At 38.3% G+C, this 60948-nt stretch overlaps 2 protein-coding genes across 5 annotated transcripts in view; one reads left to right on the forward strand and one right to left on the reverse strand.

Moving 5' to 3' along the window:
- sh3glb2a (SH3-domain GRB2-like endophilin B2a) overlaps positions 1 to 13707 on the forward strand; it is an 18071-nt gene extending 4364 nt beyond the window's left edge. For both annotated transcript variants that reach the window (XM_086075056.1, XM_086075057.1), the window contains 9 exons: positions 802 to 930; positions 1522 to 1655; positions 3363 to 3455; positions 5333 to 5395; positions 7047 to 7070; positions 7662 to 7751; positions 8566 to 8666; positions 9699 to 9897; positions 11758 to 13707. In XM_086075056.1, the coding sequence (XP_085931182.1) occupies positions 802 to 930; positions 1522 to 1655; positions 3363 to 3455; positions 5333 to 5395; positions 7047 to 7070; positions 7662 to 7751; positions 8566 to 8666; positions 9699 to 9897; positions 11758 to 11865 (941 nt within the window). In that variant the 3' untranslated portion in view covers positions 11866 to 13707. The remainder of the gene's footprint in view (positions 1 to 801; positions 931 to 1521; positions 1656 to 3362; positions 3456 to 5332; positions 5396 to 7046; positions 7071 to 7661; positions 7752 to 8565; positions 8667 to 9698; positions 9898 to 11757) is intronic.
- Positions 13708 to 20095: 6388 nt separating this feature from the next.
- On the reverse strand, positions 20096 to 59162 carry LOC147174406 (multiple epidermal growth factor-like domains protein 9). Of its 3 annotated transcripts, XM_086076947.1 has the most exons (7): positions 58824 to 59162; positions 58510 to 58673; positions 51234 to 51438; positions 36742 to 36881; positions 33563 to 33712; positions 25896 to 26165; positions 20096 to 21882 (listed from the first exon to the last, which is right to left on the reverse strand). In XM_086076947.1, exons 1-7 carry the CDS (start codon positions 59015 to 59017, stop codon positions 21392 to 21394), a joined length of 1614 nt encoding a protein of 537 aa, XP_085933073.1. In that variant the 5' UTR covers positions 59018 to 59162; the 3' UTR covers positions 20096 to 21391. The 3 variants fall into 3 exon arrangements, with proteins under 3 accessions (XP_085933073.1, XP_085933072.1, XP_085933070.1); XM_086076946.1 differs by having other exon boundaries at positions 58510 to 59162; XM_086076944.1 differs by having other exon boundaries at positions 20096 to 21879; positions 58510 to 59066.
- Between the last annotated feature and the right edge of the window lie 1786 nt (positions 59163 to 60948).

Consider the following 60948-nt stretch of genomic DNA (forward strand, 5'->3'; position numbering starts at 1 on the left):
TGATTTGATTTTTTGACAAAGCTTGAAAAGTCCCAACACCATGTAGAATAGAACATAACTGACTTTGTTTGAATCAACTAACTTTTCCTACAAGCTTTGCCTTCATCTGTTTCATAAATATCACAGTAGACTATTTGTCCCGAGTCGAGTGTACCGATTAATGCATATCATTGTATTGCGATTTTATTGTTAACGTTGGCAATATTAGCCCCTAATATGACAATTACTTTCTCTCTCTCTCTGTCCCTTCTGAGAACTTGATACCTTTCCCCCCCAATTCAAAGATGGATAGAAAATGTATTAATGTGACATCAAAAGGTGTCAAAAGTGTTTCTTTGACAGGGCTCACACATTAAAAATCTATGTATTCATTCATTCATTCATTTATATTATTGCATATACAATACACAGCAAATGGCTGGATAACTAGTTTTGAAATCATAAGTCAATAATAGTTTGTTCAACTTTTGTTCAAGTTACTGTAATAAGGGGATTGATTAAAAGGAAAATATATAGCAGATATCTTAGCGTTATTATTTATTACCTATGACAATTTGAAACTTTGGTACACATTTTAGCAAGTATCATGAAAGATGACCACACAAAATGATTTGTTGTGCCAGATCTGGCCCTCGGGCCTTGAGTTTGACACCTGTGCTCTCATGTAATAATGGATTCACTTGTCATCAGTGTTGTTAATAGGCTTATACAGTACAACGTGTGAGGGGTAACACCATGGAAGTTACAATAGCATCTTTGAATGTCTTTATTGCCATCAATAAAGCCTTTAACTTTCTGCAGGTGCTAGAATTGAAGAGTTTCTCTACGAAAAGTTGGACAGGAAGGTACCATCCAGAGTTACCAATGGAGAACTTCTAGGTCATTATATGCAGGATGCTGCTAGCGAATTTGGTCCTGACACTCCATATGGTAAGTGTTATGCAAAACAGTGTTATCCAAGTAAACTCCGTTGAATAATGAATTCTGTGAGATTACTCTTTGACTGCCTTTCTGGGTCTGAAATTGTGTCTTAAATTCAATCTATAACATATTTGGAGCTACTGACAGAAAGCCCTCAATGTCCAAACACATATGGTCAGAAGATTGTACCAACTGACCAAAACATTTCATAAATGCATGTGCCATTGTGAACATCCATCCATCCATCCATCCATCCATCCATCCATCCATCCTCTTTTTTTTTTCTTCCTCTTATGGATGCATTCATAGTACGTACAGTGTATGCACAACCTATACATACCCACATTGATGTCTATACTGTACATACACTACACATATTCAGGGGAAATTGTGGTAATTAGGAATAGGAAAATAAAGCAGTCACGTTCTCGCGTAATGAGTCCTTGGAACACTCATCAGTGTGTTGATGAGATTCCTTTTTTTTTCCTTTATGGCAGTATACTCTTATTTTGTAATAGTGGCATTGTAATAGCTCTTTCACAATCTCGAAAGTAGGCAAGTGCAACAACTGTACACACAACTCATTTCTATTTCCTGCAGGAAGCAGTTTAATCAAGGTGGGAGAGTGTGAGAGAAGATTAGGAACATCTGAGCAGGAGTTCCTTCACACGTCAGCCATCAGTTTTCTTACACCACTCAGGAACTTTCTGGAAGGAGACTGGAGGACTATTACAGTTAGTGTGCAATTTCTCACTGCTTTTGCCGCTTTTTACCAATTGTCTAGGTTCTGTCTTCCTGTTCAAAGCATTAAGAAGCCTGCCCATTTTTTTAGGAATGAAACCAAGTAATCATGTTAAATTCTAACCCCAGAGACTGCCTTTGAATGCTCTCTAACTGTGGGGTTGCACAATGTTACTATGTACAGTGCAGGATTGGCAGATTTAACATAACAAAGCAAAACAAACAACGTGGGTCCCCCTTCCCATGGACTCACCACCAGTGGGAGGTTCCAAAGGGGTCTGGTGCATTGTGGGCTTGGCGGTAGCCAACGATCCCCGGCTACAGAAGCTAGCTCTTGGGACAGGGAATGAAATTCTGGTCCACCATCCTGCGTCTGAGGAGAGGAAAGCAGTGCACCATTAGCACTGTGTATAGTGGAGATGGGGTGCTGCGTTTGACCGCGTTCCTCGGGGAGTCCTGTGAGGGGTGCTTCGGAAGTACATGGTACCAAGCCCCCTGATACGGGATGTTCGGTCCCTGTACGGCCAATGTCAGAGTTTGGTCTGCATTCCCGGCAGTAAGTCGGATTCGTTCCCAGTGAGAGTTGGACTCCGCCAAGGCTGCCCTTTGTCACAGTTTCTGTTCATAGCTTTTATGGACAGAATTTCTAGGCGCAGCCGAAGTATTGAGGGGGTCCGGTTTGGTGGCCTCAGTATGGCATCTCTGCTTTTTGCAGATGATGTGGTGCTGTTGGCTATATCAAGCCGTGATCTCCAACTCTCACTAGAGCGGTTCGCAGCCAAGTGTGAAGCAGGTGGGATGAGGACCAGCACCTCCAAATCCGAGACCATGATCCTCAGTCGGAAAAGGGTGGCATGCTCTCTCTGGGTCGGGGAGGAGATCCTGCCCCAAGTGGAGGAGTTCAAGTATTTTGGGGTCTTGTTCACGAGTGAGGGCAGGAGGGAGTGGGAGATTGACAGGTCTGCAGTGATGCGGGCTCTGTGTCGGTCTATGGAGCAGAAAAAGAAGGAGCTGAGTCGATCTACGTTCCTACCCTCACCTATGGTTACGAGCTGTGACCGGAAGAACAAGATCCCGGATACAAGCGGCCGAAATGAGTTTCCTCCATAGGGTGTCCAGGCTCTCTAACCTTAGAGATAGGGTGAGAAGCTCTGTCATCTGGGAGGGTCTCATGGTCGAGCCACTGTTCCTCCGCGTGGAGATGAATCAGTTAAGGTGGCTCAGGCATCTGATTCGGATGCCTCCTGGACGCCTCCCTGGAGAGGTGTTCCGGGCATGTCCCACCGGCGAGAGGCCCCGGGGACAATCCAATACACGCTGGAGAGACTATGTCTCTTGGCTGGCCTTGGGATCCCGCCGGAGGAGCTGGTTGAAGTGGCTGGGATCAGTCTAGGCTTCCCTCCTAAAACTGCTGCCCCCGCGACTTGACCCCGGATAAGTGGTAGTAAATGGATGGATGGATGGATATTTTTTAATGTTGATCAGAAAACAGACGGTTCAAATCGCATTTATGACCGATGAAATTAGCTTGGAAAAAGGGCAGCCAACCCAGATTATTTTGAAAACCTGATAAAAGGGTATAGAACGTTGTAAAAATATATCTATCGTATATATAAAACAGGGACCTTAAATTAACTGATAAAAGGATAGCAAACGTTATAAAAATAAAAACCTTTAATTAAACTCTGACCACTGTGCAGAAAGAACGACGTCTATTGGAGAATCTTCGCCTTGATTTGGATGCTGCCAAAGCACGATTGAAGAAGGCCAAAGTGGCGGAGGCAAAGGCTGCTGTAAGTTAAACACACTTCAATCTCTATAATCATTAATGTATAATCATGCTTATGGTAATAATTAATAACAATGCTAGTATTCATATGTTTCACTTGCTGTGTATTCATAACCTTGGCAGTGTGAGGATGATGTGAGTATTTAAAACATTCTTAAGAATACATTTTTCTTTCTGCTCAATTTGCTTCCATGAATTTTTGGTTAATGATTGACCATTATCGAAATGGAGTAAGTCAAAGCAAAGCAAAGATTACACAAAATAAACCTACTTCTGACCTAATGTTTAAATCTTGTACATACTGATTTTTGAGAAATAAAAATTTAGCTACATTTTCTGCTTTGGCTTACACCATTCTTATTTGTTTGTGTGTTTGTTTTTTTCAGCCTCAGATCAGAAACAAATCACTTACTGGGACTGCACGCATAATTCTCATTTTGGCTTTAGTTTTTTTAATCCATTTCAGGGAGCGGCCGTTTTGCCACGTGCTGTCAACTAAAGATAACGTCAATGTTACTCAGGGATCAGGCAACGACCAATCACAGCTCACCTGTTTTCTGAAGCAGAGCGTTGATTGGTTGTTACCTGAGACCTAAGCAACTGTGATATCATTTTCACTCAATAGCAAGTGTCAAAATAGCCGCCTTCTGATACTGATAAAAACTCCTGGATTTTGCTGCTCAACTCCAACTCCAGTATTTCACTGGTGCAATATTAACTAGAATAGAACATATTATTGTCAATAATTTTTTGGGGGGTTGACTTCCTCTTTAAAAGTATTTTTCCTTTGTGATAATACTTGACAATATATCATATATGCACAGTAAAAACGAAAATATTAGCATTTATTTTAAAATGTATACCAGTACAACGGCCAAAGTTTGATTATCTGGGAAAATTTAAAGCTTACTTCAGCAGTTAAATCCAAAATGTGAAACTCACATCTTCTATATATTGACGCATCTTCTATATATTGATTAAACACATATTTACATATTTAAAGTCTTTATTTCTTTCAATTGCAATGACTGTGGCTGACAGCTACTAGCAAAATACTTTTGTCACACTTTCATCAGCATTTTTTTTTAAAAGGGATACTTGACTCATTGAGCCATTTTTAGTTAATAAAAAAATTAATATTTTGTCCAGAATAAATTTGATAACTTCATTACTTCTCATGCCGATCAGATCACATACATACAAAAAATAGGGATATCATCGCTGTATCGATCAGTCCACTTGCCCACTTGGTGGTTGTTGGTCAATAGTGACGGAATGCCCACCTCTGATAAATAGCATATAATTAAATTAAATTGACAGCAGGCAGTTCGGACCCTCTTGATCTTATACCCTGCAATGTGCATTCCAGTTTATTAATTGAACTTCTTGGGGGGGGGAAAGTTTTCCACAATATTCAAGTTCATTGACATCTAAAAGTTATTAAGTTGGTTTAATTAAAATACTGTTGTATTATGTATTGGACGTTTTGTGCTTCCATTATCGCTATCTAAAAAAATCTTAGTCAAGGAATAATTATCCCCGAAATGCATACAATGCTTGTGAGCGTTCACTATTGATTTCGACTCAGATTTTTATCTGAACATTGAAGCTCCATTTTTTCCCCCCAAAAGATAAAAATCTGATTTAGTTCTACCTTAATGCAGGTTAGCTTTTTTATGTCAAACCATTGCTGACTTGCTGTCGAGATCAGATCAGAATGGTTTGGTTCAGTGCATTAGATTTCCAGTGGGACTAATTTCTGTGGGACTCTATATAATGTTTACATTTCTCTAAACATAATATGAATGAAAAATATAGCAACTGAATTGAACATTTCCAAATTGTATGTGAAAAATAAATCTGTTTCTTTGTCTTCTAAAGGTGGCTCCAGATTTTCAGGAGACCAGACCCCGCAACTATGTGCTCTCTGCAAGTGCCTCTGCTGTAAGATTCTCCTTCACTAAAACTAAATTCAGAACTGTACAATCAACACTCATGTTTACATGTCTGCCTCGCTTCACAAAAATAGAAAACCTTTACATAAACAAAGGCTGACATCACTGTATATTGTACTGTATTAGCATGCTATAGACTTAATAGGAATGGGTGGGGATTTTTGTTCCCCCCGCCCCTTATATCACTCCTCTTGCACCCATTTTAAATACTCCAATACATTTTGGAGTGACTGAATGATGCTTGTGAAAAATAACTAATACCTTACCTCCTCATTACCACACTAGCTGCCTTCTGCAATTCTTTGCATTATTTAATAATCACCAGACCACTGATGTACCATAAACCGTATTTGATTGGCTTTGCTGTCATTGAAATTTATAGCGTTTTTTTTTTTTTTTTTTTTAAATTTATGTGTGTTATTTGAGCAGACATGGAATTGTGTACATAATAACCAACCAGTGTACAGTAGTTTGACGACATCGAGCTTTTCAGTTTTAGGGTATATCTAATACCATGTGGGGGTGGTTCTGTCTTTACGCTGCCATGACATATTCAAATTGTGCCACTTAAATGTAAATACTGGGTTTCTCGCATTAATAACCTTAAATGATAGGAGTTTGCTGTTTTTTTTGTGTTGTTTTTTGTTACGCTGGTTATATTAAAGCAGCCTCGTAATAGCTCCCAGAAGGTCGAGACGCCATGACAGCTACTGCTCGCAGCCATATTTGCCGAGAAAGAGCGAAACCGTGATGTCACCACGTTGAAAGCCTTTTTGGCTCAATCGACTCACCCGATTAAATACGGCATTTTTTGACGAATGGGAGTCATTCTCGCAACTCTCTATACTCACGGAAGGTCTATCAATCCGTGACCGGCGACACCTGTTTGCTGAGGAACGAGATGAGACAGGAGGAGGTGCTGCTGCGTATGCCGTATAGAAGTATTCTCGCGCTGTATGAAAGCTGTCAGTTTACTGTATATACTTTACGTTTAAATTAATAATCATTAAAATATTATCGAGTCTGGATGGCAGACTTGCATCTATAGACAAGCGATCTGGCGTCTCACTCAATAGTAACTAATGAGTGCGACTGTGCGAGTGACGGCCTGTCAACGTGTTGACGTCATTCGCCCCAAAGGCCACCGGGATTAAAATAAACAAAGCGAATGAGTTTGGCAAATACAAGACGAGCTACAAAAATGGGAACACCAGGTATTTATCAATTTTTAAAATATATGCCCCGTTCCCCCATCAAAACCTCGAAATGTTACTCCGGAGTATAGAATAATCAGGGCTGTACTCAACTCTGCTTACTTATGTAATCAAATAAATTTAGGTTTTTATTATTGTACTATTTTCCCCTATAATATAAGTTTTTATTAAGTTATGGTAGATGGGGAAAAAGTAAAAAAAAAAAAAAAATGAGAATGTGGAAGTGATGCAGTTACAAAATCTTTTTGCATTCCCACGCCAGCCGCCCACTCCCCATCTGCCCCGCCCCTCTATTATGTAAACATCCTTCCATCTATTATCGGAACGGTATAGAAAATGCAAAATTTGTGTTTACAGATTTTTATTATTTCCATGTAATTCTTTCTAAATTCTCTTTTTTTTCTGTCATTTGCTTGTATCTTTCAGCTTTGGAGTGAGGAAGTTGAAAAAGTAAGCATGACTATCTATTTATTTATTGCATTCTGTAACCTACCCCAGGACTCTAGACTAATGTTATGTACTGATTGCACGGGTGCGCCCAATTTTTTTGGTTGCACCAGCACTAAAATTAGTTGCAAAAAATAAAAAATAAATCACCGCATTACATTTACAGAGCGTTCAACCTATTGACTTCCTGAACAATTATATTTTAACTTTCACATTTTAAAAATAACATTACAGTGAGTCTGCAAACAGGAATAATGTTGATTTCTCATCCGGGTTTGTCAGGGTTTGTTCAAGGTCACAAAGTTCACTAATCACTCTCTAAACAGTTTTAATGTTATTTCTTGTCGCAAGGAAATTTTGAACATGTTCAAAATTTCTTTGCATACAGCAGTACTGTAAATAATATGATAATGACCTGATTAAGAAAACAATCCCTGTGTTGGTGGGTTTAATCCGAACAGTTTTCCAAGATTAAATAAGATCCACCTGTAGTCCTAATATAATAAATAAAAAATTCTCAGCCAAGGTTCTAGGTTGAATAGTTTACTCTTTTTTGTTTTAAATTCAATGTCATACATGTTTTTGTTATTTCAGGCTGAACATGAACTCAGGGTTGCCCAAACTGAGTTTGACCGACAGGCAGAGGTTACACGGCTTCTTTTGGAGGGTATCAGCAGTACACATGTATGTGAGCCACAACTCTTTTCATATCATAGATATTAATGACACAAACGCAGTGATCTATTTTGACTTTACCTTGGGGCAGTATCACAGGGTTATACTGTATGCCAGAAACCAGAGGGAGGGAGTATGTCCAGGACTGGGACTATATATATATAAGATTTTTCGTACACTTGGATGTAAACATTGGCTTAATGTGAGGCCATGGTATTCTTCTTCTTCTTCTTCTTCTTCTTCAAACTGAGAGTCACATGCTGGTGTATCCTTCAAGCAAATGTACCACTTTCAAAGTGCATTTGCGGTTTTGTGGCTGCCTGGTTGGGCTTAATTGGTGAAATGGAGTTAAACCTCACTAGTGATGATGTTGGATTGGTGGACAGTCTCACGGACACATAAAAAGAAATACAATAAAATTCATTGTGCTATTATTAAAATGTATTTATTATGTGCCCCAAAAATTGGTATGCTGATAGTGAGACAAATACACGAGACAGTGAATTTTTTTCACAGACACCACAGGGATTTTTTATAAATTTAAGATGACATCATTGTAATTTATTTGGTTCAAATAATGAAAGAGTGGTCAGGAAGCACGAGTCGAGTCGTCTTTCACACACGTGGATCGTCCTGATCGAAATACAATTAAGAATGTTTAGAGTTTTTCAGATTTACTCTGGAGAAAGATCAAATATGTCATTGTATGTGTATGACTAACCTACTTTTGTGCTCCTGCTGAATGAGTTCAGACAGCAACAATAAATGCGGTGAACACGTTCAAACGATTTTGTGTGTGACTGTTGTGGTCATTTCACTTCAGGTGAACCACCTCCGCTGCCTGCATGAGTTTGTGGAGGCCCAAGCAACTTATTATAAGCAGTGTCACTTCCACATGCAAGAACTACAGAAGGAACTTGGAAGGTGAGAGCCAGCTGGCAGAGTGTGGATGAATGTGGAATTCAATTCATACTATATTGAACAAGTACAGTCATTCACACACAGGGCGATTGGCGATAAAGCTCTGTACAAGGGCCCTGTTCATTGACTGAGATTATCCTTGCAGTAGGGAAAGACAAATGTTGGCCATGAATTTCTGCTGGAGTCTCTCTGACTGGACAGATTGAACACTTCTCACCTCTCTGCTAAACGGTTATTTCGCCTCTTTGTGGCTGCTTTTGTCTCAAACGTAAGGGACTCCATCAGAACTGGCCGAGAGGGAAACATTCTGGCATCTGTGGTGGACCATCATGCGGCATTGAGACTTCATGATACCATGATAGACCATGAGAAAGCAAGACTTGAATATGGAGGAGCGGGAAAAAAAAGCGGAAAACGTTTTGAGTAAATAGGGCCATTGTGGCTGCTAAAGGACGTCGTTAGTAGATCCTGTGCAACATCCCCACCAACAATGCACACAGTCTGTTATTGTTAGTATGTCTGCATGGAGTGCGTTAAATCCATATGTAGCCACGCCCTCTGGTATTACCCTTTTAACTCATTCACGGCCATTGATGGCTATAGACATCAAAAATTCATTTGAACTATTTCTATTGGTTTAATTTTTTTTTGCACTTTTGTTTACAAGAGTATGAAAACTTAGAATTTTGTATTATACATTTAAAAAATATATAAAATGTTTGATTAATTGTGTGTTAACTATTAAGTCCTGCAATTAATTACGATTACAAATTCTAATCGCTGACGCCCCTAATTTTTAATAATCTTTAAAAAATATATTTTCTTTAAAAAAAACAAAAAAAAGGAGAAGAAGAAAAGATTATTACAAATTAAGGTCATCAGGTGATTAAAATTAATTGTAATTAATCGCGTGACTTCACTCGTTAACTCACGATTAAAAACAACAACAAAAGATGATTAACAATTGGCGTCAATGGCAGTGAATGAGTTAAATGTACTGGACATTCAGGCTATATTTTCTCTGCTTTCCCCCAGACTTCCAAATGCTTTTGCACCGAACTCCAGCGGCTCCATGGCGACTGCAGACGCGACATCAGAAGACTTTAACAGCACTGAGATGGACACACTGAAGATTGAGGAAGTGCAAGCGCCTGCTGCTGGGACTCGCAAGGCCAAAGTCCTTTATGATTACGATGCCGCTGACTCCAGTGAGCTTTTTCTCTTAGCAGATGAGGTGAGGTTTGATTAGGATCAAATTTCATTGTCCAGAAATCCATCTTGCTTTATTTTTAAAGGGATACGTGACTCATTGAGCCATTTTCAACAGTAGAAAGTTAACATTTTGTCTATATTTAATTTGATAACTTAATTATTTTTCATAAACAATTGTTTTTTCCACTTGTTGTCGACTGAAGATGACATCACCTGTGCTGAAGAAGTAGTTAACGACCAATCATGGCTCTGTTTGGTGACCAAATTCAGAAAACAGGTGAGCCATGATTGGTCGTTAGCTACTTCCTCAGCACAGGTGATGTCATCTTCAGTCGACAACAAGTGGAAAAAATAATTGTTCATGAAAAATAATGAAGTTATCAAATTAATTCTGGACAAATATTACCTTTTTGCTGCTGAAAATTGTTAAATGAGTCAAGTATCCCTTTAAACTCGAATTGATCAGTTAACATGGGTGTCAAACTCAAGGCCTGCAGGCCAGATGTGGCCCTCGTAAAAGCTCGCCACCATTTTTCTTTGACTTTTGTTCCAACTGACTATATGTATCCATCATAAATAACTATAGGCAATTATTTGTCAGACAGAACATACCAGGAATAAGGGACAAGAAATATAACTGCTTCACCCTTATTCATGCACATAGTTTGTAAGTTTTAAAAAAGACACTCGTGTTCTTCAAATGGAGGCATAGCCGTGCCAATATTAGTGTTTATATAGCACAATCATGCGTGGTTCGAACTGTTCCTTTTGCAATTGGTTGCACCCTTTGTTTCTGAATAAGAAGACAAACTTATGTTGCATTTTCCTAAAATGAAAGATTTACTGTTTCATTTTAAGTTCATGTGCTCACAAAACTCAAGCAGTGTGTTTTGCATTTTGTTTCAAAACTGTGAATTTAAAACCAACATACAGTTGTGCTTAAAAGTTTATGGGTATGTCAACTTGTGAGCACAACTATACATGAACAAAAAGCTAAATGACGCTTAACTCATTCACTCCCAGCCATTTTCACTGAAGCAACCCCCTTCACTCTCGGTTGTTTTACTAGATTTTGACTGATTTTGCAAGGCTCACAGAATATTGTGTTCCATTGCTATACAAACATGGAACCTACCAAAAGAAAGATTAGAGTCTCTTCTTTCATCAGGAAAAAGATGTATATTTGTATCTTTTTCCGTTTTGCAGCAATAAGCATTAGAATCTAGCTAAGTTTCATCATTATTCGCAAATCTATTTAAGAGCTTTTTTTCCACTATGGTCCTGGTTGATCTCGTTTGCTCTGCTGCCACCTGCTGGCCGTTTGTGTAATAACTACAATTTCTTCAACCGTTCTTTGCAGTTGAGAGGCTGCATTAAAGCCTTCTGTATGCTCTCGCATTAAAAAATAATAATAATAATTTTTTAAATGTATAAATACGTCTTTGGGACACTTAAACGTTTAAAATAGAGCGTATTCATACGTTTTTGGGAGCAAATGAGTTCATGACACAAAAACGCTATGAATTGTAACCAAAATTCCCATGCGCATCTTTACTTACGTCCACCTCAACCTCAACCGTATTTGCCACAGCGTTTAGGATTTTATGGGCATTAAGCCAGTTAACCAGTTAAGCCTTTTTATGATGGAATTTGACACACAGACAGGACTAACAAATGTTTGTGTTTGAAAAGACAACATCCTGAAGAAGGAGATTACATTATTTTCTCAGTGATAAGAAATAACTTTTTATTTATGTCGTTACCATGTCTGTTTATTTATTTATTTGTTTTATTTATTTATTTATTCGTTTCATTTATTTATTTATTTGTTTTAGTTATTACTTTTCACATATACGAACCTTTACGTGACTATGTGTTGCAGATCATTACAGTTTACACAGTCCCAGGAATGGACACTGACTGGCTGGTTGGCGAAAAGGGGGACCAAAAAGGGAAAGTGCCTGTTACCTACCTGGAGCTTCTCAGCTGAAGAATGATACACTGACACAAAAGTGGCCGGGTACTGCTGAAGCCATGATCATACTCCAGTCACCTCAATTCATTCTTCCAGTTACTCTTACTCTACTGTCACAAACATTACACAACAGCAACTATTTGATCTCATTTACAAGCTTCATTTTTGATGAGCTGCAGTGTGTTACAAGTATATACCTGTTTGACAACAATCTGCTCTGTGACGCACGTCACACTTCAGTTTGAATGACATTCGAAGCAAATTACTGTTAGAATTATTTTGTCCACGATTATAATCGGCCGATGATTGCCCTCCAAACATCGGCCAAATGGCCGATTATTTTCCCCTTAACGTTATCATTGAAGAAAGTTTCAGACGCTGTGAAAGTACCCTGAATGCACCATTTTGTCTGTGTAGCATTAGCAACTAGCAAGTGTGTAGCATATGTTATTTTGGTCATTCTGTTGTCCCTAAGCGTCCTTTAAGCTGTTTAATGACACCCCAGTTGGAGTTAACTGTAAAACTAAACACACGACACTAAGAATTACATCCAATGTAAATTTAAATACAAAACATTTTTCTTTTTTTTAAAATCGCTAGCCTAGCCCTAATGCTAAAAACGAAGGGGCATCCTATTCAAATTCTAACAGGAAATTAGCATCGATTTTCCTTGAGTGTCTATCCATGAAATGACGAATATTCACACACAAATGCTGTGGGAACACATACCCACAGGTAAGATATCTACGCAAAGGCACAAATTCTTCCCAATGTGCGAAAAGCGAGTTATTTATGAATTCAATCGCAACTTTCTTCTGTACTCACTTTAAGTGTGTACACCATGGATGCATTCAATTAATTTTATGCATTCAATTTGTATTTTTAAATAATTGGCATTGGTATTTTTTTCTGCCAAAAATCTGTATCGGCATCGGCCTCAAAAAATGCATATCAGTCTGGCCCTAGTCCTGTGTTTACAATTGTTTCAACTGCCATCATCGTAAAACTAAAGTCAAGGTATAAAGTAACATTTCAATAATCTGAATTACAATGCAACTATAAGCAGAAGTTACCCATTAATTCATTCAGTCATTATCCGAACCACTAGCTGACTTCGGGTGAGAGGCGGGGTCCACCATGAACTGGTCGCCAGCCAATAACAACAGAAGTTAACCAGAAATCGTTAAAAAACATTATAAATAGTGATAATGATTCATCAGGACTTGACATTGACCATATTGGATTGAAAAAGAAAAGAAAAAAATCAATGTATAGCATGGGCCAGACAAGTAAAATGGATATTTTTAAAATATTTTAATGTAATCATTATTGTCGTTGTTTTTAAACTTGATATGCAGCAGAGCAGACAGGGTGCCCCCCGTGCCCCCCAAACCAAACTAAGTTTATACTGTAGAACGACAGCTGGAAGTATATACTTACCGAAATAAAACAGCTAGCAGCGCTAAACCTTGTTGAATGCGATAAATCAAGATTCCAATGACTGTATTTATGCGTCTTTCACATCCTCAAGAGAAAAGATTCCAATTCGAGTCCACCTAACTTGTCTTCTGTAATTTCCAGTTACCACATTTTTTGTTAGCTTTTTTTGTCACAAAAAGCCAAATGAACTTTGGGGTACATTATTTTTCACCAAAATATTGCTCTCCACCCCCAAATTGTAACATGTTCGGCGTGGTTGAAGTTGAAGCTACTACTTTATATTAAATCCCTCACACTGTTGCCATTCCATGTATATTTATTTGCTAATGTTGTTGCTCTGATTTACTTATTATTGTGTGTTTTTGATGGTATGTAATGTGTAAATAAAAAAAAAGAAGCTAAAATGCCTGCATGGAAGACTAATGTAGTAGTGTCATTTCGGATTTTGGAAGCCCAACACTTCTTGAATTCTTAGTTGACATGAACTGCATGCATTGCTAGGCCCAGAAGTATTTGGACAACAATAAGGTTTTATTGGATTTGCCTTCATACAACCACTCCACATTTGTAATACAACACAGTGTACCATGCGATTCAGATTTTTATTTTTATTTTTATTTTTTGGGTGCAATTTTAGAGCGGTTTACTAACAATTATTTTAACTCATTCACTGCCATTGACGACTATAGACGTCAAAAATTCATTTGAACTATTTCTATTACTTACATTATTTTTCTACTTTTGTTAACAAGAGTATGAAAACCTATATTGTTTTATTGTACATTTAGAACAGATATAACATTTGTGCTTAATTGTGAGTTAACTAGTAAAGTCATGCGATTAATTACGATTCAAAATTTTAATCGCCTGACACCCCGAATTTTTGATAATCTTTGTCGCGTCAGGTGATTAAAATTTTCAATTGTGATTAATCGCATGACTTCAATAGTTAACTCACGATTAATCACACATTTTATATTCGTATTTCAAAAAAAATACGGGGAGGTGAGACTACATGCTTAAAGGCTGGTCTCTAGTCGGCTGCAGGGGATCGGTTTTTGTTTTCGGCAATGAAAGGCATTGATTGGCCTATCATGAACTTTTCCACGGAAATCAGCCGATCACGATTGGTGGCCGATGCATCGGAGCGCAATTCACTTAGTAGCCTTTCAACTTTGATTTGATTTGTGGAGAAAACAGATAAAATATGCAATTTACCTTTTAGGAATTGTAGCAATTTCATGTAGAGTAAAATACATGTCAGGGACTTAATAGTTTTTCAATTGTAAATATAACCAGACTTTTTTTTTTTTCATTTACACTCAGCAGTAGGCTGAATTATGGAGTCCATGGATATCACTACACCAAATCCCTATGAGTCTGCAGTCAGTCACTTTGTTTCTTTAAGGCTATTGCCACCTTCACTTTGCACCTATCCTTCCATCTTTTTTTTTTTTTTATTTTTAAATGCATTCGTTATTAGTTGAGATCAGGCTTTGACAGTACAGGCTACACTATTTGTTTGCAGTGCCTTCACATCCATTTTGTAGCATTTAGCTAACTATGCCATATGCACGTCACTATTAACTTCTGTCACTAGTGAGATCAACAATAAACACGTGAGCTATAGTTGTACATGCCCGTGACAGCGCCACGATCAGCCATTCCACACGTGAAAGACATGATAAGCTTTGAAAGTTTTGAATGGATTCCAGAACATTGGAGCACTTTTGAGATGTTTTCAATCAAGCCTCTGCATTTGCTGCACATCCATGCCCATCGTTTCTAGAATACTTTTGATTTCTGATGAAGTTGTGAAGGTTGGTGATCAAGCAACTCGAGACGTTTTGAACTCCGTGTTCAACGAGTGTGGTGAACGAGAATGGTAAAGGCCAAATTTTTGTGAAACCTTGTTTGTCATTATATGCTTCTATGTCTAATGCCACCAGAATGTTTCCTGAAGAGTCTGTCAATAACATTTAAGTGTGCATAATTTTAATGTTGCATGCCACTTTCTGGCGCTACTGTAATCGTTGGTGGATCAGTATCACAAAAAATGACCCAGACAGTATGTGCTCCTTCACAGTCCACGTACATGCATGTACATTTGTCACCTTTCATTTGACCATGATATGTTAGAAATGTTTATGGAAAGTGCATTTTTAAGGAGTGATGTACAAGCCCAATTCCCCAAAAGTTGGGACACTATACAAATTGTGAATAAAAACTGAAAGCAATTATGTGGAAGTGCCAAATTTCAATATTTTATTCAGAATAGAACATAGATGACAGGTCAAAAGTTTAAACTGAGAAAATGTAACATTTTAAGGGAAAACTGTTGATTTTAAATTCCATGGTGTCAACAAATCTCCAAAAAGGCCATTTTCACCACTGTGAGGCATCCCCTCTTCTTCATCCCCTCTTCTTCTTGCAACAGTCTGCAAACGTCTGGGGATCGAGGAGATAGGAATGCTGTCCCATTATTGTCTAACACGCGTCTCTCTAACTGTTCAACTGTCTTGGGCTTTCTTTGTTGCACCTTCCCCTTTATGATGCGCCAAACGTGCTTTAGAAGTGAAAGAAGTGGACTGCAGGCTGGCCATTTCAATAGCCGGACGGATCCTTTTCCTACGCAGCCATGATGTTGTAATTGGTGCTGCATGTGATCTGGCATTATCGTGTTGAGAAATGCAAGATCTTCTCTGAAAGTGATGATGCCTCGATGGGAGCATATGTTGTTCTCCAATCTGAATCTACCTTTCTGCATTGACGATGCCTTTCCAGATGTGGAAGCTGCTCATGCCACACGCACTCATGCAACCCTATACCATCACAGATGCAGGCTTATAAAGTGAGTGCTGGTAACAACTTGGGTTGTCCTTGTCGTCTTTAGTCACTATGATATAGCGCCCCAGTTTTCCACAAAGAACTTCGAATCGCGATTCGTCTGACCACAAAACGGGTTTCCACTTTGCCACACTCCATTTTAAATAACCCCTGGCCCAGAGAAACGCCTGCGCTTCTTGGTCTGCTTTAGAAATGGATTATTCTTGGTACTGTAGAGTTTCATCTGGCAACGGCGGCTGGCACGGTGGATTGTGTTCACCCACAATGTTTTCTGGGAGTATTGCTGAGCCATTTCTGTGATTTCCCTTACAGTAAGCATTCCTGTTTGTGGTGCAGTGCCATTTAAGGGCCCGAAGATCATGGGCATCCAGTATGATTTTTACAGCCTTGACCCTTACACACAGAGATTGTTCCAGATTCTCTGAATCTTTGGATGATGTTATGCACTGTAGATGATGATGACTTCAACCTTTTTGCAATTTTTCGCTGGTAAACACCTTTCTGATATTTCTCCACTATCTTTCTGCGCAACATTGGAGGAATTGGTGATTCTCTATCCATCCTCGCTTCTGAGAGAGACTGCCACTCCGAGAAGCTCTTTTTATACTCCAATCAAGTTGCCAATGGACCTCATTAGTGCTTTGACTTTTCCAGCCTCTTATTGATACCTGTCCCAACTTTTGGGGCCCTATTTTCATAGACAAGCACTCGTGTAATCTACCGTGTTTGGGAACGCAATGCTCCTCTCTGGTCCCTGGCGCATCTCACAATTTGGTGACAAAAAGTAGACTGGATTTTAGACTTGTGAAAAGCAAGTCTAACTTGTGACGCAGGTGGTGTGACGAGATTTTGGTGCATATAAACAAGGCGCAGGCAGACCGATTTGGCGCCCTGCGTACGTGTTTGGCGGATGTCATCGTATTTCATTCCTAAATCTCAGAGGTGGGCAAAACCATCATGACGGATGGCTACCTTTCAGCAAATTTTCCGCATTTCTGGCAAGTTCTTTAAAATTCGAAGCCTCGTAAAAATACACAGCTGCTTTGGTTGATGCTTTGCTCGTGTATTTTTTACAAGGCTTCGCATCATAAAGCACTCGCCGAAAATATTACTATTTACTTTGTAAATGGCTTAATGGGCTGCTCTCTCTGACTTGTGGGCCGGGCTTAGTGATGGGCAGATGAAGACTTTTGAACCCTCGGAAGTTTTCCATGCAATTGGTATACGAAAAGGTTCAGCTCGTGAGGCTTCGTGTGCACACAAACCCCCCTGGTGGCCAAAGCCTTGATTGTCTTTTGAACTGTGATTGCTTTTTCTTTTTTCCGGTCGCATGAAAAAAACTGGAATCAAAACAACAAATAGAGGTCTTCTGGGATTTGTTTATTTATTAATTTGTTTATGATTAATTTGTGGTTTATGCTATGGTACATTTTGAACAAAGGGCATGCTATGTTTATGTTCAAATTGGTATTTACAGTTTTTCTCCATAGGTTTGGCACATTTCTTGAAACTGAGATGACATTTTCAAAACTGCAAGCTCATTTGGCCAAACAGACTTACATTTATGCACAATTTATCAGTTCATTAGCAAAAGCACATATCAATCCCAAAACTGGTCACACCTGCTTCACTCCAAGTTCCTTTCCCAAACAAAGAGTCGGTACTGTCACAACCGCAAAGATCCTTCTCAATTGCTTTGGCTCATCTGCATTCACTTAGTGCTTTTGCCAAAAAATTTACTTGGATGATTTTGCACAACACCATGGATCATCTGCAAAAGCTCATATCTCTCCCAAAACAGCTTACCTATGTGTCAAAATCACATTTCTATGTCATACAAGTAGTGTCCCCAAAATGCATCGACCCTCTGGCATTCTGTGAGCACTGCAGGTCAAAATCATTAGATGTTTTTGTCACAATAGCAGAGGTGCCGCAAACAAAATCCAATTATATATAAAACATAAACGATTTTACAAGAGCAGTTTTCAAAGTTTGCGGTTTGACATACTCCACTCACAGTCAAGGGAATTGCAATTTTCTATTCACACAAAGTTACTTACACAGAGTGCAACAAAAGAAAGTGTAAGCCGAATTCTGTATATTTATGAAAAACTAAACTCACGACCTTCTGCTTGGGAGACAGCCGATCGACTCCCTGAGCCACAGAGCTCCTGCTGAGTGTTAGTATATCGCTCGTGTCAGCTGGAATCTTCGTAACTCCAAGACCAAAAACATCTTGAAACTAAGCAAACAGTAGAAGTGGCGTAGCTCAGGTGGTACTCAGATGAGCAATGCAACTTGTACAAGGAATTGCTTTGAATGTCGCTATTTTACATACAATTTGTTGAAAAAAGAAAAAGAAAAACATAGACCAAAATAAATCAAACACACACGTGTTGAATAAGAGACACATTCAACTACACACATGAAAAGGATTAACGTCCTTATAACTTACTAATGACACCGCACAATGCATTCTGTGAACAATATACAGGTATATGCAAAATAGGTAGATATAACACGCCCGGAACTCATATGGGCAAAGTGTTGTCATGTTTCATTTGCATTCGTGTTATTTTTGGGACAATATAGTTAGAGTTGCGCCCTACAATTTAGGCCTGGCCCGCAAATAGCGAAAATCTGCGTATAATTGACGGCAATTATTATTATTATTTTTTATTATATACAATGATTTTACCAATCTGGCCCACTTGGTAATATAGTTTTCTTCATGTGGCCCCTTAGCTAATATGAGTTTGACACCCCTGACTTACACCCTGAAATCCTGCTGACATGTTTTAGAGAGGACAGTCATTAGATTGAAAAACAACTAATCCATTCGATCAGCAAGATCTATTGATTTGCAAAATGCGCTAAATGTGGGCACATTGTGCTAACTGAAGGCTAAATGTACACAACAATTTGCACATATCCACTGAGGCAATTGAGACATGTACTAAGACATTGGCAATTTGATGAAAGCAATGAGAAATGCCATTCAGTTGAGACCAATTTTAAGGTAGTTTTGGGATTTGTCCATTATATTTCAAAAATGTCATCTCAGTTTCAAGAAATGTGCCAAATCTATGGAGAAAAACTGTAACAAAAGATTGTGACTGATTGATTTTGTGTTTACAAATGCTTTTGATTAAAAAAATGAATAAAACTTCCTGTATTAGCTTGGATATATACTGTATACGCCTTTACCTTGCAGAATTTTTGATTGTTATAATTTTTTGTATTTATTAAATTTTTTACATATTGCTACAGTCATAATAAACAATTTTGCCAATTTGTTTCCTGTGAGACTTCATCATTTCCCTATAATGAATCCCGTTTTGATATGCACTTCAGAATTTCCATCCTGGATTGCTCAATGTACATTTTGAACCGTCACGAGCCTGGCTCTTGGAATGGAGGGATTTTTTTTTTTTGGTAGTAAAATGAATTGTCCATCCATCCGTTATCTGAACCGCTTATATTGACAAAAATTCATGAATTGCACTATATCAGACCTGAAGACGCCGGCCCACAAGGCATCTATCTTCCTGCTATGCCTGACGGCTAGTGCAGGCCTATTTTACTACCACTTCTCTCTTCCTGCTCGGGTACCAAATGATGACGACTGAACCTGATGCTGCTGTATGGATTCTGCATCGACTGACTGGGACAAAATCTGACGCGGGCACCATTCTTGAGGCGTTGCTATGGAGAATTCTGCATCGACTGAGCGGGCGGGGTTTTTGAGGAGGACCCACTTCTCTGAAGGCATCTTCCTGCGGTGCATTAAATTGACTCTCACGCTGTTCTAGTTGACAAGTACAGTACAGTATGTCTTAAATGTTGCCCACTATTTTGTGATTAGAGCTATACACTATTAAATTTGACTTGACTTGTACGGCTGCAGCGAGTAACGTCACGTGAAAACCATTTGAAGAACATATGACAGAAAGACAAAGACCGTTAAATCCTTTTTATTTACAAGTTGAGCTCTGACTGGAGTATTATTGACATTTCACCTTTTGTTACGAGTTGGTGGTGCATTCGAGTCCTCCATCTGCATATATGACAGTGACAATAAGAAAAAGAAACGATATAAAAAGCTGTGGGCTGACTTGCAACATGGTGCCCTGGTGGTGAGTGAGAGGTTGGGAGCCCGCTGAGTGAGTGACGGTGCACACGCAATATTCTACCTGTACAACTATTCACATTCGGTCACTGTACACATTTACAGAGATCACATTAGGGAACGAGCCAGTACCTGAGGAATTAAGTCTCACAAATTAGCATTACTCATTCTCTGTGGTAAAAATTTGCACAGCCAAACAATGGAAGCCGGAGCAACACAATGGATATTCAACATTAGTGACAATTTGATGTGTCGGTAGGTGATTAGTGATCCCAGCAGGTTCAGGAATGTTTACTACATGCTAGCTGGGCTCACAACATAACCAAATCTATATTGGAATATTATTTGTGTTTTACAGATAACAATTATCTGAGGCTTAGTCATCAAGCTTTCTCAAATGGTTGCTACCAACGTCGGCTAAAGAGCAGATCACTGGCCTGCAGTTGTCATAGCGTGTTTTCAGAAATGGGTGTTGAGGCCTCTGAAAGAAACACTCCTCTAGGATACATCAGGTGTACTGGCATGCTTTCAGAAAAACAAAAACGATGTGACGCTATAAACATCTGATGCACATGCCAGCAGCCTTCATTGTCCCCTCTCTGGAAAAACACGCAAACTATACATGAGAAACAAATGAGTCCATTAAACCAACCACTCAGCAGCACACAAGATACAGTAAAACGTCCTGAATAAACATATCATACATGCGCAGCATTTCTCTCAAGAATGAAATGTCAATCAATAAATAATACGTAAGAAAAAATTATTAAATAACAATCATTGTCTCCATTTCAGATCACAGTCAGCGTGATCAACCCAAACAGTCAAAAGTCCATTTTTACAAATATGTGAAAATGCTCGGCTCATTTAAGTCCTCTAACTCAGCACACCGTCCTCTGAAAACACAACATCAATAAAACACTTTTCTTTGGACACTTGGCACCAATCCGATCACTCGTTCCCTGTAAAAATCATATTAAAAAAAGGGAAATGTATTTTTTCATTTGTGTCAACTGTCAGACGGCAGTCAGTCATACATGAGGGGGCTTTGGATTTGGTACTTTGCAGCAGCTTGGTGTGATCTGTAAATGTAAGGAGTCCGGTCCTGGGATGACTTGACGTGCGCTAAACCTTGTAGCAGTTGCCCTGTGTGGTGAGCGCTAGCTGGCCGTTGGGCGCCACTTCGTTGGCCTCATCCTCCAGGAGGCCTGACACGTCGGCGTTGGGAATGCTGTCGTGATAGCTGCTGAAGCTGATGTTGTCCTCTTTCAGTTCGATGGTCCAGAAGGGCGCGTTGAGCTTCCGGTTCTGGTATTCTCTGTAAGTGTACACGCCTCCAACAAAGCCCAAGAGCACCACCACTACCAGGATGATGACGGCCAGGATGATGATGTTGAACTGCGTCCAGGAGACGTCAGTCAGCGCTGCCGTTGTGTTGTCGGTGGGGCTGCTCAGACTCGTCAGCAGGGCCTGAGTGGTGGCGGCGGCGGCGCTCAGTGTCGCGCTCCAGTTGCCGCTGGATGTGGACGTGAAGGCGGGGATGCCTCTTGGTCTCAGACTGCTGCTGGAGGATGAAGCCGTGCTGGGAGTGGGGGTGGTTGTTGTGGTCCTACCTGCTGGAGTACAGAAAAGCATTTAAATAATTCAAAATCGTCGTCATTCAACAGGAATGGGTGGCTAATTGAAAGACACAATCAAGCATGTCGCTGTCCTGTTAAGAGTCCATGTGGTGTATGCCTGGTAAACGTTGACACCTAGTGGTCGGTCAAACTACTGACATGAAAAAGACTGCCAATTCTAGAAAATGCTAAATTTAAATTGTTCTTGCTGAAGGTGGCCCAGCCAGATATTAGATTTAGAGGGCTATTACTTTTCGCTACAGGTGTCAGGCGATTAAAATTTGTAATCGTAATTAATCACATGACTTTGAAGTTAACTCAAAATTAATCACAAAATGTACATCTGTTCTAAATGTACAATAAAATGTACAATAAAATAAAAAAGTTTTCATGCCCTTGTTAACATAAAAGTGGAAAAAAAAGTTATACTAATAGAAATATGGCTGCATTTTGTAGTCATTGATACAGTAATTTCATAATAATTCATAAAATGAAGTTAAAAAAAATGTACTGGACTGTAAAAAATGTATTTGTATTGAGGTCATTTTTCTGCCACTTGATGGCATAATCACATTTGTAAGACGATGGTGACATCTCAGTACATTTTTCTTTTCATATTTAGAGCTAAGTAACGTGTAAAATTCTGCACATTTTTAAAATTTTAAAATACAAGTTGACCCCAGTCTCCACAAATATATGCATTATTATTACATTTGTTACTGTTACATTTTTAATGTGGACGTGTCTGCTGTGTTGCGACTGGAATTCCCCCAGTACAGGCTTTCCAAGTAAGGCCTGTTAAAAAAAATGGTGGCGTTAAAAGAACTTTAAATTAACTAAAAACGAATGCACTAATTTTGACACCCCTACTTTTCGCACAAGGTCAAGTTGCTTGGAATTGTTTTTTTCCCCTTAATAAATAAAATCAATAAGAACTGCATTCTATGCGCATTTGGGTTATCCTTGTCCAGGGACAAACTGGAAACAAAATTTGGCCTGGGAAAATATTTGTCAAGTTGGAGGGGGTGGTGGGTTGGTGAGGGGATGACAGACTTGCAGCGGAACAGCGGCTGACATGCAGCGATTACTATTTGTCGTGGACTGACTGTTCGGGAAACTCCCGAAATTCTCTATGGCCACTCCTCCCCTATCCTTGTCTGATATTAATTAAACATTAAGTGGGAGTAAATACAAAAAAAAAGAGAGAAAAAAAGTTTTCATGTCAGACAGTGGGGATTTTGTGTGTGTCTTTATTAAGTGCATATAACTTTTGGCTTTAAAGGGGAAGTCAACTTTAAACATTTCTTGACAATAATACGTTATATGTGAACTCACTAAAGCCTAAAAAAAATCTAACAATTACTCTGGGTCTGTTCACAAAGGCACCTGTGTCTTTTGGAGCTGGACAGAACCACACACTTGATTCATCCAATGCTGTGGGCTGAGGGGACTTCTACCACTGTCAGTGTTGCAACCAACACTGTGTTTCCCTGGCGACTAAACCCAGCGCCGTGGGCTCTGAATGGGAAAACAACGACCTCACTCACCTCTTCGCCCACGTGCCTTTTTTCACTTCCAAATTTGCTCCGTTAGAAGACAAGATCTTGTCACCAACATGTTGGGGCGAGCTCACGAGAGCCAAAATTCTACCAAATGCTTTTACCATGAGTTCCATCCCATCTGACAAAGCCCTGTAGACTGAAGCTGGAGCCAGCCCAAAAAAACAACAATGCCTTGCCTGAGATCCAGCAAAGCAATAGCAGCCCGAGCAACAGAAATGTCATCTTGGACCTTAGTGATATCCCCCACATAACTGAACAAAACCCACCACAAAGTCCCCCTCTATCATCAGCGCCGTCTTAAAGAGGATTGAGGCCGGCTCAGCAAGACTAATAGAACAAAAACTGCTCAAGTGTGTAGTAGTCAATCTATACACTATAATCTGTAGATGCCCGCAGGGATCCTGTTGCAGCATCTACGACATAGATGATTTGAGTAGGGCTGAAACTGCCCGCATCCATTGTTACCCCCAACAAGGGATGGGATGGGGGCGTTGCAGGGTGCAGGGTCAGCCCGTCCTGCGATGATTGGGCAGCTGCACTGCAAAAACTAAAATCTTAAGTAAGATATAATTTCTTAAATTTAACCCAAATTTATTTTTACTTAAAATGAAATTGCCAGGCAAGATCTTTGTGCTCATTTTAAGATACTTATTACTTAATTATCTTATTTGATCAATTGAGTGTTAACAGCCAGTTTGAAGTACTGTGAGGATTAAAACAAGCATTTCCCACATTTTAAGATGACAACGAACCAACATCAAAGGCCCTGAACTGGGATTTCATAAAAAAAATTATTTTAAGATTTTACATAATCTAGTAATAGGATAAATGGAAAAAAAAATACAAGTATGAAAACAGACGAGGTTAATTTTGTAATATTTACTAAGCTCATCATTCCTTCTTTCAGAACCAGCTCAGTGGTCTAGTGGTAGAGGGTCTACTCTCAGGCTTGAAGGTTGTAGGTTCAATTCCTGGCTGGGTCATGACATAGAAAATGGGACCTGTTACCTCCCCGCTTGACACTCAGGCTAAGTTATCCAAGCTTAAAAAAAAAAAATATATATATATATATTTATTACAGCTTGAAAAAAGTCAACATTACTTACTTTTAGTCTGAAAATACTATTTTCAAGACCGCAGTGGTTGATATGGGCCTAGTATTATTTTCTTATTTTTCAAAATCTTACGGGTAAATTTAATTCGAATTTTCTTGTTCTGTCGGCAGATAATTTTGCTTATTTGAAGTAATAATTTTTTTATTTTACTATATTTTTTTCTTAAAATTTCTACAGTCCTTTTCGCAGAGTGCGAAAGATTCCGTATATGGCAATTACAGACGAAGAGAAGAGGAAAAGCGACAGCGTTTGTTTTGGGTTAAACTCCTCAACCCAATCCTCACTCGTTAACTTAACGACGCTCTAACCATTGATTGACACAACTATGCTCAACATAATCAATACTAGTCCTTATTTGCAGGATATGCACCACAGTCACTGCAAATAACCAACTCCCTTAAAAGAAACTCACCCTTGACCCGGCCGTCCAAGTCAACAGACCGATATTCAATCTTTCATTCCTGCCCAAAATTATTGAGAGTAATTAATTACAAACAACTCCATGACTTTCTAAAAATAATAACAATTAATTTGAGGAGTATCCGTCTAGATTTAGGACAGACTGTAGTACCACGATGGTCCTTGTGAAAGTTACTAACAACCTTCTTACTGCCTCTTCTTACTGTTTAGTTGAACACAAAGCTAATAAGTTGAACGCATAGGTTTGGAACACCATAACCCATGGAAGTAGAAATGTTTAAATCTCGACTTAAGATATCTTTTTATATTATTATATCGCTTCTTATCTCACCTGTAACCTAGGTGGGGGCTTATTGTACCTTATTCCATCCAATAGTTTTTCATTTTCCCTGTCACTATACTGTATGCCAGCGGCATTAATTGTTCATGAACAAAAACACATTTCTGAAATATTAACTAAAACTATAGTAAACAGCAGTAATAATAATAACAATAATAATGCTGTCAACCTACTTCCTGTGTTTGTCGACTGTATCAAAAAGTAGATGAACGAACACTACAACTCGAAAGGTGGCCCCAAAATGTACCCAGTTTTGTATTTTTGTTAATATGCCCAAAAAACATTGAAAAGCAATTCCTCAGTATTTGTAAACTGTTTGTGAATTCATGCTCATGTGCTAAATTTGGCCTTTGCTGGGGACTTGACCACCCTGTTCATAAAAGTCATGGTCTTGCTTGACAGTCTAGTTACTGAAATGATCTTTCATTATTGAGAATTGTGCAGTCTAGAGATTAATTAAATGGAATAATTTATTAAAACATAATATGTGGTAATTACTTTGTGAATCTCAAAAGATTGAAGAAGTGCTGAAAGGGGAAATGATCACTACTGAGATTGATATAAGATACTTACTTAGACGGCTGCAGTTATGAGCCCTGGCGTCCCCTGCAAATCCAGCAGCACAGAGATGGCAATGGGGCCCAGCCGTGTTGTTAATGCAGCTGAAGCAGTGGCCGGTGTCGGGGTGACAAAGCTGGCTGGGACCCTGGGGGTCTGCATTCCCACTACAGTCACATGGCACGCACGCCCCTTTGGCTTTGTAGAAGCCAGCGCTGCACTGGTCGCAAAGTGGGCCAGAGTATGGGTGAAGGCACAGGTCACACACCGGAGAGCCACTGGGATCTGAACAAGAACACACAGCAGGATCTATCAGGAGGATGCTGATCCAACAAAGGAGAATGTTGTCAAGTCACAAATGAGGAAAACTCACATCTTCATTTGATTTAGAAAACGTTCATCACTAGACTATATTGTAGTTGACAAATCAGCAAATGTTGTCAGATCAACATTTTGACATTGTTTTTTCATTTTCTAATGATGAATGAAAGCACTAGAAGACTACGGGTGAGCTTTTTATTGGATTACAACGATGAACCACTAGGTGGCTCACGACAACAATATTGATGAATGACAAAGTACAACTGAAGGGTTTCTAAACAGTTTCGATGTAATGCAGAATCAAGTCAGGATGTCAAGTGAAGAGAATGACATGTATCTGCAAATTCTGAATTGTGTTTGTTCTTCGTATACATTTGAATATACCGCACATGCTTTTATTTAATAGTAATTACATTGAACATGAGAAACAAGCAGTCATACAGTGTATAGCTATCACTGAAAAGCAGCGACGAAAATATGTTATGAGGATAAGTGGTAAATAAATAATATTTCACAAAATATATCAGGCCGAAACCTTATATGTGATAATTTGACGATTTTTCTCCCTTCAAAAATCCATTCAGTTGGTCAGTCCACACGTGTGGTTGTTGTTTTATTCATTTATTTACTTACTTTATGAATGATTGAGTCATTGATCGAAAACTGTTGAGAATGGCTTATGCTCTTTGATGATGTAATGTTAATGGGTGAACGCAATCATGCCATTTTGGGGGTCTCTTGAAAAGTTTTCGGCCGGACGCAAGCAACATGTACACTAGTCTGTATCTATTTTTAGATGAACAGGATAAATACCACTGTATATACTTAACGATGAGTAAATATGTTTCATTCAACTCTGTTGTCTGATTAGTGATGTCACATTTGCGCTGGGGTGTATATTCCCCCCCCCCATAGAATTTGTTTATTGTTTATTAAAGCCCAATTAGCTCTTACAATGTGGATAAAAAATAAAACAAAACGATAAACAAGTCACTGACGTGTAAAAACTTTGATATGCGAAGTAGACTGACTGCAAGACATTGTACATGCACCTGGCGCTGCATTCCAATAATCCATCTCCTGGATGTTATTTTTGACTGGTCTCTACACATCTGCTTGCAATATGTCCGTGCCACAGACAGGGACATGCAGATGACGGGACCTGGGGAGAGGAGGGCATGGGTGCTTGGGCAATTGCCCGTTTTCCCCGTGCAACCCAAAATTCCCTTTTGTCCTTTTTTTTTTTTGTCACATATTTTTGGAATTGATTATCCTATTGATTATTCCATTGATTACTTGGAGCATTCCCCCTCAATGTTCATAATTTTTTTTGTCAGCTGAAAACTTGCTGCTTAAAAAACAAAAACAACATGTTTGCTTTCATTAAGCAACTCGGAAAGCATACAGATTTGACTGGAAATCAATGTATGTGGACTTTTTAAAAAGCTTAAACAAATGGTTCAAATTATTTTCATTTCCTTTCTACTTTATGCACAAGTTCTGTGGCATTAAACAGATTTTACAGATTTTTTTTGTGTACAGGGTTGCCACTGGGCATTTAATATTATGCGTTACAGTTATTGCAGTCTACTGTAACGCAAAGGATGTTGTGCAATTTTGATTAGTGTATTTTTTCCTTTGAGAATGGTTGAGTAAATGTGAATGTATTGTTGAGATATATCATTGTTATTTTTGTACCACCGAAAGTGCTTCATTGTCTAGTGTCACACTTGTCATCGTGTGGAAAAAAATGATGTGTTCACTAAATAATTGAAGGCAGAAGCAATGTTATGTTGGGGATGGAGAAATTGAGGTGGACCTCCGTCTATCAACAGATTTTCTCAATTGTATTTCCTTTAAAAGAAAAACTGCCCAGAGTACCAACACATATAGCTCCAGACATGACATGGACTTATTAATATTCATTATTTTTAATTGTGGCCACAAGACAGATATAATATGCATACAAAATGCTCATTTGTGACCATGAAATCGCCATAATTTGTGGGTTTAATATCATTCTCATAAACAACTTTGACATCTGTGCAAGCAAACGGCGTGGCACCTGTGCGAGAAACGACAATGCCTGGCAAGTGTCGTTTCTTATTTTGTTCTCATCAATGTCAGGTTTTTCAGAATGTCTTTGTAACAGTAAACATTTGTAGTTTTAAAAATTAAACGAGGGCCTCTCAGTGTTTTTGCGGCCCGCCAGTTGCCCATCTCTGGTGTAGATAAAGCACGATAAAAGTATACTCCATTTACAGCTGACTAGATTTTCATTTGTTAGACTATAATGTGTAGTCATTTGGAAATGTACAAGAAGTAATAATTCAATTCCATTCAGATATTTTTTTGTGTTACTGACAAAAAGAATAGTAAATGGGGATTTAGAGGATGATCCAGACACCACAATTCGCCAGCAACCAGTGATGAATGACTTTGATACTGTCAAACACTGGCCTGAATGTGATTTTCTATCTGATCACATGACTATGTTGTATTGCAGCACAGGACATGCTTCTCCTGATAAATTGCTGGAGGTTCAAAGGCAGCCGACCTGCTGGGTTATATAACCCGTAGGAAACATGAGCAGCACTCCAGGCGAGAAGACTTGACCTGCTTCTTTACCCCGCATCTTCCTTTTTTCCATGTTAGGTGAGCAAAAAAAGCTTTTGCTTCTGCCTACACCCTTTCGGTTGTATATTTATGTATGGAATTTGTTTGTTGTTTTTGACCATGTTGAATATTTAATTTGCCAATGAACCGAATCAATTTTCAATCATTCATTTTTCATTTGAATCACCAGTAAGTTACTGTCGGTAGACACTGTCTGACACACTATTTAGAAAAACACAACATGAAACATTAAAAATGAAGGCCAGTCTACAGCTGTAGGTGCAGATATAATCATACATGAGTGATTTAATATGTGTGACCCAGATTCTGATCTGGAACAGTGCCCCACTTCACCTCTCTGAGTGTCACATTAAACATCTTCATTTACAACATCCACATATTTAAAAATCATTAATCCTACAACATGAAGCTGCGATACGTTATATTCCCAAGTGTCGTTGCTAAGACAACCCAAGTTTTGCTGCTGCTTTCTTTCTGGTATTCAGTTCCAAATCATCCACAGCCACAACACTGTTAACATATGGTCTAAGAATAAAAAAAACAAAAAAAAACAATAAAACATGCATTATCTCTGATCATTTCCTTCTTCCTATAGTGATGCTGTCTGAAAGCATAATGCGGCCCATCCCCCCAGTCTGTTACTGCCTGAGTGGCGCTGAAATGGCCCAACTGTGCTCATGCTGTCCCAGCTCAGCCTGGTTCATGTCCCTTCCCCTCCCTTCCACATTGCGGCACTTCTAATGTGGTCCCCAGTAGGCGGAAACATAACATAACAGCCGGCGCGTATCTGCCTGCATGGCAACAGCCATGCAGGCAGACAAGATTGGCCTAGCAAGGGAATAATGTAATAATAGCTAGAAAATACCAAAACACAGTCATAAAACAACAAGAGAGACATTGTGTTTTTTATTTTCAATAATATTTGACTGCAATGAGCTACAAGGTCGTCTTTATAGTCAGACACAATATTACAATACTAGACCGGACTTGTCGTGGTACAGAAAGAGTCTTTGCAATCACATTCCTAGCTCCGCCCCTAAAAGCATACTACTTTCACCTGCAGCTAAAATGAAGATCAATGGAAATGATTTTAAATTGAAAAATCTGAGGAAAAGGTTGTGGACACACAACTATGAATGATGTGTGACACATCCCTTTTGAATTGCACGGAATATTAATAGGCCATGCAGGTTGCACACAGAGTATCTAAGTAAATGTACAGAAGAGCTGTTAGGGGCAGAATCAAAGTAGGAATAGCCTGGACTAACCACAACTTTCATCACTTTTATCCCGTGAGAGCTTTGGGCTTAAACATGTGGTTGTGTGTAGACTCACTGGGACTCAATTGAACTACTGTGTTACTCCCAAATAACCTGTCGTTTATATGTCTTCAGCCAAAACTAAACATCACTTGAGAAGAATTGCTGTGTGCGCAGGGGTTTTATCACAAGGATGCTAAAAGCTTGAAGACAGTGGGGAGTGAAGTGGGTTTTCCCAACAAATACTCGCTAATTAGACCCGAAACATACTGCCTGCCGTGCTCTGAACTATTTTTGTGACGACAACTGGTGTGAATGACATTCTATGTATCACTGCAACTATATTTGAATCCCACAAGATCCGAGTTGACTAAACTGTAGCTATCAGGGCCTGACAGCGACAGACAGTCCACCCAGAACGCCGCTTAGAAAAAAAAACATTTAGGTGTCGTGTAAAACTAGGACAGACGAAGCCTGGAGCAAAAAGGTCACTCAATCCTAATTTATGCAACTTTGTTCATTGACAAATTAAAGCAATATGTCAAGAAGCACAAATCTGATTCTCAACACCACTAACCAAGATGAATGTGTATGTATGTTTCAGCATGCTGCATGTAAAGTTGAGTTTAGTTCAAAATCAAATGTGATGCACATATTGCATAGATTTGGAGTCCTTTGTAAAATTCTGCTTTAAAGGGACATTCAGTGATCCTAGTGCCACCTAGTGGTCAAAGAATAGCATTAGAAACACGCAGGAGCACGCGCACCGGCTGCTAGAGAGAGCACATTTCGCAAGCCTACCACCAATTCTTATTTTGCGTGAGCAAACCAGCATTTCGGCGAGCGATGGCGACTTGGCAGTCGGTGTGAAGCCCGGCGAGCGACACCAAAAAGACCGAGCGAGCCGGAATTAGCCGGCGCAACTAACAAGAGCGGCTAGCGTGAGGAGCTAGTAAAAAAAAAAAAAAGCTATTAAAAGCTTGCGAGAGCAAAGCAGAAAGTGACAAGCGACGGGCCCGAATCACGGGAGTTACTGATGACCACCTGCAGCTCCAGCTATGGAAGGTAAGCGGCGGTCGACCCATTGGATCAGACACTTGATGCAATACCACACAGGTGGCGGCCGTGAATCAGGGTGTAGAGACGGTCGTTCAGCAACCAGAGGGTCGGCTGTTCGATCCCCGCTCCCCCAGAGTCATGTGTCGTGTTCCTTGGGCAAGGCACTTCACACACTTGCCTCCAGTGCTACTCACACTGCTGTATGAAAGGTGCGAAAGTTTGGTGCCTCGCTTCCATTAGCCTGCCCCAGGGCAGCTGTGGCTACTTAAGTAGCTTACCGCCACCACAGTGTGGATGTCTGAATGCATGAAAAATTGATCCATTCCATTGTAAAGCGTCTTTGAGTGTCTAGAAAAGAAAAGCGCTATATAAATCCAATGCAATATTATTGTTATTACAGGGCTATTTCCAGATCTGCAATGACTCCGCCCACCCAGGACACACACATTTCTCCAACCTCCCTTCCGGTAGACTCAGTCATGTGAGGCTGCAGAACAGTTTCTTCCCCGTGGCTGTGAAGAGACTTGCTGCAGGGATCGTGACTGACATTGGACTTTTTCTAAGTCCCACTTTCCACGTCCACTTCCATACATACAACTGATCATCGTTACCAGGTCTCTGATACTGCTCAGTGGCGCACTTGGTAGAATGCATTGTCGCAGGTTCAAATCCCACCTCCGACTGTACATTGCAAATGTATCTACGGCAATTATGCTAAGTGTTTCCATGCTACCCAACTGACTATCATAGTTCAACTTTTCCGTCGAAATGAATGCCTAGGTGGCGCTATTGAGTGATATATTTTTTTAATTTTTCAATTGGTTTTATTAGTTTCAGATTTCTATCTAAATGAATGGAGGGTATTGCATGCCTAGGTGGCGCTATTGAGTGATTTCTTTTTTGGTGGGTGGGGGAGGGGGGTGATTTTTCGATTGTTTTTATTAGTTCCAGATTTCCATCTAAATGAATGGAGGGTATTGCATGCCAAGGTGGCGCTATTGAGTGATTTTTTGTTTTGTTTTCGCATTTTTCCATTGGATATCATTAGTTCCAGTTTTTCATCTGAATTAATGCAAAGTAGTTTCAGATAACACTTTTCCATATAAATTTCAACTTGCTTCAAAAATTCATGCCTCCTGGGTTCAAGTGTTCTTTTTATTCATTTATCTTTCAACTACAATTAATGCTGTGTAATTTTCACATAATTTATCTTTCAATTTACCTCAAAGGCATTCAGTTTAGAATTCAGCTAACAGCATTCAGCTTAGCATTCAGCTATTAGCATTCAGCTATTAGCATTCAGCATTCCCACACAATTTCTGCAGAAATTGCACTTAGTCTAGTTTAACATACTATTGGCATAAACGGTCGTTTTTCAAAATGAATAAATTATTAGTTCACCACCAGATGGCGCTAGGGATCACTGAATGTACCTTTAAAAGAATAGAAATTTGCAATGACAATAAGGGACTGCACTCAGCGAGTGCCTGCTACTTACAATTAGATCCAGACTCAGCTCAGTGCAACACAACGGAAAATTTAAATTATCAATGAAGTTAAATTGCTGCTGTGGCTAAAATATCATCTACTCTTCTATTCCTCAGTTTCTTTCCACCACAGACAGAAATCCCATCTCTACACTACGGTCCTTCCGTCTACGTAAACACATGTTTACAATGAGATGTGAACGCGTTTGTCAGCGATGGATGGGAACAAAAACATTTGACAGTCCAAATGACGATCCACGATCACTGCGGCGCTCTAATCTTGCAGTGCACTAGCTGCTCTCGCAGTGAAGCTCAGAGAAATCCTGATGTATGTGTGTTCTGTGCGCGCTTGTCTGCAATGATGTGCATATAAAAAAAAAATCATTCTGTAGCTGGAGCGGAAGCAGTGCATGTCCGTATCAGGACAAAACTATAGCTAGTGAATCAGCTAGTCAAAATAATACTATCAATCAGAACAGGAGTTTACAAGACACCTCAGCACATTACAAAAGTCATTGATTGCAGTGATTGCCTCAAATGGTCGAAATATTAGTCATATAATTTGTAAACAAGACTGATGTCATTATTTTGTTGGTTATGCCACAACAACAAAAAAGCTATTTTGGAGAATGACTCACCCTTCATAAGGCAGTCATTGTCATACTTGGAAACTATTATCACTGTTCTTGACTGATTGACAAAGAAAGAAATCAGATCAGTTCAATCAAGGTGCATTCATTACAACTTAGTTACGAAATAAGGTTACATATATATATATATATATATACTATAACAAGCTAAAAGGATACATGTCACATCCAGGTGAGGTAGGATGCACATCTGTGAGGTCGCGCTTGCTTTGCAAATGTGACCTGAATGATCCAAATGTGCACGTGTGTGTGTGAGGTCTGGGACTCACCGGTGTGACAGGTGCCAGTGGAGGAAGCGTTGAAGCAGGGGCATGGGACACAGGCTTCAGTCAAGGCAGCGTTTCGGCCGCGGTAATGATCTGGCTTGCACTCCTCGCAATTGTTCGCCTGCGTGTTGCCTTCACAGTTCAGACACACACCTGAGGAAATAAAGTTGAAAACATCTCTCTTTCATTCTGGTTCTATTTGTAGAAAGGACTGATTTAAAGCAGAGTTTTAGCCTGACAAAAATCAACTCAACTAAATTTTATTTATAAAGCACTTTAAAACCACCATACAAAGTGCTACACATGGAGTAAAAATCGTATTTGTATGTTAATGCTAATATTTTCTCTTTGACTGCAAATGAATATCGGCTTGAAATATTAAATTTAAAATTAAATATAATAAATATCTCCTTGACTACTAATAAACGGTATCGGTCTTGAAAAAACCCCATATCGGTCTATCACTACTCAGCGCCTTAAGGAAATCATCATTAAACACCTTTGGGATGAACATGAACTATCTGTGTAGTGTGCACAGTGGAATGCAAAAGAACCCCCCCCCCCCCCCCCGCCCACACACACACACACACACACACACACACACACACAAACACACACAACCACATATACCGGTTTACTCAGTTTAAGACTTACAGATCTGTTATCATTAAATTGGTGGATATGGCTAAGGAAGAAACCAGTATGACGAACAGCTTGCCCCAATCTTTTTTATTGAAATGTCCCCGCTTATGTGAGTGTTTAGTGCAGTGATTGGATACAGAAAATTTTAAATTTGCACATTGTGCTGCTGTTTGAGTGCACTGTACTGTATCCTTGAGGAAAGGCTTTCGAGAGAAGTGTAAAACCGTAGTTAATCCACAGTGCTGTGTACGCTGAGCCCAAGTGAGACCTTCGTATAGTCCATCTGTTCATGCATAAGAGCAGCAAGACATATGGCTTCTAAAACTCCCCCTCACCACCCCACGATCACAAGCATCACCATGGACCCCTTCACCTTGGCGACTAAAAGCCTGGCTGATGAGAGGTGAGGCGCAATCCTCCTCAAGAGGATAAACTTGAACTAAATTCTAGTTTCCAATCCAGTTTGTGCTCCGCCTTCTTGGTCAGATTGCCCTTGAAAACGAGACCGTGGTCTAAATGGGTTTTTATTAGGGATTTTCGATAATCAACTGTTGAGTAGTCACCGATACCAAGCACCGTTATCACAAGTACTTTTGACACATACAATTTCTAAAAAAGCAATGACAGATCATTTTAAATACAGACCTATATATTATACAGTAGTATTTTTCCCTATAATTTTATGAAATTAATGACAATTTTCTATTATATTTTTCTATTTCGATACATATACTTACATAAATCGTATCTTTGGCATATGTCAGAACCAAACAGACTCAGTTTTAGGGTAATATTTAAACTTGTAAGAGAGTAAAATAAAGAAAAAGTAAATAAAAGTCACACAAGGGTTGATAAACAAACTCCCGACCTTCAACTTGGGAGATAGCCAATCTACTCCCTGAGCCACGCAGCTCCTGCTGTGTGTTAGTATATCGCTCGTGTCAGCTGGAATCTCCGTAACTCCAAGATTGGATATAAGCAAACAGTAGGAGTAGCTCAGGTGGTAGTGTGGCAGTCTCCCAAGCTGAAGTTCGCAAGTTTGTTCCTCAACCCTTGAGTGACTTTTATTTATTATATATATTTTCAATTCTTTATTTTACTCTCTTCCAAGTGTAAATATTACTATTTGGTTCCACTCTGACTAGTCAAATTTACTCTAAATAATAGTCACATTTACAGAATTTACTGTACTTTAAATAAGGCTCTATCGGCACCGATACTGATACCATATAAAATAAATTAAGAAATCATCATAATTGTCAAATACACTTTAATTTTGCACCATGAATTTGTTAGAATTTCATGGAATTTGAATTGTACTTTCTGCAATTCAAATTTGAATTGCAATTCTGCTTCAACTTTGCAATGTCAATTCAAATTCAAATTCAAGAATTGAACTGGAATTTAGGGGTCATTCTCAATTCAATTCAGAATTTTGCCCATCCCTTCCTTTGAGAAAAGGGGTTGGGGGGATACATTTACAGCGCAAGTGGCTGGCAATGCAGCTAGCATGCGGACCTCCAAAGATCTAAGTCCGTCCGAAAACTGTAATCAATCTTCACCAAAATTGTACTGTACTTATGCCCAAATCATACTAGAATGAAAATATTTGAATAAAAGTCGCAATGTTTTTGATCATATTTCAACATGAGATGTGACTTTTCATGTAATGGCAAAACATTATTCTCCAGATAAATGCAGATGTTGAAAACATCACCACCCTGGCTCCTAAAAGTTCTGCTTTTGGTGCCCTAAAACACAGTTTGTGTGTTAATATTGTATCACTAATAAATCAATGCTGGTGAAAGATTTTGACAGAGATATGATTATTTGATGCCTGTAATCTATGCCAGGTATCTTGAAATGTTGATACTATTTTTCGAACATCATGTGTACGTTCTGATCAGACTTGAAAGGAAAACAGTTGAAGAATATCTACCTGACCTGCCGTAACATAATCCAGGTTGATGTCAAAATCTGGGACATTTTACACAGAAAAAAATATCTAACACAAAAGAAAGGTTGTAAATTAATAGTCATGAGTCCCTGCTAAGGTTTAGGAAAATAATTACATTTTCTGTTCCGAGACTAATTGAGAACTGTAATTTATTTGTCAGCCAATGGTTCTATCTACTGTTGTCAACCTGGCACACACATTTTCAGTTTGTTGCATAGTTGCGAGTCGCAACCCTAATTTATAGACGTTACGAACAATAACAAACATGTTTTAAAAATAGCCTCTGACAAAACATACATACTATTATAGTATAGTATATATAGTGCAAGTGTATACTGTATACCTTATCATACCACTTTATTTAAATAGCACGTTTAAAAGACAACAGAGGTTGACACAAAATATGATGTGCAAAAAAACTAACAAAAAACTCCATAAAACATTATCATATTAAAAACAAAGGGTATTAAGTGGAAAAACGTGGCAGTCACTCCTAAGTTTTAAAATCCACAGAATCCATCCAAAATCCTCAATGTTGACAATCACTGTACAAGATGACAAATTGCAACATCAGCAGACTTACCTGACTGTGGATGACAGGAGTTAGTGTGATTGTGACACTGGCAGGGTTGGCATCCAGTGCTGCTGAAGTGGAAGAAGCCTGGGTGGCAGTCGTCACACTTGGGCCCATACACTCCTGCCTTGCACACACATATACCTGAGCTGGAAGGGTAGTACAGAAGATAACATTTAATATATGAAAAGTAACATAGCTATGAAAAGTTAGTTATAACACAATAATAGGATATTGCTGGTAAAACCATGTACCTCCAAAATAGTCACTTTTCAGGCAAGCCTAAAAACTGCATGTTTGTTCAAACATTAACATTACAACATCAAATAGATGAAGCCATTTTCAACACTTTAGATTGGTCCGTATTGTAAAAATAACACCCACATGTGTGGACTGACCAATAGTATAACATTTTGAAAAAATTTGAAATTTACCAAATTGTGATTTAGGGTTTGAGGTTTCGGCCCAACGCCAGCGATATACAATAATACAACACCGGCAGTTGAGAGGAATGCTAAAAAAACAAACACCTGTTTGGAGCATTGCACAGGTGAACAGCAATAGTGGAAACAGGTGAGTGTCAGATGTGATTGGCTATAAAAGGAGCATCCCAAAAGGCTCAGTTGTTCACAAGCAAGGATCTGGCGAGGTTCATCACTTTGTGAACAACTGCGTGAGCAAATAGTCCAACAGTTTAAGAACACTATTTATCAACATACAATTCCAAGGGTTTAAGGATTTCATCATCTACATCATCATTAAGATTCTGAGAAATTCGAGAAAACTTCTCATGTAAACGGCAAGGTGGAAAACCAACAGTCAATGCCAGTCAGTGAATTGTCAAAATGAATCAATTAATTAAAGTTAAAGTACCACTGATTGTCACATTTGACAATCTAGTAATCGTTTAGAGCCATTGTTTTACTTGAAACAATACTCAACACTTAATCAATGTTTTTTTGATGATAGACTGTATAAACTGGTGTTTACAAATACTATCTACAAGTCCTCGTCATTATTTTTACATTTTAGTACGTTTGTTTAAAGCTTGATTTAGGGGCCTGTGTTTGGTGCCATCCTAAGGTTAAACACTGAGATTTGGCAATTTGGCAATTTGGCTGTTTGTCCTCTCATTACACGAGACGATACATATTACGTTATGACGTACTCGCCTCCAGGCAACACCCCTTTTGAGCGCTGATTACAAATCTTAGTAAGGGGTGGAGCCAGAGTCTGACTTCCTGTTGAGTAATCATTTAAAAATGTTCAAATCCCCTGAGGTCAGTCTCAACATTAAATGTTCTCATATTTCATTTCATGAGAGCAGACTTTTGTGTTTAGTCAAAATAAGACATTTGGAAACATCTCCTTTTACTTTGGAAAACAATAACCGAACGAGTAACTGCGTCCGTTTGAAAAAAAAAAGGCATTGTGTAGTCTGGGTAAAAGAGGGAAAGATCATCGGGAAATGTTATCAGCACAAAGTTCAAAAGTCAGACTCTGTGATGGTATGATGAGGTGTTCGTGCCTATAGCATGGGTAGCTTGCACATCAAGTATTAGACTGGCCTGCCAGCATTCCAGAACTGTCACGCATTGAAAATGTGTGGCGCATAATGTAGCTCAAAACGGGAAAATTGGACATCATGGAACGTTGAGCAAATTAAGTTGTACATCAAGCAAAAATGGGAACGAATTTAACCAACAATGCTTCAACAATTAGTCTCCTCAGTTCCCAAACGCTAATTGAGCATTGTTAAAAGGAAAGGTGAAGTAATAGTACTACTCCTGTCACAGCATTTTTTGGAACAAGCTCAAGGCATCAAATTTAAAATAAGTTATAATTTCGCAAAAACAAACAAACAAATAAATGACGTTTCAAAAGGACTTGCAAATAATAGCATTCTGATTTTATTTCCGTTTTACACAACATCCCAACCTCAATGGAACTAACACTATCTGTAGAGTTGAGAGTTCAGGTTTACATGTGAATTTGGCATCTCTCTGTCATCAAAGACGTAAATTATAAAAAAATATATACATATTTAAAAAATAGAAGACAGAAAACAGACAATCGCAGATGGACATTTAGAATTCCACTGAAAATATTTGATCATTTATCTTAAACAGAAATCTTTTCATTCCCCTACTACCTGTAATACTGTAGAAATGGAAGTGTTGGGATTTGTGTAGGGACATGCACCTAAGTGAGTTGGCTGAGAGCAAAGATATGAATGAATGACAGAGAGAGAGAGAAAAAAAAACACCCTATCTAATCCATGTTATGCAGTAACAAACTTAGTGCAGCTCCTGTTGAAGCAACACCTGTATGTGCCAAAAACTATTGTAAGTTACTGAGGCCATCTGCCATCCATTATCTGAAACAATTATCCTCATGTTTATTATTTTAAATAAATAAATATATTAATATAGTAATAATAATGAATATTGTTATTTTGGTGAGGCTCATAAGATAATTTGAAGCATGCTAATAGTTGAAGATAAGTTGCTAACAAGGCTTGGTTTGTAATTAGTGCAAACCAAGCCTTGTTACATGAACTGATGAAGCCTTCTTGGATGAGAGGCGAAACATCTTCTAAGACAAGCAGCAGTTCAGCTGTCGAATCAATGCCCTGAGAAAGAAATGACTTACATGAATGAAAAGATCCACATGCTGTTTGCTAATTGTATATGCAGATGAATGTTTACCTCATAAATTCATTGGGTTGTTGTTTTTTTTAAGCTAAATCGGCAGCTTTTTATGGCAAGGTACTGTCTGAAAGATGATTATATAGCAGCTAAATTAGGCTTCTACATGTATTTTGCACTTACCGTGAGTATCATCATTAAAAGACACATATAATGATGGTCTTCATATTTTTGTTAATCCGCCAGATGTCAAGATTGTAAATTCAAGTTTAGTATACACAACTTCAGACCAAATCCTTACAATTTGTTAACAGTTGAGAAACAAAGCAATGTTCTAATCAAGTGGATGACAACATTTTCCAAAAACATATATGGCTGAATTTGGATAAAAAGTGGTGGAACAGTTTTTGGACCAGGAGAGAAGTTGGTGGCTACATCCCTGCATCGCCAGGTCCCACGCAAAGTAAGTGGAGGGCACGGTTATTCTGCATGCCTTTTCACAGCCCAAGAAAACAAATACCAAACCAAAGTCATCAAAACTGCTTTACCATGATTCGTTTTTTGAAATGACTAAATTACCAAATAAATTCAGGTACTGATCATAGAAGTTTATCCAGTATAAATTGGTCATAAAAAAGATTTCCATCTCTCATTTCAATTACACGGAAATAGAACTAATCCAACAGCTCTAAAAATCTAAATCTTTTTTTTTTCTCGTTTATTGAATCTGATCTTTTCCTAGATCACCTTGTGGGCCGTGGATTATAGGAGATGTAGGAGGCTCTAATTAAAAAATTAAATGTCAATGGCACATGAGCATCATATCTCTCCAATTCTATGCTCCTTCAAAGTAATCTACAAGAAGAACAAACACAATGCCAAGTCAAGCCCAATCAACTCTCCAGCCCAGACATTGTACTCAAAAACATTAATTACACACAATGACTTCAAAACAATAGAAGTAAATCACAAGTGACTGGAAGAAATTTATGAGAGTATGTGCATGTGTCTTCATACAAATGGGGCTTTGTTTAATGACTGCACTTAATGCAAATGAAGAGGCCGGCGGTGATGCTTAGTGGGGCGTGGACAATGCTGAATACGAGGCTGGGAAGAACACACACATACACCAGATGTCTCAAGATTGTTATCAAGCAACTGGGAAATATTGAGTAAATTAATAAATGTCACATTCATGGCAAATAAAAACATTTATGTTTCATATGCTGTAGTAATCGTATTAAAAACCATCACGTAACATTACATTACAAAAATAAAATGTAAGCTTGTTCTAGCAAGTTTTGTTACAGTAGCTGTTACAACAGTTTATATAATTTGTTTATGCTACGGAATACATCTTTAATATTGCTTTTTTTAAACAGTGCTCACTATGGACAGACAGTTTTATTACAGAGGCGTTTAAACATGTCAACAAAGTGAACGCAAGAGCGGCACACAGAGCAGGCATTAATGGTGGCGCTTCAAACGCTTCCAACAGGCAGATTGTTGTTGTACTTTAGCCATTAGCTTAGCATGTAGCATGAATGCTATCCGTATAGTACTTACACAGACACAAACACATTGTTTTTAACGGTTCCAAACCAATCTCTGTATTGCTCCTTATGTTACTCAATTAAATACATCCATCACATCGGCACACTTGTTGTCATTATCAATTAGGGTTGCCAACTCCCTGAAAAATAAATAAGGGACACCTCAACGACAAGGACGGCCGACCTAATTGCCTTCAACCTTGTGTGATTTGTTATTTTAATTTTTTGTAGGTGAAACCATTTTTTTACTATTTAAACCTAAGTTGAATCAGATGCATATGTTTGAATGATATTAACCCATGGAAAAGTTGTTATTCAGAAATTTACTTTAATAAACTAACAAAATTAACTTATCAAAATAAATATTTCTCAAAGAGAAACCTTTCCTTCATAATTTATAACTGTATACATTAATATAAAACAATATTTAATACGCATAACATTAATCCTGTAATTTATGTTCAGCTTAATGTCACATTATGTGGAGATAATTTTTTTCCATTTAAATGTTATCTTCATCAGTCAGCTTTAGAGCAGTTAGCTGAGTAAAAAAAAAAATATTATAGGTTTTCCATACAACACTGACATTCATTGCACATTTCCATATTAACCTTAACCAGTATGAATGAATTATCAATGCTGCTTGTCGGTAGCGCATTGACCGACGGTCCATTCATGTGCAAGTCCGTGCGTGCTATCGAGTCGGGCCGGGAGTGACGTCATGCAGCCGAGTAGCCGACAAATTTAGCCTTCGGAGGACCCAGCCTTGTGAATTTGGACACAGGGTGTGTTTTTGCAATCGTTTCTGCTGCTGCCGGTCGCATATGACGCTCATGTGCTATGTACTTCCGCAAGCAACATTACGTCGACGGTCGACCAATGAGATGAGCGGATTCTGTATCTTCATACTCGGAATGAATGTGCTGTCAGCTCATTGGTCACAGAGCAGGAGAACCTTGGAACGTTACCGTAAGTTGTCACATAAGGAACAGTGTTCATTAATTCCACTGACATTTTAGGGAGTATTTTTTTACTCTCACAGTATTACGGGACAAAATGCGTCCCTTGACAACTCAATACGGAACGCGCACTTATAGTTCTAAATACGGGACGATTCTGTATTTCAAGGGACGGTTGGCAACCCTATTGCCAATCACCAGGGTTTTTGTTTGTTTGGCGATTTTCTTTCGCTAGTTATTTATACACGTCAATCTTTCTTAATACAAGTCAATTGTTTAGTATTCAATATTTGTTTCTCACATTTAACATGCACCCAAATACATTCTGTTTGATTGCTCAACTTTTGTCAAGTCTGATTTGGTTTTACGATACGCCGCTTTGTCAGCCTTAATGTAGTGAAGTTGACGTACAATAGATTACAGGTCTTTGTGGATTTTGTAGTGAGGGATAAAGATACATGTTGTAATAGTTGTGTCTCATCAGTTTTCAGCAAAAACATAATCCTTGAAATACAAAAATGTTTGGAGCTCCCCTTCATATTACTTGCCTCATGATGTGTCTTCTCTACGCTATCATAATACTAGTGGGTAACTTGCCAGGTTTGCAACCATCTCACAAATAATACATTTTCTTTCAAATCAAAACAAATGGCACTCTTGAAAAAAACAGATTCTTAAGGCAATACTTGTAAGTCACATGTTTCAAGTGTCAAGTCCAGTCTCGGGTATACCTAATCAAAGTCAAGTTGAGTCTTTCACTAGTTTTAGCCAAGCAAGTCCCAAGTCCTAAAATTGTCAAAGCATGTGCCCTAAATCCTCTACCTCTGCTATAGACAAAATACATTTCCATTCAATTAAACCATGTCAATCATTTATGGCTGCTGGTATGTATTAGCCCACACATCATTCATGGAATACTAAAATGTTGTAAAATGTTGCCAGGCTCGTGCACACTGCACAATCAAATAAATTCTCTTTAAAAAAAGAAACAAATAGCATGCTTGAAATTGTAAATTTAAAAAATGTGAACAGGCAAGAATTGTTCAACTCATGTGTTTCAATTCCAAGTCACGTCTCAGTAAGACCAAGTCAAAGTTAAGTTGAGTTTTTACAGTTTTTCTCCATAGGTTTGGCACATTTCTTGAAACTGAGATGACATTTTCAAAACTGCAAGCTCATTTGGCCAAACAGACTTACATTTATGCACAATTTATCAGTTCATTAGCAAAAGCACATATCAATCCCAAAACTGGTCACACCTGCTTCACTCCAAGTTCCTTTCCCAAACAAAGAGTCGGTACTGTCACAACCGCAAAGATCCTTCTCAATTGCTTTGGCTCATCTGCATTCACTTAGTGCTTTTGCCAAAAAATTAACTTGGATGATTTTGCACAACATCATGGATCATCTGCAAAAGCTCATATCTCTCCCAAAACAGCTTACCTATGTGTCAAAATCACATTTCTATGTCATACAAGTAGTGCCCCCAAAATGCATCGACACTAGCATTCTCTGAGCACTGCAAGTCAAAATCATTAGATGTTTTGTCACAATAGTAGAGGTGGCGCTAACAAAATCCAATTATATATAAAACATAAAGGATTTTACAAGAGCAGTTCTCAAAGTTTGCGGTTTGACATATTCCACTTACAGTCAAGGAAATTGCAACACTTTTTATTCACACAAAGTTACTTACACATTAGAATGCAACAAAAGAAAGTGTAAGCCGAATTGTGTATATTTATGAAGAACTAATAACTAAAATTATATTTAGCGCACAGTGTAAATGAAGAACCAACTACTATACCTCTTTCACCACACAGTAAATTCTGTCGAGTAAATTTGACTCTATTTAGAGTGGATACTTACACTTGGAAGAGTGTAAAATAAAGAATTGAGAAATACATAAATGAATAAATAAGTCACTCAAGGGTTGAGGAACTAACTTACGACCTTCTGCTTGGGAGACAGCCGATCGACTCTCTGAGCCACAGAGCTCTTGCTGAGTGTTAGGATACCGCTCGTGTCAGCTGGAATCTTCGTAACTCCAAGACCAAAAACATCTTGGAGCTAAGCAAACAGTAGAAGTGGCGTAGCTCAGGTGGTACTGCGACCGTCTCTCAAACTGAAGCTTCCCCAACCCTTGAGTGACTTGGTCCCACTCAAAATAGAGTCAAATTTATTCAAAATAGAGTCAAATTTACTCTACAGAATTAACTGTGCAGTCACTATCGACACCTTCCCCCTCTTGGCCATTGCCCTCATTCTCTTGGCCATCCATATGCTGCTCTCTGTTTGACCAAAAGTTTTTATCCACGTCACAGCCAATATTTTCCCTTGCAATGGACTGGACTAATTTTGGCAATTGAACAGATGATTTTGCATATTATGACTTACACATTGAAATCCTGCTGACATGTTTTGGAGAGGACAGCCATTAGACTGAAAAACAACTAATCCAGTTCGATCAGCAAGATCTATTCATTTGCAAAATGTGCTAAATGTGGGCAGATTGTGCTAACTGTAGGCTAAATGTACACAACCATTTGCACATATCCACTGAGGCACTTGAGACATGTACTAAGACATTGGCAATTTGATGAAAGCAAGGAGAAATGCCATTCAGTTAAGACCATTTGTAAGGTAGTTTTGAGATTTGTCCATGGTATTTTGAAAATGTCATCTCAGTTTCAAGAAATGTGGCAATCCTATGGAGAAAAACTGCAATAAGTTTTGGCCAAGCACGTCCCAATAATAGTTATCAGCAAGACAGTTAAAGGCAGCTCCCAAGTTATTTTTTCATCAAGTGCTACGGTTGGTCTCAGGTCAGTAGAGTATACAATTTTTTGAGTTTCCAGTCATCCAAGTTGTGAACGCAGGACTGAAACAACCGCAGCAAACAGTGATACTGCATCTATGGTGGCCCTGGTGATTAGTCAAAAAAAAATTGGAACTGTATATAAAAATCACTTTCTTGGAATAAATAGCTATATGCTAAGAAAAGAACACAACGTGCTAGCTGCCACTGTTGCCTTTTGTTCGTCACAACAACTCCAGTTTCACATTATTTTCCAGACATCATCCTTACTTTTCAAAGAAGCTGACACATTATATTTACTGCGTGAGTGGTATGTTACACTATTTATGACATAGTTTCAACTTCCCCTTTTACAAACCTTGTGGTGGAATCACAGCTTATCACTGGGAGTGCCAAACACCCTAAAGCTGTGTTTGAGAAAGGGGGGTGTTTTTCCACATTAAGCAGCACATTGTACTTTTGCTGACCTGTATTAACAGCTTATGTGACAAGAACACAGATAATGTAGTACACTTCCAAACAAATGGCTTTGCATGGCAAAATCTACCATGCTGGCCGAGGCCAAGAGTTAAAGACTGTATATCCAACACACATAAACAGTCTCGAAATGGGTCAAGTGTCACCTGACCATCTCAAAATGTGATTTATTGAAAGCTGCCGTAGACATTTATGCTAATAACAGTGTCCCTACTGTTGAAGGTTATGAGCTGTAGTTGGGAAACATTTCATTTGAACTTCTGAAACCACTAGTTAAGCACAACAACAGAGGACCAGATACACACAAACAATGTTAGAAAGCTAATTCCTTAATTCTGTTCAACTTGTCACATCATAAAAGGGTCTTAAGGGTTTGTTTACGGCACATAATGGGAGCATTCGGAAATTCACTTTGTGGGAGTGTTCCAAGAGTAAGAGTGCACTCCCCTTCTATGAATGAACAATTTGTTGTTGTGGCTGGCGAGCCTACAGTACACATTATCTAAAGTGGGTCTTTGAGTATGGCTGCTAAACAACCACCAATTTCAGAAAAAGTGAACTTGAGTTGTATTCATGGTACACCAATGATGAATGAGGATGTTTAAATCCCCCATTATCCCACATCCCTTGCATCTTGTTTGTACAGTTTCCATGCATCCTGCCTTGATGCCTCTGACTGCTCTATGTCCAGTCAGAGAGGCCAGAATGTGCTCCTTCATTCCTATTTTGAGTTTCTGAATGGTCAGAACGGTGCACTCCAAATAAAATCTCCTGTTCTTTGCTGTGTGTATGCATGTTTGGTGCAAAAACAAACAAAACAAAACAACAACCCTACAGCAGATCGAATGCTCCCTGTGCAATCACAATAGTGTCACTGCCAACTACTGTAGTCTATGTGCAATTACAACTTTATTTTAGTAAGACACGTGCCCCCCTGGCATCGTACCGCATACACTTATTATTTGAGAAGGACTGCTGTAAAGAAATGGAAAATAATGGCGTCCAACATTTGTATTTTTTTCTTGATATAAAACAGCATAGCCTATCCCACAAGGCCACACTTCTATAGAACCGACTTTAATTATGGGAAACCTACAGGCTATTTAATTTATTTCACAGGAGTTGTCTGTCAATCCGTCTGTCTGTCTATCTATCTATCATTATTTATAACAACATCACCGGGGCTACGAAGCGTGATTTGTGTATGCAGCTTGCCACCTAGGTTACGCTGTCAGTCAGTGCATGACTGAGCATGCCGTGAACTGCGTCATGAATGTTAGTCTATTGCAAACATCCTTTTTCCATAGTGAGGAAATATTGGTTTACAGTAATTACCTGGTGATGACCAAAAATAAACATAAAGTTCTGTACACTTGGCAGGTTTAGTTGCATAATTGGGTGTTAAGTCAAATTTGAAGGCGTTGTTAAGTATCAGAGACATGAGCAGGCTTACAAGTGTACTTTGCATTTCATTTGGCTTTTCCCTCCTCAGTTTTTTTCACTTCTTAATGATGCTTCCACTGAATTGTATCAGAGATGGCAAAGAGAAGGAGAAATATGTTTAAGACCATAATCTTGAAATGGGCATGCGAGTGAGAAAAACAGTACACGTGTCTGTCTGGCTTCTCAGTACAATACTGCTACTGATAAAATGATATATACACTGGCAGGGGTGAGTCATCTTGGTTTCTTGGTCAGTTATTTGGTACATGTTAATGCATCTCATCAAAATATGGCTAACTCAGTTTACAATATAAGCAAAGGTGAATGAAATGTACACTACCCACACAGCCAACTGGGGGTATGCAATGCAAACATCATGCAATGTCATCTTTTCCAAGAGCAACAAACTTAACAAAAACAAACTCTTTCCATTACCATGCTAACAGGACACAGTTCTGAAACAGTGACAGACTACAAATATCTTGGCATCTACTAATACCAAAAACTTTACATTTAAAACTAGCATCAATACGCGCATAAATTAACTATAGGGGATGGGGGACAGAATGGAACAAAAGCAATTTCCCCATGCCATTTGGGAAGCAGTAATTTTTATTAGATTTGGATTATGGCAATGTTATCAATAGACATGCCCCAGTCACCACATAAAAACCACAGGACTTTTTATTTTCACTCTGCACCTGCAACTGCTACTCCGCCCATCATTGTACTTTATTACAGAAGGTGGGATGGGCACCTTTATCTGTATATACTGGCTCATTTAGAATTTTCATTTACAATCTCTTGAAAGGCAACATGTCCAGGAGAAATCAGCACTTTATTAAACTGGTTTTATAATAACCACACAACATATTCAACTGTTAATGCTCAAAGTTCCCCAGACTACAAGTACATTCTTCTAACCATGCAGTTAATCTACTGCTACTCATTTACAAATTCACAATATCAAAGTTTGGACTTAGCTTTAACTGTTCTTTGTTCCCATCATTTTAGACAGAAACATTTGAATAAAAACAAGTCCTGCTTAACACACTTTCCCAATACATAACCTGATAAAACGTCCACAGACTGAGGCAGTCCCTCTTATCTCCAGGCCATCCAGAAAGTATTCACAGTGCTTCACTTTTTCCACAGGGCAAAAAGATGTATAGATACACCGATTGTAATGATGCAAACACTCAAACACTGTCTGGCAAAATGCAGAGGCAAAAACATCTGCACCCACAATCAATATTTCATTCCAGACTAGCAGTCTGTAGGCAGTGTTGTCAAAAAATGCCTCTCAGATAATACCCACAGGAGCTGACCCAAATAAAAGGACTGATGCAAGTGTTATGACAGATAGAAGTGGTTTGTTCCAATAATCCATTATCTAACCCACAGAGTGGCTAACGTTGTGTGAATTAATTTTCTGTCACATGAATTGTATAGAAGCAAGCAGAGCGTATGCCACATTACGACCTGACAAGGAGACGAAATCTCATTAGGTTAAGGGCTTTAAGCACACTGAACTAGTATCCAATTACAGATGTCACCTGACTTTGGAAAGCTTGTAATCCCTCTGAGGATGAATTTACTGTGATGACAGATAACTGGGTTAGCAACATTTGTGGGGCTAATCAAACAATGAAATATTTCAAATAGCCATTGACTTTTGTGTTTGGAGAAATAATTTCTACAAAATTACCATTTAAGTATTAATGTTTCTATAATATATAGGCACACATATTAAGACAATTACACAAATAAACACAATGAACAAGAAAACCTATCCAACATATTCTGCTTAACAACATTAGCATTGTTAGCACTGCATCCCTTTACCAAAGTCCAGCCTTAAAGGGCAACCGGCATTGATAGTCTTTCTGGCTTTCAAAATACCACCAATGTGAAACACATGAAAACAAAACTCTAAAACAAGTATTTGTAGTTTTTGTGTGTGGTATCTATCTCCAAACAATACCACAACGACTTTTATTTTTGAAGACTTCACATTTGAGAACCTAAAAGCAAGTGCTGTTTGTTCAAACAAAATACTGTGTACATTTGGCGAGCAAGTACTTGGCTAACTAATCAACTTGTTTTACCTAAAACATGTTTACACCAAAATATTGCAACAACAAAATAAGCAGCTCAGTTTGAGTTCTGTCTTAAGAAATGCTCTCAGAACGTGTTAGTAGCAATAAACTTTTCTATATTTCCCTGCAGGGCAGAACACAAACAATTTCACAATAAGTTCACAAGGCACTTGACTGGCAACTTCTACCATAAAGGAAGTGCATGGACATACTGTGTAGGTCATCACATTATCTTCTGTATGAAATAGATGAATTAATAAAAACCTGGAACCCTAAAACAGCTATGAAAAAGCCCCACAGGAAATGTAGGAATGTGGACAACAAGAATACAGCAACCTGTCAAGAAACTCTCGCTTTTACAGATGATGATTTATTTATATATGTTTGGTCTTGGCAGGTGGTTGCACTTTAATGCGTTATTCCAGTTTTAAATTAATGTGGTGTGAGATGAAATTCCACATCACAACTACTAGAGAATATACTTTATGATGACATTCATCTTAAATTTGGTCTGTCTGTGGCTCTGACACCCATTTCAAAAAAATCAATCAATTAGCCTACAAAATACAAACTTCACACAGGGGAGATTGTGCTGCCATTTGGTTTTAATTAGAGATAATGGAAGTAATGTTTCTGTATTTTATTTTAAAAATGGGAATATGCATCATTACAAATACTGTAAAAAAAGAAAAAGAAAAGTGAAACTGATTTACAAAAAAATGTGAAGACTCCCCTACAGCTCACTGCGTGATGCACATGTAAGATTGTTTGCTTGCGGCATCTAAAAATGGAACTCATCAGATTTTCTGCTATGCTGCACTAAAGGCATTTGAAACTTGAGTTGAGAACTGCGTCAATGACTGCTTCTTACATAAGAAATGTAAACAATTATGTGAAATTACAAACGTTCCCGCCTCATTGACTCTTTTGCCCTGGGATAATTTGCCATGAATGTACAGTCTAATAATAGTTTAGACAATAGGAATCAAACTTTAAAACCAGTAGCAGTAATTTATGAGGCTTTATCTTAACACGATGTGATTTGCAGGACTCCACAACGTTCTTGGGTAAGACATCTGTACATAAGGTCAGTTCGCTAAGTCTAGTAAGTTTTCACTGCCACCATATTACATTAGTCCCTGAGCAATGAGCAGCCTAAAAAGCCTCACATTACTTAATGAGAGAAATGCTGAAAGCAACAGCAGGCTCGGTCGGGGTTTGGAAAGCTGGCTAATCTGCGTACTCACAGTGATTAGCTCCAAGAGGGGTCCCCGCTAGGCTATTGGGGTTGGCAGTGGCCAGGCTCAGACAGTCTAAGACAGACTGTATTCCGTGTGTTATTATGAGACAGGCCGCGAATTCAGTTTAACCATCTACGCTGCACCTTCATTGGCCTCCAAATTAGCAGTGTCATTTATGTCACTGCATATTACTAGCTTCACACAAAAACACTAGGCACAACCACAATGTACAACTGGCCAAGATATACATTTTCTTAAGTCTTGCATTATTGTTGGGCATTTGCAGATCTTACTTGATGATTAATTGACTGTGAACTGAAACTAATACTTTGAAGCAGCACCTTTCGCTTACAGTATATGACAGCTCTCAGTCTTTTTGAGTTGGTCTTCTGCAAAGAAAAAAAACACTCCAAATCTATCAGATTGCAAGACCATCTCCTGTGCCTTCAGATTCAGTTCATAAATCATTTCACCTTGACTAAGGTCCGAGTTGCAGCTGAAGAAAAAAATAGCACCAAAGCATCCTTCAATAAGTTATGGAATACTTTTGGGTGATGAGCAGTGTTGTAACTTTTTTATTGACCAAATGTAGCCAGGATTGGATATTTTTCTTTATAAGATAAGGCTTATGTCTTGCAGAAATTCTTGCAGCTCCTTTAATGTTTCTGTTGGTATCTTGGCAGTCTCCCTGACCTTTTCTTTATTTTCTCTCGTCTTTTAACCAATTTTAAAAGGGACATACAGCCATTTTATTAGCCATTTTAATTCCACAGTGTCATGTGACTCGTTAGTATTGAAGAAGGTCTCAGGTGTGAATGGGGAGCAGGTGTATTACATTTGGCGTGATCATTTTCACAATCTCTCACTGGAAGTTCAAAATGGCACTCATATAAAGAATTTGTTCGTCTGACTGCAGGCGTCGTTGGTTCAGTTCCCACTCAAAGACATCGTAAATGTGAGAGTAAACGGTTGTCTGTCTGTATGCAGTACATTTAGGGATTGGTGTATATTGCACTACACTTGCTGTATGGCTGCGTTACCTGTATTTACATCTGTACACACAGTTGTGATTTGAAGTTTACATACACTCATAATAGGCATTAATATCATATTAATTTTGGTCTTTTAATGATTTATTTTAATCATCATCATATATATTTTTTCCAGGATGGAATGATTATACACGACACACAGCACATCTTCAATGATTTCATCATGATACCAAAGACTCAAATAAAGCATTGAAGCAGTCGAGTACAGTACCTGTCACACAGGTGGCTGACTGCACCGAATGAGTCACAGGTGCAGGGTAGACAGCCGCTGGTGCCATTGGTAAAGTAGCCCTCCTCACAGTCATCACACTTTAGACCACTGTAGCCGTCCTGACACGAGCACTGACCAGTGGTCTGGTTACACTCATCTGGATACAAAATCCCCTCTCCTCCAATGCTGCAGTTACAGAAGCCATCTGGGTGGACAAACAGGCATGACAATGGGTGAAACAAAAGGATGAAACTGTTTACATGAGTAGATGACATTTAATTATTTGGTGCTTTGTAGGATTGAGACAAAAAATACAGCAAAATTCTCTGAATAATACTCATTATACAGGGGGCTTAATATGAAACAAAAAAAAATCACATTGTTTAGACCATTCTGTTGTTTTCACTTAATAAAAATATACTTAGATATTTATTAAGTGAAAACAACAGAATGACAGAATAACAGTCACCGATGTAATACTTCTGTATACATACATACTTTTGCACCCTATATATACATATAAAATATAGGCTTATAAGTAACTGCATAACTGTATATTCTAGTACACGCACACACACACATACATACATACATATATATATATATATATATATATATATACACACACACACATTGCAAGGACATTTTGAGCATTCATTCAATGTTCAAAATTGCCTTACAACATGAAAAAACATTTTAAAAAAAAGAATCATTGAACAAGAATGCTTTGTTATTGTTATATAATTAATCGATTGTTCCATACCTGACCTATTGCATTGAAGTGTGGGGGTGTGCTAGCTAAACCTATATCGAACCCATCTTTCTTCAACCGAAATGTGCTATTTTTGTCATTTTCAGTTGTGGATACAGAGACAACACTAATCCATTATTTAACTAAAAACTCTAAAATTTAATCAATTGATGGAGTTTAATCGCCTTAAAATAATGTATAAAGCCCATCATGAAATTTTACCAGTCAATATACAAATCTAATTTTAAAAAAAAGGGAAAGTGAGTACAAATTAAGAGGAATACACATTTTTTCCAAACCTAGATATAGAACAAAACAATGTACACTACTGACAAAAAGTTAGGGATATTTGGCTTTTGGGTGAAATTTCAGGAAGAGCCTAAAATGCATTCAAACCTTTTCAGGTGAACTTAATGTGACATTCTCTAAGCTTTTGAATGCACATGTCCAACTGTTAAATGTTTCAGTACTTTTCGCACAAGTTGATGTTCTCTAACGAGGAGCTTAACGGCAAAATTCACGACAGGTGTTTGAGCCTTGAATCGAATAATAAATGTCCTCATTCAATTAGAGCTGATGTTTAAACAGTCATCCTCATCCAGCTGTTCACATTTTGACATCATGAGACCAAGACAACACCTAACAATGGATCGTATCGTGATGCTTCAAACAGGTCGTTCTCAGATAGAAGTGTCCACTGAGCTTAAAGTGTCACAGAGTGTCATCAGCAGGTTGCAACAGAGATGCTGAGAGACTGTAAGAGTCACAGAAAGAAGTTGAAGTGGACGTCCTTTGGCCACATCTCATGCTGATGACCGCTACATTGTGAACAATGCCCTGAGAAACCGGATGATGAATGCTATTCAACTCCAGGCACGTTTAAGGGAGGTGAGAGGCACCCAATATCTACCTTTTTTTTAATGTATAAAAGCACAATGACTGGAAAAATATATATAGCATAAGAACATGCTGTTGAATTATTTTATAGAATTGTTACATTGAAAGCGTCTTGACCGCTTGCTGTCATTCATTTTGTGTTGATTTTTTTGTGTGTGTGTTGATCAGGGGCAGATACAAAAGGTTTTTACTTATTTCTGTCCCTCTTCATTTATTTTATTTGAAAGAGTGAAATCAATTTGAATTGAAAACAGTTGGCAAACATCTGGCGAACGAACATTTGCGACCTTGAACGAACCCTGAAGCGAAATCACCATTCGCTACGTTCGTAAACACTCGCAAACGTTCGCCCTTCAGCGGTATACAGGCTTAAAAATGACATGGCCAGGTCTTGTACAGTGGACCCCGCATACTCGCACTTCATAGAAAACACATTATGGAGGTTAATTAGTGTTATTTGAAGAGTTATTTTTGGGTAAACAACAAACTAATTAATACAATTTAAAATGCATTTCAATGCACAACAATTATACACAGATTTTCACGCCATATTTTGTACAGTTTAAGATGTTGACACACAGATGACCTTGACAAGCACTCAGTAGTTATCTATTATTTATCTGATCTCAGATTTTGTGCGAGTGGTGACTGCAGACCTCATTAAACACTATCTCACACTTGCACTTTGTTCAGTCCACTGTACAAGAGCTTAGGTATTGATGTGTTCTAAAACAATAAGTAAATAAACAAACGACGTACCTACCAGTTAGATGAGTAAATGGGCAATTGAATTGGAATATATTCTTGCACTAGAATCTGATTCAGATGGTGTTGCTCTTCGCGTGTTATTTGCACTTTTATGTAACTAAAAAAAGGCCTGTGGTTATGCAAGCCTGTAGAGTCTACACTCCCGGCCGGGCTCTTTTGCTACGTTAACAGGCACAGAAGAACTGTCAGCCCTGATGATGCCAAAGAATGTGTGAAATCCAGTCAATGCATATCCCACCTCAAACACACACACACAGTTTGTCATTCTAAAAAAAAGTGGGTTTGCACTAGGTGTAGTGTTTTGCTACTGTACAGCCACACACAGTCAGACTGTGTCTGATATCCATTGGATTGAACCTGTGTGCATTGGAAAGCGAGAAAGGGGCTGGGCTAACCTCTCCCCTGTCTGGTTTATCTGTTTGACTGTTGCGACGTGTTGTGACAGCATGGCTGTTATTCAAACAGGGGCAGGCTGTTCAGAACAAGTCGCAAAATTCCTCTAGAGCCTCGCTCTGTGCTTGCCCGTCTGCCACGACAGTGAAAAGCAATTTTACTTTTCGTTCTTTCTCCAGCCATCAAACTACAAAAAAATATTGGAGGTAATTAAAAGGCTTATATAGTTGTCTGTTGATGCCCTGTCATGTGATAGAGGGTGACGCCTTTGTTGATGTGATAATATCATGAGAGTTACCTTTACAGTGGAACAATGTTAGAACAATGAGCTTCAATGGGTGATTTCACATTAAAATGCAAATTTAATTTTGACCACTAGAGTCAAGCAGATGACAAAAAAAAACGTAATAAAGAATATGGACATTGGTATTTTTAAACCAGAAGCCTAATTGAGCACACATTAGAAAATGGTATCGCTATAATTCTCACCTTTCAAGTAATATATGTTTTTAATGTCCAAGGAACCAACACAAGACTACAAGAAAAATGAACTAAAGTCTGAGGTGTTTTTCCTTGTCCCAGTATTTTATGCAAATGCTATAAAATTAAGAACTGACATTTGAAAAATATACAGTTCAACATCTGGATAACTTTAACAAATGTTTTTTGTTGTTTTTGTTTTTAATAGTGCTGTCAAAGTTAAAGCATTAACTGATTAATTAATCACAAAAAAGATTGCATTAATCATGAATTAACACAGATTAATCACACTTTTAATTTCAAATTATGCAAGTAATTAACTGATTAGAAAAAGAGGAGGATGAGCGTCTCCAGTGGATCCAAAAATGTTGAAGACGTCCTCATAACAATAATTATCAGAAGAATTAACACATAACTGGTGCGTTTCAAATTTGGCGGGGATTTTTTTTGGGGGATAACAAAGCCTTTTTAATTAAGTGATTAATTTAATCAAAATTCTAAAATGTGATTAATCTGATTTAAAAAAATTATAGTTTTTAATGAACACAGGCAGAACAGTAAGGGACAAGGCAGCTAATGCTATGTAATTACAACACAAGTATAACACCCCAAAAAAACAACAACAAAAACAATGAAGTACTGTGATACATAAAACAATGACTTGAAGAAGTGAATAATGTGGTAAGTGAGCAGGAAATTGTGTTAACAGTGTTAAAGATTCCTCATTGACCGCTGCAACATCTCTGGAATAGCCGTGAATTGGGATTCCATCATTGTTTCTTAAATGGCATGTTTTCAGGTTTCAATTACTATGAATAAAACATTTTTCTTCTATCACTCATGGTGTTATTGAATTTTTAAAAAGTTCATGTTTTTTTGTGTCACCAACACTACCGTTCAAAAGTTTGGGGTCACCCAGACAATTCTGTGGTTTTGGGCAATTTTTCGCATGGAATAGCCTGTGCTAACAGGGTTTTTTAATATCCATTAACCTCCTGATGAGTAGTGCTGCCATTATCAAATATCTTTAGAATCGATTGGTCTATCGATTATTCAATCGATTAATTTGATTAATTTTAATTTTGCAGTTAAGTGTATTACAAAAGCATTTTTCCCTGATTACTGTTTATTAACCAGTGATTTATGTTTATTTCGTACTTCGTAATCATATAGTGATTAAAAAAAAGGGGAGATTGATGTTGCGCTATGTTACCGGTTCGGTCATTGTCTTCCAAAGTAAAAATAGATGCAAATGTCTTATTTTGATTTAACACAGACAATATTCAGTCTCTCTTCATGAAGGTAGGACTACAGAAATCAGTGAACAATTACTGTTGATATGCTGAAATCAGAAGATTTGGACAATTGTAAAACCCGTGGGTGGCATTTTATTTTGAAATAGCCTGGTCAGAGCCATCAAACAGCCAAAAACGTGCCAATACCACCCAGAGGTTAAAAAATGGCTCCAAACGATTACTCAATTATTAAAATAGTTGTCGATTAATTTCGTAATCGATTACTTGTCGATTAATTAATGAATTTTGACAGCTCTAGCAATGAGCAAACACCTCGTACCTTTAGAACACTGGCATGATAGTTGCTGGAAATGGGCCTCAATACACCTATGTAGATATTGCACCAAAAACCAGCTAGAATCTGCAGCTAGAATAGTCATTTACCACATTAACAATGTATAATTCTGATTAGTTATCTGCATTGAAAAACAATGTTTCTCTTATAAGGAAATTTCTTGGTGAACCCAAACTTTTGAATGGTAGTGCATCTATACAAGAAATAACATAGCAATAACTAGTGGTTCAGAGGATGGATGGATGGATGGATGCTTTGAAGAATCAGCTCTGAATAATTTAAATGGATACCAGGTGTTATCTGTGAGGTCGTTTTTTATGAAACTTTGTCCAAATTGGAATTTTTCCGTTATCAGGTTATAACAATGTTTTAGAGATAATTTTGTACAGTCTTTCCAGTTATGTAAAAAGTTGTGTGTGTGTGTGTGTGTGTGTGTGTGTGTGTGTGTGTGTGTGTGTGTGTGTGTGTGTGTGTGTGTGTGTGTGTGCGTGCGTGTGCGCGCGTTTGTCGAGGATGGATTTGCGTGAGGACCTTGATTTGATACATGTTTTCCCCCCCTTTCCAGTCAAATGTTTACTGCTGGAGAACCATTAGGGAGATTAACAGGTGTCACGGCAAATAGATAGATTTATAGGAAACTGACTGTTTATTTTAACTGATGCAATACAGCCAAGAAGTGAAAGTGGAAGTTAATTCCCTCAACTTTGGTCTCTTTAACAAGCTTTCACTATCGTGTATCTGCCTGAAGCCCATTCAGTTTGTGTTCAATAAGTTTTTATTTCATTTTGAAAGCTACTTATATCACAAAAACAGTGACGTAGAGATGGGTCCATTTAAAAACGGCAATGAACTGGAACCCTGATGTGAGGAGCCAAATATCAGTCAGAACTTTATATATTTGTGGAGTTGTTGGTCACAAGGAGGCCAATTATGCTTTTTCTTCTGGGAACACTCGGAATTAGGGCTGTCAAAAAAAATCGATTAGGCATGAGGCAATATATCGCGATATTACAGCGCACAATTCTTGTATCGATTCAATATGCAGCCGAATCGATTTTTAAAAATCAATTTTTGTTGGAAATATTCAACAAAATGTCTTAATTAGGGTTAGGGTTCACACTTTAAGCATGGAAGAATGTTATATTAATGGAACATTAAGCCTTAAAATTTGATTTCAATGCTGTTCAAACATGAAACAGATTGCAACCTGTTTGTTAAATACAGTGGCTCACAGTTATAAGTCTGTAGTACATTTTCATACAAATCTTACAGTGTACATGTATAAGTTTACTGATTAGCATTATCTAAATGTCTGCGATTGGCTGGCAACCAGTTCAGGGTGTACCCCGCCTACTGCCCGAAGCCAGCTGGGATAAGCTCCAGCGCCTCCCGCGACCCTTGTGAAAACAAGCGGTTAAGAAGATGGATGTTCTAAATTTGAGTAAAAAAATTAAAAAATCACAATAATTGATTTATAGATTTGTATCGGGATTAATCAGTGTCGAATCGTGAGCTATGAATTGTGATACAGATCGAATCGCATGGTACTAGGCAATTCACACCCCTACTCGGAATATTTGATAAAATATTCTGCAAAAAAAAACATCACCGGTCATTTTTGTTTAGCTTGGTAAAATCAGCTCGGTAAGTGGGTGGAAAAACAACTAAATCTGCCTCACATAGCCATTTAAATAATTATTGTCACAATTGTGCTTCTGGATGGAATTTAATCCAGACTACACACTGATGCTTGGATGGTTGCCATTGTCATTGCTCATTCATGTCTTGGGCTGCCTGGCCATCTTGTTTGGGCATCCTTGGTTTCTACATATTCCACATCCATAACAAGTGATGAATGAATGTAATTTCCTTTAAGCAATCATAAATCCTGCTTGGCCTAATACAAAATGATCATGTGTCTGTGCGGATGCTGTGTGGCCTGGTAGACTGGATACCCTCATTGAACAACAACAGGATCAACCTTACACCCCCCCCCCCCCTCTCTCTCTCTCATGCCCTCCCTCATCCAATACGCTGTAATATGTGGCACACTCATCTTTTATTGAGAGGCCTCATGTAGGCCACGTAAATGTTCGCTCTACACGGATACTGTTTTTAGCAGAAATACATCACAGTTCACAATACATTAAGATTATTTAACGGCATGCAGCATGCATAAGGTGATGGGGTCTGCCCATTGTTGCAGTGTGCTTTATTTGGTCTCTCTCTGCGTCAAAAGCACAGTGCAATTCTTCCTTTTCTAGCAGATACGGTGCATGGCCGTGATTCGTTTTCTACACGCTTCTTTCCTTTGCGCTATATATCAAGCGAAACCAAAACATTTAATTTAAGACCAAACGATCCACTTTCACTAACAATGCATTTGACGACACTCACCTTGACCATTCTCCACTGAGGTAACAGATGCGTCGATCCTATCTGCCGACCACGCATCGTTGTCTGTCCGCTGAGAAACCATGGACATCATTGTCTGTCGCATTTTCTCTGGGGCGAAGAGTGATGCGTGTGCATCAGTCGATCTCTTGCGGGGGGCGCTTAACCTGGAAATCAGCGCAGCGATATCTTCTTTAGCGCTTGGAATGATTCCGGAGTCCAAATCGGTGGTAGTCGGCTCAGTTGGTGCAGAAAGAATTGTGTTTGGGGGGATATGGCTAGCTATGCCAATAGCAGACGACTGTGCCAAAGCGAACCTGTTCTCGGGTAAACGGCGAGGCATATCCGTATGGAGGGTCGTCCAGGTGTCGGAGGCTGTGTCTGGCTTCCTGGAGATAGTCGACGCATCGTATAGGTTGATGCGAGGTGCAGCTTCGGAAAAATCTATATATACATACAAAATAAATACCACGAGCGACGATATGTACATCATTAAGGACGTTAACCTCATATTCAGTCTCAGCTCTCCATGTAAGCCTCACTAACGGTCTCTCTCAGACCTTTCCCTGAATGGATGCGTACTCCACCATTGATGTCTCCCGGCGGCGTACGGTGCTGTTTGTCGCCTCATGAACCACAAGTCATTGCTCTGCAACCTACCCTGGCTCAACAGTCCATGCCCAAGTGCATGAGCCAATAAGAACCCGAGCAGGTCAGTAGACGAACATCCCGGGGTAGCTGATTGGACAGACTTCATAACAATAATTTCGAGAGGGCAAAGATTCGCGCAGGAAAATAATAATAATGTTTTTGTTTTAATACCAATTTGACCTGACACCGAAATAAACATGTCTTTGTTAAAAATATTCTAATTTCACACCACAAAAGTTAATCATAATTTCAAACAACCTGGATTTTTCTTTTTTACATTTGATACTTGAGTCAATAAAAACGAACAATGGACGGCGAGCACAAAGAAATAATAATAATAAATATATATATATATATATATATATATATATATATATATATATATATATATATATATATATATATATATATATATATATATATATTTAAACAATGCTATTTAATTCGTTCAATTAGCAAATAAAATTTGAAATTGCCTCAGAAATTATTTTAAGTGAACAAGGTAAAGGAAGTGTCTTTTAAAATTATTCATCGTTGTTATCCTGTGAAATCATTTTTTGTTAAATTTGGTTATGATATGGATCTGAACTGCTCCTTCTGTGGCTCCCAATCAGAGACTCTTGTGCATCTGTTTTGGAAATGTACTTATGCTCGCAAGCTATGGCAAGACATTTGCAAATTTATTTTGGACAAAATCCTTTGTAATTTTGAGCTTTCCTTACTGAATGTTTTTTTTTGGGGGGGGGGGGTAAACTATGACAATTCATTTGAAAAATAATATTATTTGATTAATCTTTTAATTCATCTTGCTAAGTTTTTTATTCATAAATGTAAATGTGTAAAGTCGAAACCTACTTTTTTTTCTGTTTTTGAAGTAGAGATAGATCCATCTCTACTTCTAAAACATAAGAAGGCCTTAATTTTGTGTTCTCATTTTGGTGTTTTTAATATTTCTTAGTTTAAGACCCCCCTTTTCCCCCTTATCCTTTACTGTTATTGTGAGATTGCACTGACTGTACTGTGATGATGATTGTTTGCTTAATGTTTGCCATGTTTGGCTTTTGATTTCAATTTGTTAAATAAAGCAGTTAAAAAAAGGTATATTTATTTTTCCACCTCTCCACTTTCTCAATGAAATAATTCAATGAAAATACAAATTAATGAATGTATCAACCTCGTTCGTTATATTAGTCACATTAGAAAGGTGCGCCTTTGATAGCACAAAACCAGATGTCTATTACCTTGACGCTAAAACTAGAGAAATTATATTTATTTATTTATTTTATTTTATTTTAATGCAGCACTGTATTGCAGACAAGCGGATACGTCACCCAAACTGTAAAAAAATACCACTACACCAAAATAATAAGAATTTATGTTGGGGAAAAATTTGGACCCTGCCTCAGAAATTATTTTCAGTGAATAAGGTGAAAGAGGTCTTTCAAAATTATTCATCATCGTTATCTTGTGAAATCCTTCTTTTTTTCCCCTCTTTTTTTTTAATTCGGTTGTGATATGGATCTGAACTGCACCTTCTGTGGCTCCCAATCAGAGACTCTTGTGCATCTTTTCTGGGCATGAACTTATGCACACAAGCTATGGCAAGACGTTTGTAAATTGATCTTAGGCAATATCTTTTGTAATTGTAATTGAGCTTTCCTTACAGAATGTGTTTTTTAACTATGACAATTGATTTGAAAAATAATATTATTCAGTTAATCTTTTAATACAGGCTATCTTGCTCAGTTTTATATTCACAAGTGTACATTTATAAAGTCAAACCTATTTTTT

Source organism: Leptonotus elevatus, chromosome 5 (assembly GCF_054856555.1).
Source record: "Leptonotus elevatus isolate MCC_2025b chromosome 5, RoL_Lele_1.0, whole genome shotgun sequence".
Taxonomy (NCBI): domain Eukaryota; kingdom Metazoa; phylum Chordata; class Actinopteri; order Syngnathiformes; family Syngnathidae; genus Leptonotus; species Leptonotus elevatus.

Excerpts from the sequence above, each read along its gene's own strand:
- LOC147174406 (XM_086076946.1), bottom strand. The coding sequence starts at position 59,017 with ATGAGGTTAACGTCCTTAATGATGTACATATCGTCGCTCGTGGTATTT. Across the intron at positions 26,166-33,562 it reads CACTGGCACCTGTCACACCG|ATCCCAGTGGCTCTCCGGTG; the intron begins GTGAGTCCCAGA and ends GTTCTTGTTCAG. Across the intron at positions 21,883-25,895 it reads TCATAACTGCAGCCGTCTAA|CAGGTAGGACCACAACAACC; the intron begins GTAAGTATCTTA and ends TCTGTACTCCAG.